This window comes from Gymnodraco acuticeps, unplaced genomic scaffold, assembly GCF_902827175.1.
Source record: "Gymnodraco acuticeps unplaced genomic scaffold, fGymAcu1.1, whole genome shotgun sequence".
Lineage (NCBI taxonomy): Eukaryota > Metazoa > Chordata > Actinopteri > Perciformes > Bathydraconidae > Gymnodraco > Gymnodraco acuticeps.
Genome location: NW_022989982.1, coordinates 577,474 through 631,168, shown reverse-complemented (window position 1 = coordinate 631,168; position 53,695 = coordinate 577,474). Strand labels below are relative to the sequence as shown.

Genomic DNA, 53,695 nt, shown 5'->3' with positions numbered 1-53,695 from the left:
GTCTCCAAGGTATGCTTTATACCTATAAATATGACCTCTTCTTGTATATAGAAAGGCCTATCTCATACAGTAAATATCCTTCGAATAAGGTAAGAGGTATTTTTTCTAGCAAGAGAAAATACTTACACTTTATTATCCTTTTTTAAATAATCAAAGTTCCTGCTGCATTTTGTAAATGTACCAGTTTGTGCTCCATTCTAGATCTCCAGAGACTGAATGAATCAAAAGCTGCATAATTAGGACTGCATTGTGTCATGTGAAGTGAGTCTAGACTGCATTCCTGTTCTAATATCATTAGCCAACATGCCTTATCGTGGTTCCTTATCAATGCTGCCAAGTAAGAAATAATGCTCTCCCTCTCTTTGGCCCTCTCCAGCCTAGAGAGAGAGAGAGAGAGAGAGAGAGAGAGAGAGAGAGAGAGAGAGAGGATGAGAGAGAGAGAGAGAGAGATGAGAGAGAGAGAGAGAGAGAGAGAGAGAGAGATGAGAGAGAGAGAGAGAGAGAGAGAGAGAGAGAGAGAGAGAGAGAGAGAGAGAGAGAGAGAGAGAGAGAGAGAGAGAGAGAGAGAGAGAGAGACTCCCTCCCTCCCTCCCCAGCTCCACTTCCAGCTGTTCCTGCATTCCTCCACAAGTCGCGATTGGCTGAGGCCGCCGGCTTTTTTACGCTTGTGAGTGTGTTGTGATCGTGTGTGTGTTAATGTGACAGATGATTTAAAGTATCTCCAAGACATCCACAGGTTGCTCATGCTGCACAGGGAATGTATTCGCAGTCGGGACTTTGATCACAGTGAAGCAGTGACAGACCTTTGTTGGATTTGGAGCAGCTGCGTAATTGCGACCTTTTCTGCACGATGACAGAAGTGGCCAGTCACGCTTCAATAATGGTAAGCGCGGCTTTTTATGGGGGAAATTACAGAATACACTTTGTTCTCGTGTTGTTTCAACAGCCACTGGTTTTAAATCTACAGCAGGTAACAATAAACTAATTCTATTCAACTTTAATTCCAGATTAGTGTGGCAAAAATCAACGCAGTGAACGTTTTGCTTGTTTCTGCAACTGATTTAAAGTAGAAATGCTGTGGGGGATTCCACTCAAGATAAAACAAAGAAAAAACACAAACAAAGACTCATTAATGCTGATGACATAGAAGTTCCTATTGGAATATTACTGATGTATAAATGATATCATTTGATATTCCCAGGTCATATTGTGAGGCCCAAAGAGGACTGATTTAGTTGTAGACTTGTCTGTTGTTGTGTGTATAAGGGAGTCATCCCACATTTGACACAAATAACCCTTTGAAGATGATTTCTTGACTCAGATGAGGACCTTCCTTGAGTTCATTGAAGCATACATGTTGTTTCCCCTCATGTGACCTAACTTCAACCATAACATTTAAGAAACCACATCTTTCCACCTCCCACCTCTTACATGTCAGATTAAAGAATGGATAAAGAGTAAGTATGGCTGTGGTTTGGGAGTTTGTGAAAGGTTCACATTAGATCATGCCCTGTGTATCGAATTTATCTGATTACCTTTGATTTCCCAATTAGGACATTGTACACTTGGGTCATGTGGAGTTGGTCTTTTCAGTTCTGTAATTATTAGGTTGTGGATTTTTCTTTGGTGTTTCCATACACCGTACAGATGGCAATAGTGAAACTAAAAAACCTTATGTATTACATCAGAGGGACACATTTAAACTCGCTTTCAGTTAAAATCTTAAAAATGGACAGGACGTCCATGGCTTTTTTAAATAAAAACTGACATCAGAATGCTAATAATGTTAAAAACCATTATATTTGGAGTGTTGGCTATTACCATGATGTGGAAACAGGGAGAATACAACCGTCCTGCCTCAAGTTCTCCTGCAGATTCAAAACAGCACTTAAAAGGTTAATTCATGTGCTGAACAAATTATAATTCCACTTGTACTGTAGTTGTAAGATTTGTCCCACAGTATTTACTATGAATGTGTATGCCAGGTATGCTTGAACTGTCATCAGTTCAGTTTATGACAATATTTAGTTTGGAGGCAGTGACTTTTTTGGTCAACAATCTATTTCCCCTAATCTCTGAATTCTTAAGTCTATTTTTTTATCCATTTCCTTTTCCTTTGTTTCCCCGCTGCTCATTTTGTTTTTCTTATTATCTCAAAGTCGATCTTTCTGCCTTCCTCTTGTTCTCTTAGCTGTCCAGCAGTTCATTTCACAATGCAAGCTTTGTTAATGTGAGTTACATCTCACTATACTCTCTCTCTGTCGTTTTTCTCCCTGTCATATCCGGCCCCTCAGAAACCTCAACATCAGTTGATCCCCTCCATATGGCGGTAAAGGTAATCTGGGCTTTTCCAGAGACACACAAACCCGAGATAAAAACTGAAGTTAGATTTCCTCCGACGTTGAGTCAGCTGCAAAAACAATGGACTTTCTTTCCTGCGAGGATTTGCACTTGGGTAAATGATAAAAGAGAGAAAACGCTCAGTGGAGTGTGAGAAAGATTAAATTGGAGAACAATGCTTGTGGATGTTTGTTGTGTTTCAGCAGCGGTTCAAGGTCAAGTAATGTTTATCAGCTTGAAATGTTTTCAACAAAACACACTGAGACTGAGAAGAGCAGTGTTTTATGAACAAAAGGATGAAATGTGTGTGGGAATGCTGACGTCTATGGTGTGATGCATGCGTAAGGCATATATTAAACTACTTTGTGTTTAATATGGGTAATTGTTGTGAAGAGAAGGGAGGAAGATAACCCCATTTAGCTCTGAGAGTTGCTCTATAAGAGGGACACAGAGAGGGGGACTCCGTATTAAACAGCATCTGTGATACAATGCTGGCTTTGTCAGGTGGGAGGAGGAGTGGGTAATGCTGGAATGTAAGGGGAGGGGAGGTTAGTGAGAGACAGAGGGATGGAGAACGGGAGAGATAAAGATAGAGGAACAAGGGTAAGACATGGCATTTAAAGATAAAACATGAGAATTACAGAGGAACAGCTGGGAAGACAGCATTTTAGACAAATAAGATACTTGGTATAATCAACAATAAATGGACAGAGAATAAACTGAGAGAAAATTGAATGGTTTTGGCTTCAGATAATGACAAGAAAGAGATGAAGACACATGAAAATTAGACAAAAAGGATTCTGTTATATAAATGTATCATATTTTGAAGAGCATTGTGTTTTTCTTAACAGTTTGTAAAACATCTAAACATCTAAACATAACCACAGATAGCGATATTTCCCTAATTTAAAGTCTACAAGCACCCTTTTCAAATACTTACTTATGCAGAAAATAATTAAATATATAATCTTGTCAACATTTGTTGTCTTTACACCCACCTTTGATGGGAGTTGAATATAGATTGAAAAAGAGGCAACAGGAATCAGTGCAACATATTTGATAGTTTTCCCCTGTCGTGTACTCCGTGTAAAAAATAAATGGCCCATATTTAACAAAGATTGAATCCTTCCACTCCTTAGCACAAATGGTGGTCTTTACCCATGCACATTTTATTTCTGGAGCACATTTAAAAAAAGCTCAACAGTCACCTTGGGGTTTAAACCCCAGGGTCTAAATCATATTGAGGAATGAGGAGCGACACCCTTAGCCTAAGGCCAATGTAAGCTGTTTCAATAAAGCAGGAGAAGAAGCAGATGGCCAACATGGAATATCTGCATTCAATGAAAATAATAGTCCTGATGATTTGTCTGTAGTTCATTGTGCTCTTCTGTGCGTACCGCTGTAGTTATAACGGTAATGTTGATGCACTTATCTTAATAGCTTAACTCCGCTCACAATATTATAATATATGTGTGCAAGCAACATGTTCCAAATCACTGACATGAGCAACAGGCTGAAATGTCCTGAATGCAGCCTGCATGAAAAACAGACGGCAATAATAACAAAGACAGGAAAGAAAACAAAACAGATGTAGAGGAGGGACAGAGGAATGAAAGCAGAGGATGAGGAGAATAAAAAGGATGAGATGAAACAGTCCGTGGACGCTGGATCTGTTTGTCCTTCTGCTTTTATGAGTCCTTCCATCACTTTCTCTTTGTCTACCTCCAGATGTGGGGCAAACGGAGCATTTTGGGGGAAATCAGCTGTCCTACAGATGGGATCAAAGAGAGACTGCATGCATTTGATTTTAGAAACATTGTATGGAGTTGTTTAAGCTGTTCCTTTAATATTTAAAGCGCTAATTCAGGTGTAAAACAGATTTGGGATTAGTAAAAGTAGGGCAGCTCTGCACATTAAGGATATTTTCCCATAAAGGCAAAAAACACATTTGTATAAACGTCCCCAGCCTTTCATTCCATTCCATTCCAGGAGTTCATTTGTGATGAAATGTTGACGTTTACTCTGCTGGACGTTCTTTCTCTCAGTCTGCCTCATGTCACTCGATATCTGGCTGAACCTGATGCTCATTATTCACATAGACTGTAATTCTGTCATCAAACTCAATTGAAGCTGTAATGTGACATCCTGTCAAGTTACTCTTAGGCCAGAGACATGACCCTACACCAAAACACCTCAAGTCACTTTAGCCATGTGGAAGTTTCAACTAACTTCTTACAAAATAACAGTTTCTTTAGTGGATTCATGTTTAACTATATGCACCAACTTTGAGCTTATAGGGGCCAAAAAGCAGAGAGTATCCAAGTGATAAAAATCGAGTTTTTCTATAAACCTGTAAATACCTAAACCATCCAGTAATCTCATGCTTGAGCTCTCCGGTCCAGATAGCCTGATAGCATCAGGTTTGGTGTTTGCAGATTGTAAAGACCCCCTTAGGATGCCAGAGCTGAAATCTGTAAATCTAGAAGGGGGGTTGATACACCTCACTGCTCTGTTTAAAGTAAAGCACAACAAGGTGAAAACTTGTCTTGACCTGCCAGACTGCAGCTCACCTGGTGAAAGACGAAGGGGGGAGGTTGTGGAAAAAGAGACAATGAGGTGGTAGAGTAAGGAATATATGACATAAGGGGAGAGTCAGGGAGGTGGGAAAGGACGTACAGGAAGGAAGCGGGAGGAGACCGCTGGAACAAAAGAGAAAATAGTCTTGTCATTACTCTCACAGTCCCTGTTGAACTTTGTATCTTCATTCAATCTCTATTCTGCTGTAGCACCTCCAATCCGGCTGATGTTGCCATCATATAGTGTGTTTGCTTTGTCTACACTATGTTGAAAACAAGGGGAATGCAGGGCCTCATATCTTCATGCGATAACAAAAGAGCTGATGCGTGACTTTATTTGTAGATGTGTGTGTGCATAGGGGTAACAGGGGTAGCTGAGCTGTAAAGAATAGCAAGTGTGTGTGTGAGAGTGTGTGTTTCAAGGCAATAAGGGTGTCAAAGCAGCAAGGGAAGTGACCTCAGAGAGGAAGCTGGTGCTGAATTAGAGGAAGTGGAGTGGCGTTGACTTTGATTTGGTTTTCCTTTGCTGGATAAGGAAGGAAAAGAGAGGAGATTGAGATTAAAAAGGCAGGCTGATGGGACATAGAAAGGACAAATGAAGAGAAAATAGGGTGAAGACAAGTAGGTTGAATAAATAGAAAAGGGTATTTTAGTGAAAGGAATGTAAAAGTATTGAAAAGATTAGACACTAATGGTGAAACCGCGTGAGGTGGATAATGTATATTATTACAGTAATTATTACAGGATATGGGAGAGAAGGGGAAGAGAGGAAGGAAATAACCGAAGGTGTAAAAGGAGATGTGGTCGGGGTGGTTTCCCATATACTGTAATCATCTCTTTAGTGAGAAGTATTTCACTCCATCTGGATTTTTTTTTTGTGTGCCTTTGAATGAGTGTGTATCACACAAATAGAAGCAGGACTGTTTTTCCTTCATTGAATTGTACGTTGCTGCAGGGGTTGTCCTTGGCACTGGATCTGAGTGTGTTTACTCAAACACACACATTTCTGATTGTGTTCCCTTTCATCTCGCCCTGTTTTCATTCCCATTTATAGTTATCATTCTCTTCCTTTTATGCCAGTCTAATCCTGCCCTGCTATTTCAGAGTTATTAAATGACTTCATACTTTTTCCCACCCTTAACAACATGTTTCTTTATCTTGGACTCCACTGTCAACTAAACAAAATAAGAAAGTCATGACACTGAAGCCCTGCTAGTGTCCCCTAGAGGCTGAAATGTATATTACACTCCACAATGTGTTGGATAAAACAAACAGTGTTTCTGATATAATAAGGTTTGTACTTAGGCAAACACTCAAATTAAATGGGTTGGTTCCCTTGGGAGCATCAATGTGACCAGTTCAATCTGCCTTTTAGATTATGACATGTCTGGACATTTGACCGGTGGCACAAATGAAAGCAAATGGATTCCCACAATGGAAAGGGTCTATCTTCTGGGGAGCATGAATTAACTCAGTGAATTTCATTTTTTTTTAAAAAATGGTTTTGGTTAATAAAAACTTAAATTGTGGCCTCATCCTCTTCATGAACGCCTATATTAATTTCTGGACAATCTCGACTATATTTAAAGATACTTTCTTGAGCTGAACCAAATAATTCAACATACGTAGAGTTAATGCAACTGACAGCCATTGCTATAATTTGCTTTTTTTGCTTATTAAGCAAACACAAACACATGTAAAGCATCAGGCGGTAAGATGGCATACCATAAATAGTTGTTTAAACTCTGTTTTCATGGAACCTTTTTTTTACCAGTTCTTCCCACTGGAAACGGGTTTGTGTTAGCATTTGAGTGTCAGAGGGTGTGTGTATGAATTTGTCCACTCTAGTGATATTTTCCCCTTGGAACACTTTCACACGGAGAGTTCCTCTCATGTGTGTGTGTGTGTGTGTGTGTGTGTGTGTGGTGTGTGTGTGTGTGTGTGTGTGTGTGTGTGGTGTGTGTGTGTGTGTGTGTGTGTGTGTGTGTGTGTGTGGTGTGTGTGTGTGTGTGTGTGTGTGTGTGTGTGTGTGTGTGTGTGTGTGTGTGTGTGTGTGTGTGTGTGTGTGTGTGTGTGTGTGTGTGTGTGTGTGTGTGTGTGTGTGTGTGTGTGTGTGTGTGTGTGTGTGTGTGTGTGTGTGTGTGTGTGTGTGTGTGTGTGTGTGTGTGTGTGTGTGTGTGTGTGTGTGTGTGTGTGTGTGTGTGTGTGTGTGTGTGTGTGTGTGTGTGTGTGTGTGTGTGTGTGTGTGTGTGTGTGTGTGTGTGTGTGTGTGTGTGTGTGTGTGTGTGTGTGTGTGTTCGATCATTTGTGCAGATGTTTTGTTTCTTTTATTTGGTTCTTACGCCTACTGTAGCACTTTGGGATTGTTTTTAGCAATGAAAGCTGCTTTATAAATACCATTTTTTATTATTATAATTACGTGTACTTGTGTGACCCTGCTCTTAGTGTCTTTATTATGTTAGCTTACATGAATGGATGAATGATTGTACGTTTACACAATTTTCAGCACAGTGTGGCCTTATATGCTGAAGATGATTAGACTTCAAGAGACTGATACAAGATACTGAAAAACCCTCATGTACATTTCAATATAAAAAAAATGATGAGAACAAAACATTAAAGACTTTTGTGAATGTATTATAATTATATGTTTCAGTCTCAGAGCTGATTCTCCTTTCTCTCTCCTCCAGGACTGTGAGATGATGTTCCAGCCAGAGTCAGATCAGATGTCCCCAGTTGAATCTAAGGTTAGAGAACACACACACAAACACACACAGAAACAATAATAAATACCTTTGTTTGGAAATGACCTTTCCCCTCTGCCTGATGCTCGTAGTCTCCGTCTCTGGACCTGATTGACACGGGGAAGGGTCTGAAGGTCCAGACAGCCTCTCCCCATCTGGTGAGCCTGGGCAGCGGGAGGCTCAGTGTGGCCATCACCCTGCTGCCACTCAAAGAAGGTAACACACACACACAAATACACACAGCATAGAAATCATACACCATGGGCTTGGATTACCATGTTTTTAACACGAGTCATGTAAAGCCGTCACCTGTGAAACCAGATATTTTTGTCCCTTCCTCTTCCCTTTCTTTGAACTTCCCTCATTGCTTTGTTTCCTGCTTTTCCCGCTAAATGATCCCCTCTTTTTCCACCTCGCCCAACCATTGCTTCATTTTGACGGTTGCTGGAGAAGTGTCGGGGATAGGGGAAAGTGAGACGGGGTCGCAATAAAGTCAAGACAAGAAGCCAACACTCCTTCCTCCCACAGGGCTCCCCTGGACCAAAAACATATATTCAAACAAACTACTACAACCACATTCCTGGTTATTTATTTTGACTGTCATTTCGGAAGAAAATTACCCTACTTTCTGGTTTGTGCGCAGACTGGACGCACAGTTAACAGTGTAAAAAAAGAGGGCAACACTGAGCTAACAGACTAGAATCAAAACAGCTATAAAACAGGGATGACTCATGGTTTCATGAAAGTGTCTACAGCAACAGAGAAAATACTCCATTAAACTAAAAGACCAGAATCAAACACTGTTCCTTATAGAGAACTCGTGTCCAAATCACACACACCTGATAACTGTGACATAATGGAGGACGGTGCATTTATAGTTATTTATAGATTCTCTATCATCAGCCATCCACAGGTGTTTTGCACACCTTCCTCATTCACTCTCTTTAAAGCACACACACACACATGCACACACCATGCATTCATCAGATCAGCAAGCAACAGGTGGCGTTGCTTAATTATTATTCCAGACAGTTGGCCAAACACAGGAAAGCAAATAGATGGGAGCAAAGATAAGTAGATCTACAGCGTGATATAATGAGAGACATGCTTGTATAACTGATTAAAATGCAATGGCCTGCAGACCGAAGAGGGAATAGTAATAACAACTGACTGATATGAGATTAATATCCTTACATTATAGTGAGGATCTGTCCTTAGATAACACAGGTCGAGTTAACATGTCTTATTAACAAAGCTCTCATTATATTCCCAGTGCAGAGGGACAGAGACGTTTTGTTTGGCCTCCTCTCCACGATGAGAACAGTGCAGTAAAACATTGTGATTGCTTTCAAATACATTTTATTAACTTTTTTAAATGAAGCTGCTCCAGTATGACATCTTTTTTATAATAAGTCAGATGTCTATATTTATAGAGTTGGTTGATTCTCATAAGAACAAAATGTACAAAACACAAAATGTGCCCTTCCATTTCAGCGAGGAATAACAGCAATGTGGAAAATCCCTTTAAGGAGAACTGAGAGTCTATTTTTCTCTAAATGTCTAATGACGAAGAACAACCAGTTAAAATGAATAATTCTGAACCTAATACATTGTGCCACCCATATGGTTCAAAAGCATGTTTGTATATTTTCTAGTAACAAGTGTCCAGAGTAATGGAGATTCAATGATGACTGGAACACATCAAAACGTTTTTGTTCCCCTATACTGTTGTTTTGTCTTTTTAAATGTTTTTGTGTATTGCTTGTTGTTCCAGGGGTGACCCGCATTGGCCGAGAAGATGCTCCAATTCCTCAAGATATCACCATCCAGGGAGCAGGCATCGAGGCAGAGCACTGTCTCATCTTCAATGAAGGTTGATGTCAGTTCACTTTTCACAAAAATAATACATTATATTAGCAGTTCTCTTAACTTTTTGGACTGGCAAGTGTGTACTAAAAGTTCTAGCCAATAATTCCTTTTATGAAGCTTTGCTTGGATCTTAAAATCTCGCCTTGCTTAAAGAAGATCATTAAATCTGCCAATGAAAAGAGATTTGTCAAACTGTTAGAAAGATGATGTACTAAAAGTATTTTGCCTTCTGTTAAGAGCATCATCATAAGAAAACTGCAACATAATTACCATTTCACAGACACACTGTAATTTGCTTCAGGTGAAATAATGTGTCAAGATAAATATGAAATTGAGTGAACTCGTAAGCTGGATATCTCTCAGTAGATTGGTAATGTATTGTGTGAATGAAAGAAAATGATCCTTGCCAGTGAGATGTCAAGTGATTGATTGCACTCTTGATGCTTTCTTCTTATTTGTTCCTGTGTGAATCATCTTGTATAATTTCTATATATATACACAGTGATTATACAACACACAGCGTTCAGCACAAAGCCTTTTAGTGAAGATAGAAATAGCATGGCTTTGTGTGTATGTTATTATTACAACTGGTAGTGTAGTTTGGAGTCATCATTCACCAGGGAAGTATTTGTGTGTAATTGTGCGTAGCAATCTGCAGTTGCTTTACTTTGAAGTGAAGGAACACAGTTTTTTTTTTTAACCTCATCATTATAACCTCTAACACAGGAGGAGTGGTGACCCTTGACCCCTGTGGTAACCTCTGCAGTCTGGATGGAGTGCAGGTCACTGTGCCCACACCACTAACACAAGGTAAGATATACACACTCACAAACACACACAAACACACGCTTTTATGCTGAGAGGGGTAAGAGGGATATATTGCCACCTACTGGTCATAAAATATGTGGAGTAAAAGTTGGCTTAATTGCATGGAGTGTGCATACTTAAAGCATTTCATAACTTGTGTGTGAAAGAGTGAGGGTGGTTAGCTTGTGGTTTGGTTAACTTGCATTCCTTTCAATGTGTGTATGTGTCATATGGCCAGAGTTAACATTGTGCTGACGTTCTGCATAGAAACACAGGGTGTACTGCATTTGTGTGTGTGTTTTCATACAAATGTACAGGCCTATGTATGTGTGAGCAGTTCCACATGTTTAGGTATTCGTGTGTGTGTGTGTGTGTGTACCTCTGGATTGGTTTAATTCACTGCGGTTTGGAGCTAGCTGCTACAGTGAGTCACAGCTTCCAGCCACTGCAGAGCAAATGCTTTACATTCTGTTTCTACAGGATACTTGCAAAACACACATAAACTAAAAGATTAACCTAAAAAATTCTTAAATATTTGTTTCTTATCTTTTTGTTTACCTCTGCTCACGTGTCTGTTTTTTGTCAGGCAGTATCTTGATATTTGTATCTCTGGTCAGTTTGTCCTATCTCTGCTGCCAAATTCCCTTTTTCTGGATTTTCCCTGTTACAAAGCTCTCCCTGTTTTACTGGTAGCTCCATACCCTTTCTATGTACCCCTTTCTCCTTTTCATAGTGTCCTGTGTGGTCTTGCAATTTCTAGTTAAATATTGACAGGCCTAATTATCTTCCTGCTGTGCCTGGCTGATTCAAATATTGACATCATGTTGCTGTGTCTACTCACACAAGGACAGGGCATTGTGAATTCACAGGGGTGGAGAGAGGTCTGAAAGAGAAAAAGGGGTTAAAAAAGTCAAAAGGGCATGGTTTGGAAAATTATGGGGAAAGAGAACATCTTTCAGAAATACAGGCCTCAGATGCTCTGGGTTGAGTTAGTGTAACCACACACAGAAACTCGTAGAGACACACACAGAGACACATGCCCGCTGTAGAGCAGCCTGGAGATGATTAGCTATGTTTAGGAAGTGATCTGTTCTGTATTTGGGACTTCAGAGCTTCACCTGGAATCACATCAGTTCTCCCACTAACTCACTGGGACAGCTGAAAAGTAATATGTTCATACAGCATGATTACAATAATCATCGTGAAGCAGACCTCAGGCTTTCTTCTTTCTAATGCTTACAAAAAAACAATGGGATAACCTCTATTATGCATCTCAGTTCATATTAAAATGGAGCTTGGATATAAAACTCAATCTCCCAGCATTCACACTGGTCTGAAGACAATGCAAATCAGGTTGCTGAACCAAACACAGCTGGTCTTATACCCAATCTGTTCTCTTTCTCTATATGTCTGTCTCAAATACACACACATCTGCATGCATGACAAATAATGGGTTCATGTTTTGTTGGACATTCTTGCAGTTAACAAAGCATCTGAAAGAAACAGTTTCAAAGACTACTTTTGACTCTGGCTGAAGGGCAAAATAAAGTAGTTTTCCATTATGGGCTGTAGCCAGTAAGTCTCTGTGGCATACCACCAAATATCTTACATGCCCTTTCTCTACTGTTGCTTTGTCTTAGAAGTCAAATTCAATTATTCTTAAATGAATTAGTGTGTCATTATCATAGAATCCAACCACCAGTTTTAGAGGATTTTAAGTCAGTCTCTCTCTGTAGTGCAGCTGTTTTGGGGGAACATTGGTCCAATGGATTTAAATGAAAAGAGAAGGAAAATAGGTAGGGAGACAAAGAAAAACTGAGGGGGCGTCCTCCAAATACCTCACTGTCTAAAAGCCTTTGAACCTACCAACTGCAGATAGGGGGTAGTGGTATTATCGTTTAGTTGTACCTGTAGTTTTAACTACTTGCACTATTGTTTTATTCACTTTTACTTGTCGAATAGACTTTATTGACCTTAAATAATGATACTGGGATTATTGACAATATATACAATTATTTTCTCTGCTAAAACTCGAGACTCCCACCCCTTTTCCAAGAGTTGGTTCAGTCCGGACTCAGTCATGCTAAATCAGTAAACTTTCTTCCACACGGAGTGAAGACGGTGAGGAGGTTGTTGAAAGCTGAGGAGCGAGACAAACAACAACACAGGGACCGGCACGAGTGTATATACATATCATATTCGTTTTATTTGACTTTTCTAGAAGAAGTTATTTTAAGGTCTTATGACGATAATTTGTTTGACGTTAGGACGAAGAAAGTCGTTTTTTTCGTGATACGTATTCACTGAATGGGACTCAAAAGGTATGTAACGGATCTTTATTATGCTAGCTCCTAAAGATATTCGCATAAGGCTGCAATGCAATGTGACGCACTACTACAAGTAAATACATTTCAACTTGTCATATTTGTATCCTACTTTTTCCTTAATTAAATAATGTATGTGTATTTTAGCATTCTTATTTGCGACGCTGAACACCTTACAGTTGCAACTTTGGCGTAGTTGTGCTTTCTTTGAATCTATATCTATCTATCTGTCTGTCTGGTAGTGTGTCTACTTGCTCTTTGAACAGGTTGAGCAATGCTATTCCAATGAATCGATGCATTTGTTTATTTGAAGACTCGTCATACTGATGAGTAGAGCTGAACTGACTACTTTACCAGCAATGATGTGGAGCATTTGCTGCTATTATAGATGTTCCTTTAAAAATCAAAATCCCTTCTGATTGGCTGTAATTGAAGTCCCATCTGTCCCCTAAATCAATGGAGGCACTGGTGCACTAAACTGAAACTCTTTTTAACTGCTTTAATTGCTTAAAAATGACTGTAAAGCACAACTTTATATGACTTATTGTTGAAGAATGTGGTGGGAATCAGTGCTGCTTCTGCAGTCCAAGCCACCGAGTTGTGAAAGTCACATTTCTTATTTACAGTCGAGTCAACTCTTGGAGGCTTTCCATTGCAACATTTTGGCATATTGTCTGCACCTTTTGGTGGAAATAACATGGGTGTGCATGCCTCAGGGTCATACATTAGCAGGCAAGTTCACAGACTGGTGTGGATGCACATGACAAAGAGCCCATGGCTGTGAGGACAGGCAGTGGTCAGGACACCTGACACCTGAAAACAATACGGCTTCATTGTTCTGGATGTTATTGTCTTCACTAGTCTTTCTCCTCCCTGCCTAAAGCACAGTGTATCCGTTTTAACAGCATAACCTTGCTTGCACTATAAACCAATTGAATAAGAAATACATCTTGTCATCAATTATTATTGATATATACCTGTTGGTTTCCCCAGGCCGGCAACATTTGCTTAAGCACAATGTGTCTGTTTGGGGTGAGGGTCAATAGATTGATGCTGTGTGCATGAGAGTTGAGATAAGAGCAGAGACGAGATATCTACTGAGCCGCCGGCGGGGAGACAATGCATGCATCTGGTTAGTCTGTGTTTGTGGGAGAAAGAGAGACTGGAAAAGTGTGACTGACTGACTGACCTAATCTGCAGCAGCTCCCCTGAGAAAGACCAGTCTGTTTATTCATGATGTTACTGCTGGACCCCTGTTCCCCAGAGAGAGCTTGTGGTTTTTGAGGTCAATTTACACTCTCACTGGGCCCTTGTGTGTATGCATCTTTTCATGAATGAGTACATTTGGTGCAGTACCATGTCGATTTAAGGGAACATTGCAACATTTTTGATAAAGCAGAATCATGAAGTTTTCTTTCAGACTGTGTCAGGAAATGGTTGGTGATTAGTTGTGATTTTTTTGTGTGATTACTTCACACGTCAAACCAGACCAATTAGCAGGTAAGTGAGTTTCATCTAAGCACATGTTCGTCATGGGATCTTTGCCATTGGTTTATTTTTCATTCTAACCTAATGGTCTCAATTTGGCAATTCCTCCACTTAAGTTAACCAAATAGAGAAACAGTTTTAAGTTTCCTCTTCCATAACATTGTGGTGAGAGTGAAGTTTGGTCCGCTCAGATCTACATGGAAACAAAAATTGTCTCCAGACGTGATACGGCTCCTACATCTGCTCCCTCAAAGACTCTGAGGTCTGACTTTGTAGATTGCAAACTTTAAATTATCCTATAAATGTATATACAGACTAATTTCAAGTTGTGTTGTAGTTGCAGAGGGTCTGTCCATATGTGTTTGTTGGGGGGCTGCGTTGACGTGGGAGGCAAACTTAATTAGCTGGTAAACAAGTAAACATGAAGGAGATGAAAGATGTTGTGTTATAGATGGTATGTCTTTCTTGTGTGTGTGTTTGAAGGAAGAGGGGATGTGTTATTAAGGACAGCAGAATTAATTGGATTTAAATTGCATTGCAAAATTGCATTTCTTGAACTTGTTAAAAGTTTAATCTTCACGTTTTCTAACAGTACTGTCTCCCTCTTCCTTTCATTCTCTCTGTCACCAACAGAGATTTGCTAATGCTGAAGGAGAGGATTAGCAGTTATTTGTTAGCCAAGAAGCACTAAGAGGACATTAGATAGAGCTGGGGGTTGTGAACAAATCAGGGCAACACACTTTACTCCCCACTTTAAAGGTGGCACATGGCGAGCCTATTGAGGGAAGGAAATTAGATTTTTACGATGTGGGGGGTGTGTGTGTGTGTGTGTGTGTGTGTGTGTGTGTGTGTGTGTGTGTGTGTGTGTGTGTGTGTGTGTGTGTGTGTGTGTGTGTGTGTGTGTGTGTGTGTGTGTGTGTGTGTGTGTGTGGTGTGTGTGTGTGTGTGTGTGTGTGTGTGTGTGTGTGTGGTGTGTGTGTGTGTGTGTGTGTGTGTGTGTGTGTGTGTGTGTGTGTGTGTGTGTGTGTGTGTGTGTGTGTGTGTGTGTGTGTGTGTGTGTGTGTGTGTGTGTGTGTGTGTGTGTGTGTGTGTGTGTGTGTGTGTGTGTGTGTGTGTGTGTGTGTTGCGCTAAATACTGAGACTTGCTGTGATTCATTAGGCAGACACTGTTACGAGACATGTTTCCACACACACACACAGATACACAGGAGCATGCACAACATTTACTCATGTCTGGCAATGAGAAACATGTCATTATTCCATGCTCGCACTAACCTTCACGGTGACATGTCCGTCCGTGTGTGTGTTTTCTATCCTTTGTACTCACAACACTCATCTCTTGATCTCTCTGTCAGGATGCCACTGCTTCACAGTTTGCGCCCAAACCTGCAGGATTGTGTTGAGTATGTATTTGAGACGTTCACAGTCCAGCTGTGTAGACTAAACATTTGACACTGTTTTCGTGTGTGGTGTGTTGGCTCCACCTCACCACAGCACTCAGGTCCCCCCCTGTGCTGAGAAATTACAGCTTTGAAGGCAGAATCTGCTCTCTCTGCACTCTAAGCAGGTATCGTCTAGACAAATATGACCTTATGTGTCTATTAGCACAGCTTTTCATTGGGATGTTAGCGAAACTGGACATTAGGTGAAGAGTGAGAAAGAACAGGGTGAAAGGGATACGAACGAGAGAAGGGGAAAAGAAAGAATAACAACTTTTTCCATTCGGTCTTTTTCCATTCACCCTGTCGCTGTCCCCCCTCTCGCCTCAGTGTCTGACTTCAGGTCCAAGGAATCTGATGTTACTGTAATGGAGCTATGAAGGAGGTTCTTTTTTAGCCTTTTACACACATACTGGGGGTTTACTGTAGTGCTCATCTGACGCTGCTACCCTCCGGGGTGGAGGTTACAAGAATGGAGAGAGCAAAGAGATTGCATGTGTGAGAAGGAACTCTTTTGTTTAAGTCAGTCTTGTGATTTTCTGTCCTTTTTTTTTTTTGCATCGTCTTTTCATCTTTTTTTGCTGTCTCTCTACTGTTGCCCTTTTCCTGCGTCAGATCTCCTGTGAGTGTGTGTCAGCACTGTTGTCTCTCTCCACTCTCTTCTGAGCTATTTGTACAGCTGTGGCTGTCTGTGTGCATTACAGGGGTTGTGACCCTGACATCTTGTTTAATACCTGGCGCTCCAAGGCTAATTGATGGCCAGAGCAAACACTGTGGTTGGGAATGGCCGGCTGTGCATGAGTGTGTGGAAGTGAGTCTCTGGCTGTGAACAAATACTCCAGGCTCAGACCAATTTTAAGCTGTATTTATGACTGCCTCTTCACACTTCAAACAGACAGCGGTGTATGTATATTTAATAAATGTGTCAAATGGCCTTGTTCTGTGCTCTCCAATATTTCTTTGTGCCACATTTACAGAATAATTCCATGTTTAAAATGACTTTTTGATCCATGATTAAATGTGTATCTGTACATCTATTTATACTACACATTACCTAAATATACTCAAGCTCTGTCTCAGTAAATATTAGATGTATCTCTAATTTGACCTTGTGTTTTTCTCTCCAGGTTATTCTCTGTGTCTGGGTAAATCCTACTTCTTTCGGTTCAACCATCCCGAGGAAGCAACCAGAATGAAAAGTATGCTTCCACAAAAGAGCCCCGTGTCAGCTTTGGCCTACAACACAGGTACACACACACACACACACACACACACACACACACACACACACACACACACACACACACACACACACACACACCATGTATACATCACTTCAGGGGACATTACATTGACTTACATGCATTTCCTGGAGACTTATCCTAACCTTAACCATAACCAACACATGCCTAACCCTTAACCTTACCCTAACCCTAAACCTAACCCTAAAATGAATGATTCCCCTCATGGGGACCTCCAATTTGTCCCCATAAGGGAAGCCAATCCCCACACGTGACTATGTAAACAGATTTAGGTCCCCACAAGTATAGTAATGCTAGACCACACACACACACACACACACACACACACACACACACACACACACACACACACACACACACACACTCAGATGGGTGAACTTTTCCCCCACCACGACCTGTACTTGATCCTCTTTGTTCCTCCTCTCTCTTTGTCCTGCCACATCACCTCTTCGACCTCCCTCCCTTTTTATCACCTGAACAATTGTTTCCATCTGATTTTCACCTTTTCTGTGCGTGTAGTTCATCACCTTATTCTCCTCATATAACATGTCTTCTCTGCCCATAACGTCTTTGCTCCCTGATAAGGATGTCATGGTAAAGTCACAGTAATGTAATGTCTTTTATCTGGACCCTGAGTCTGTAATAAAGTTTCATTCATTCATTCATTCACAGGAAGTCCCGCTCTAGTCAGGTGTGTAAGACTGCGATGTTATTTTTGAGTATGTGTGTTAGAACGACTGAAGGGTAGAATGAGCAGGTGTTTTTCAGCCATCTCATATGTCTTTTATAAACATACTATCACACTCGTGCTAAAAACGAAACTCAAAACATATTGGAATGTTATTGTCATGTGGTGCCGCCCTCCTTCTGTTTCCTTGGTGATGCAGCTGGGTTCCGCTGTCTCCGTAGTGATTGATTGGACGTTGAGCAAGGTGTGTGTGCCATTATCAGTGGAGTCCTTGCTCTTAAAACTCCCAGGCGTAAGGAATGCACTCACACTCTGACATGTGCACCTACAGTGAAGACTCGCACATGAAGCAGACTGAGCTTAGCCTAGAAGAAAAGTCACGATAGAAGGGAGTTGATGCACGCCAGGCCTCCTGTATAAATCTGCCCATGTATGGAGACAAACACCCTGCGTGTGTGTCTGTGTGTGTGTGTGTCTGTGTGCATGTTTCTAGATCTTATGTCTTAAATGTTCTGCCCCATTTCTCTTCACCGTGTAAGGTTTGACATTTTTCTCAGACAGGCTTATATTCAGCTATGGCATGTGCTATAGGTACTGCAGTTAAAAAATATATACAAATCAAAACGCCAATAGTTGAAAGTTCTCACTTATTCTTAAATTCTCCAAGATATAATGTACACTTTTGGTATATGTACATGTGTTTGTGTGTGTTTCACTCAGGCGGACCCACTGCTGTCAGTTGTAGGAAACTTTCTTTGTGTGTGTGGGTGTTTTTGACAGTTAAACACTGGGTGGTCTAAGCTTGAACATTGTTATAGCTCCTTTTCCACATAAGGCGCAGATGGATTAAAAACACTGGCTAGGTTTCTCCCATATCGCTTTCTACTGCCGTCCTGTAGTGTTTTACCTGCATTATGGATGATAAGACTATTAAGGGAGTTCTTTTTGTAATTCTGACAGAAAAAGTGGAAGCTATTACTCAAACATACTCCCACCAACCTCAGCAATATTTTTCCCAAGTAAAAGATTGTCTAAATGTGTCTTTCTAACTTCCTTCCTGCTAAATCTGACTGACTCAGTTGAGGTTTGGCAAAAAGACCACCTCTCTGCTGAAGCTGCTTTAAATAAAAGGCTTTAGGAAGGGTGGGGGGCCTCTTGAGGGTATTCCAGAATATTTTGTGGTCCTTTTCATCCCCCAAAATCCTACTCTGCAGAACTGAAGTCGAGTTAGCCTTAGTGTTTGTCTTGGATCTAATGGATGGTTGTGCGGAAGAATGTATTTGCATGCTGTGTGTGTGAGTTGACTCCTATTCTGGGTCATTCTCTGCCAGCAGTTACAGGTTGTTTTGGTTGGGTTTGTTCTGCCAAGGGCCAATCTATGAATAGCTGCAGCTTCAGGTACATACTCAACCTCTCTTCAACCACAATTTATAACTTCGTGCCCTTTTCCTTCTTCTACCTACTTATTTTCCTGTTACTGATCTTTTTTTCTCTTTTTTCCAAAAACTGAACGGACATAAATGCCGATCCATCTCTTTATCCCTTTTTTGTTGTGTATTCTTGTCATATCTATTTTCTCTTGTTTTATCTCTGCACCCTTTTTTTCTTTCACACAGTTTTCTTCAATATTCCTCGGATTTACCCGATTTGGATCTCCTCGTTCCTCCTCCCCATGAATGTATTTGAATATGCACACTATTATACAATTCATTTAATGATTCTCTCTCTAACCCCCAGACTACCTGAAGTTCAGCAGTGACTATAGCCATTCGGTGGTGGGTGGCACCGGCAGTTCTCGGGGGATGCGATCTGCCTCTGAGCTCCGGGACTTGATGGACACCCTGCAGCGCAAGAAGATCGCCCTGGAGAACAGCCTGAGAGCCAATGGGAACGCAAACCCCTCCTACTTCAGCGTGACACAGGTCAGCCATCATAAAACTCCACTTCGGGATTTGTTATTTTGCTTTCTACGTCACCCTCCAACAGGTGTTGTAGAATCTATATGGTCACTCTGGATGTTTGTCAGGGGTTTACTCATTATCTCTAAGACCAAATATGGCTAACCGCTGTTACCCATTATCCTTGGTGATACAACAGTGTTCAACTTGCAACACTAGATGTATTCATTACTCTGGTTGCCATGACACCGCTTTAGAATAGAGTCGTGGACTGCTTAAAGTCAACATTATCTTCTTTCAAATCAAATCAAGTTTTATTTATATAGCACATTTTTAAACGATTTTTGATCGAGCCAAAGTGCTGTACATATAATAAAATACCCTACAGTAAAGACACTTTACAGCAAATACAACAGCACAGTTTGTGCAGAATATCAGTATGAGAAAACGACACCCTCTGTCCTTAGACCTTTAGACCCTTTATTTTAGATCAGATTTAATCTATTGATCCCAAATGTGAACATTGTGTTGTTGCAGCAGCATGTAAACAAGGCATTGCACATGAGTTAAAAATCAAATAAAGAAATGATCATTACATATGTACATATCAACAGAAGAGAGTATATCTATCAAAAACACAATATAAATAGACAGAATAAGTTAGTAGACTATAATAGACCAAACCTACTACTAACAAAATATACTCATAGGATGCTTTATACATTATACATGTGTCAAAGTCGTTTTAAAATGTAAATGCAATGAGTTACAGTCTTAGAACAATACACACACATTAAAACTATTTCTGTATCATCTACCTCTGTTATATCTGATATGAAATATAGAGCACATTAGAGTATTTCAACGTGTAATATATTTGTATACCATTCCATCTTTCAGTCTCCTCCCACCACACCTATCACGAGTCCTACCACATCCTCATCATCCTACCAGGAGCAGGCGAGGCGCTTCTATGGCTCAGAACGTTCGACCATGTCTTTGAAATCCCCTCCCCCTCTTTCCCCTGGACGACGATCCGACCCCTCTTCTTCTCTGTCCTCACGCTCCTCGGTCAATCGCAACCAGGACAACTACGGCAGTAGCGATAGCCGACGGCTGCACAACACGGGCTCCTCGTCTTCACTGTCCACATGGAACGGCGGAGGCTCCACCACCTCTGTTGATGCCAGCAATAACTATCTCCTGTCTCTTCCTCCACCGTCATCCCGCACTCCATCAGGAGGAGGTGCAGCCAGCATGCCCTCAAGTCCCCGTCTTGGCCGCCGCAGTTATGGCACCCAAGAGCCAGTGCCCAGCAGTAGGACCAGGAAATACTCAACAGGCTCTCTTAATGGTTTGACGGGAGGAGGGCACAGTCGCTCGCTGCCACGCCTCTGCCCCACCCAGTCTCCCCGTGACAACAACAACGGAGTCCTCACCTTGTCGACGCTGCCTCCACGGCGATCCGATGGCGCTGGCGGTTATAAAGTGAACAAAGACTATTACAATAACAACCACAATGCCAGCCCGGACCTCAACCACAACTCCAGCCAGCATTCCTCCAACAGGAATCAAATCAGAAATGCAACTCAGGGAGAAAGTGTTGTGTCTATCTCCCTTTCCTCCCCTAAAATCTTGCCCCCCACCACTTCCTCTATCTCTGCCACCACTGCCCCACCGGATGTGACCCTCCCATCTAAGACAGGGGGCTCTTCTTCTCCTCGTGTGGCCAAGAAAGTCAGCCTGACCTCCACCAGCTCTGTGGGCTCCATCCACCCCACGACCTCCAACCCTCCAGAGCAGGAACGGCTGGCTAGCAATGGGGTCTCCAGCGAGAGGGAGAGGCTCACTGCTGCCCCGGGGCTTGGATTTGGAGAGAGGATGTCTTCCTTTGGGAAGGCAGGGCTGGAGCCTTGGATGGGGCTGGGTGAGAGGAGGCAGTCGTTTGGAAAGGCAGGAGTGACCCCACCTGGAGGTTTCAGGGAACGAAGGGGGAGTATCAGCTCACTGAGCGGGAAGGAGGAGCTGACCGACTACCACCAGCACCAAAAGGAGGAGAGACTCCGCGAGCAGGAGGTGGAGAGACTGGTGAGTTTGAGCGTGTTTGCACATGTGGCTTTCTTTATAATGTTCCTCATGTTCCCCGCATCTGCCAATTCAACTGATGGAAAAATAATGCAATCGGATCAAAGGTCTCTGGATAGAAGTTATGATATAAGCTGTGATTCAGACCACATCTGGTGTCATTTGCAAATTAGTTGCAGACTTGCAGACTGTTCACAGGTGAGCAGTGTGTTGCTGTAAGGATTGCTGAAAGAACATAGTGTTTACATTTGAATTGGAATATAGTTATGCATAAAGATGCAATCACACCCTAAGTAGTACAATACATTTAGTTTAAGAATGCATCCTCTAAACCAGTGCTTCTCAAACTTTTTTCAGTAATGTACCCCCTTTGAAACATTTTCTCAGCCAAGTACCCCCTGACCGATCCCGAACATTTTTGATCGAAAAAGCCTATATAAATAATTACAATATAGTGATGTTCCCTCAGTGTGTGATGTATTAACTCCTTCGTGGTATGCATTACAACAAACTAAGGATATTTTCATTTTATGCATGAAAAAAAATAACAACACTTTTTCCAAGGAGTTTTAAAGTAATATGTTATTGTGAAAAACTATAAAATACAATACACACATTTGACATGTTTATATGAGGACCCCCTTGGTGGTTCTAGGAAGGTTTTATATAAAATTGTGTTTTCTATTTAACTTATTTTACTAAGATTATTATTTTAATTAACCTTTATTTTATTTTATTTTATTTTTTTAAATCTCACGTACCCCCTGTAGTACCCCAACGTACCCCCAGGGGTCCGCGTACCCCCATTTGAGAATCACTGCTCTACACTATCCTCCTTGTCCCCTCAAACTCACTCTCCCAAGGAGTGTCACACACACACACACACACACACACACACACACACACACACACACACACACACACACACACACACACACACACACACACACACACAATGAGGTTCACCACTCAGCAGATGCCTCTGGCAGTAAGCCCATACTAACAGGACTATCCTTAACCCTGTGCTTGGGGTGTGTGTGTTTGTGTATGTGCAGTGCGTGTTTGTGTCAGTCATCTGGAGGTCCGCCCAGTGTGGTTCGGACCACTAAAGAGCCACAGAACACATCAGTCAGATGTGGGCTAGAGAAACCATGAAGATTAGAGAGCGCAGTGGTAGTGTAGCAGGTGGATAAACACACAGATGCTCAACATGTAATGACAACTGGACTCATAATCCAACATCCTCCTTCTTTTAATCTCTCTTTTCACACAGCCATATACAAGTGGCCTGGTGTCTCTTAAACTGTGAGAAATAGTTTTCTGGATGCTGTTCAAACCGAACTGCATTTCCCAAGCATCTCAGCGGCTGTAACCTACACAATTTGCACTTTGTCCAATATCAATATCGAACACTTACTTAAACCCAACAGTTTTGCATTAGATGTGGTTTTCCTTCAAACCAATTGATTTTAGTTTTAGGTGCAATTTAAAAACAGCAGCATCCCAAAGTCTAATTTGAGTTTAATATTTTTAAATCTCTAAATGATTATTATTTTTAAATATATATTTGTATAATGAATCTGAAAGATAACAAACAATTAACAGTTTTTGGTAGTTCTTATAAGATATACTGCTAGATATTGTGTCTGTGAATCCAAGGCTGAGCTCAGGAAAGGCTTGTCTTAACCGTGTCTGCCCTCTAGTGGTATGACAGGACACATGCATTATTTCCATGTTGAGATGTTATTTTAATTGGAAGAATAAGTCGAGCTGCAGCAAAGATTCTTTGAATGCAAACGACACCTCAAAAGCACAGCTGGTTAGAGGGTTTTCCTTGCTTTTTTCTCTCTCTTTTCTATTTTCTTTTACTCTCACTTTCTTGTCATTTGTCTTTCTTGCTTCAGTGTGTCTTCCTCACCCTCTCTCTCTTTGTCTCTCCAGTTGACAGCTGATTACTATAAGGGTTCCACAGAGGCTTGTGTCTATTAGAAAAGAACAAGGTGACAAACAGACACAGCATCAGCTCCTGGTTCACATAACACTATGAATGGGGTGTGTTTGTGTGCTTTACACTGGTAAACAATTTGGAATATGTTCATATAATTTATTTGATTTGAATAAAGTACCATTTCTAAAATAATGTGATGAATGACGAGCAACATAATGTAGGCTTTGTGTAGCTCTAGGATGTCTCTCTTCAGAACTCCTTATCTCTTGAATCTCTCATCTTTCATTATCATCACTTCACCTGGTTCAGATTCCTTCCTGCAGCACAAAGTGTCCCGTTTCCAGTACACACAGACACATTCCTGTGTTTGAAGTCATGGCCTGTTCTCGTGCACACTTCCTATCATAGTTGACAGCTGTCTACCTTCTCATTAGCTCACTCTTTTTCTCTCTCTCTCACTCACACTCAAACACATTCACACACCTCCGTCCCACATTCTTTTTCCTAACCTCCATTTCTAATATTACATACACAGGCTTGCTGTGTGGCTTACATACTTCCCTCCTCCAGAGAAGCTACTGCTGAACCTACCAGGGGTATTTTGACCCTCTGCAGCCTCCGTAGCTCCTCATATAGCTATAGTTAAGGCAGGCAGAACCGTGGAAAGGGAAGCTCTTGATTCCCAGTTAAAGGATAATATTCTTTCTAGGCTCTACAATGTAAATCACAAACAAAACAGGATTGTACTGAATGAATCCGGGACTAAACAAGGACATTTAAACTAGAGGGAGTGACTTCTGCGATGCTCCCCCAGGTAACCTGATCATTGGAAACTTTATTTTATGATGGAAAGAAATAATACCCGCAGAGCTGTTGGCACTTCTATATAGTATGGAACAAAACAGAACATTGAATCTGTGCATTTTTTTAACCAAATTGAAAAAATGTATATGAAGAAATATAAAAAATGCAATGTGTATTTTATACTGGTTTTGAATATTTAAAATCTGACAAATGTAAGTTTGCATTTACGTATAATCTTAAATGATGTGTGCTTTGCTTGTTGTCTCTTTAATAGCGTTTAATATTGTAGCGCATAATTATGATACGTTTATAGAATAATCGGCTACACATCCAAAACAGCATTAGAGTTTAAAAAACGTGTTTTTTTTTAATAACAAATTGTTATAACTTGTTTGGTTGGGACTTTCTTGAATTAACATTATCACAACATTCTAACAAAAATAACTTCAAAACTAGATTATTTATTTTGAAATGTATTGTAACTATTTGTAACTGCTTACATTGAGAGCATAAAATGCTGGAGTCAAATTCCTTGTTTGTTTATTCACTTACTTTGGCATTAAAGCTGATTCTGATAACTCATGCGTTCTCTGACATCTCAGGAGCGACAGCGTCTGGAGACCATCCTGTCTCTGTGCTCGGAGCTGGGCCGGTCTGAGAGAGACGAAGGCGGACCCGCTCCCACTTCAGCCGTGACGGATCTCCAGAAGATCAACCAGGAGCTCGAGAAGCTTCAACTGAACGACGAGGACGATGACGACACACCATCGGTCTTTTCTGATTCTTCAGCTGTTAACGGAACGGGGAACGGACACATGGCGTCCCATGGATCAGAGAATGGCTTCTATGACGATGATCTGCCGGTACGACGGAGGCGCAGCAGTGGTCAGCGAGACGCCAGGGCTGAATCACCTGCTGTCAGCCTGCGGAGCTTCGCCGCCTCACCTTCTCCACGTGCACAGAGGAACAATGAGGTACAAGAGATTCAAATTGGCTCCCACTTATATCACATATTCTTATCAAAGTAATTGTTTAAGGTTAAAAATGTAATTTAATTAGAATAAATGAATATCCTACTCTGTGACGACAAGATATTATCCTATGTCTCTTTTAATAGGGTCAAATACATGTTAAATGCAAATTCAGTTTCACACACATCTATTAGATGAAAATGCTAAAGGTGCACCTTTTGACTTTGGTCAGCTTCTTCAAAGATTCATCAGGATTGATGTGAGGTGTTTTTGCTCCCTGTTTTTTCTCAGGAGACAAGGATCACTCCTTAATACTTGGAAAGTATCGACATACACATTCTTAAAGCACAGAGATGGGATAAATTTACAGCTCATTTATTAGATTAGAGCAGGCCAAGTGTTGGACATTAGAATTGACAGCTGTGGTGTGTGTGACTTGAGGTTTTGTGGCTGCACAAGACCAGAACTACAGAAGTTCAACCAATTTCATCCCAGATAGAAATGGTGGTGTTAGTGTTTATGGTGACAACTAACTACCATGAAACCCATATATTGATTATGTTTTAATGTCTTAACAATCTGTGGTGTTTGTTCCCAGGCTTTAGATGATGCAGCTCGTCGCCGCGGACAGGCAATAAGGGCTTCAGAGGAGGAAGTGAGGCGTGTAGAAGAAGAGAGGATCCAAGTACTCAACAACATGGAGGAGCTGGAGCAAAAGATCAAGGAGCTGGACAACCAAATAGAAGAATCTGCCCAAGAGGTAAAGAGCGAGGAAGGACGGCGCTTTGGGCTGACAGACACAGCAAAAAAGCATTTCTTTCACGCATCATTTATTGTAAGTAACCCAGGATCGCTACAAATGACTCACGTACAGCTGTGTATTTATGAAAGGTGGAGCTGGAGCGAGCTCTGGTCGAGGCTGAGCAGGAGTCGGAGGTCGCCGCTCTCCAGCAGGAAAGAGATGCTCTGGAAGCGCTTCACAACAAGATGACTGACCTGGATTCCAAGTCCCAGCAGGAAAAAGAAAAGGTACATAACAGGCTCGGTTCATTGTAAAGCAGTGAGTGAAATTCATACCTTCTGTGATCGATAATGGCGGAGAAGGGAGAAATATACTTTTAAACAGTTACATTTCATATTGAACATACATACACCATTCTGAGACTCTCTCTGACACATTTCGGGGTCATGTGACCAACTGGTAGGTGTTAATCCTTCTCATGCTGTCTCTGGTCCAAATATATATCTGTTAATACTGCCCAGGGTATAGCGGGCACCATGTGATCCTATCTCACACACACTCTGGGTGTGGTTGAGTGTGTGTGATAGTCGGTCGCCATTTATACCAATATATGGTGTCATTGACAGGGTGGGGAATAAGTGGCTAAACGGATTGAATTTGTTGTCTGTGTGTTGTGTGCACATGCTGCCTTGGTATCTGGATATTTTACACTCTGGGATTCCTAGCCTAATCTGGAAATCGTCCTGGACCCCACGGCCCTTAAATACTGTTAATGATGCCGAGTTAGACCTAGGGAAAGATGTTCGTTAGTGTTGCCCTGATGGTTGAATAGCCAGGTGAAGTTGAGTGCTTGTACAGATTTTGGAAGTGTGTATATGTTGTGTTATTCGTAGAGAGGAGCATTAATCCACTGAGCCATTGCTTCTCATCCAATCATTTCCATTTAAACAAACAGAAAAATCATCAGGAGACAGAACTCATGACACTTTCATACTACCTTCATTACTACTCCCCAGATCTCCATCCCTTTAGTTAATTCCTGCAGCTTTACCTCCCCTCCTCCCTCCTGGCTAACCTCGCTGACCTGATCGCCGTAGTAACTAACTGTGGCTCCCCATATCCCACTAACGCTGCCATCCTCTCTCTGTCCTGTGTGTGTGTGTGTGTGTGTGTGTGTGTGTGTGTGTGTGTGTGTGTGTGTGTGTGTGTGTGTGTGTGTGTGTGTGTGTGTGTGTGTGTGTGTGTGTGTGTGTGTGTGTGTGTGTGTGTGTGTGTGTGTGTGTGTGTGTGTGTGTGTGTGTGTGTGTGTGTGTGTGTGTGTGTGTGTGTTTCCTTGTTCGTCTGTACACATCATCAAATGTGCACATGTACGTCTGCGTGGGCATGCGTGTGCGTCTATGTGTCGTGAACATGTGTGTATGCCAGGCGTGCGAGGTGCTACAGGCAGAAAGGGGCAGAGTAGAGAGGTTGGCTCAGATTGTGTGTGAGCAGCGCTCCCAGCTGGACAGCTGCCCTGAGGCCACCAAGGAGCCCCTGCAGGAGCAGCTGGCCAGGGTCAGTACACACACACACACACACACACACACACACACACACACACACACACACACACACACACACACACACACACACACACGCGCACATGCACAGGAAAACATTGACTTTAATGAGTAAATCAATGGATCCACACAGAGAATTTACAAAACATAGAAAAGCAAAAAACTCTAATTAAATGGGAAAGGGCTATGCATGTGTACATGTATAGACCAGAACAAAGGCCGATGTAGAGATACGTAATGCTGGCATACTTGAACTTACACACATCTTTTCTTGCTCTCCACCCCAAGGCTACCTCTGATCTAATCTTGGATCCTGTTCTCTTCGCAATATCTAACTTTTAGGTTTCAATGTCTACACATCTTTATTTCACCAGGGTTTGAGCCTGTATAAAGTTTGGATTCAAGAGTTTGGCTATTATAGAAATGTTGCTGATATTTCGGCATTGGGTCTAATTGGCAAAATGCAGCATGGCAAGTTCCCTGTGTTTGTCAATACAAGTCTTTTTTGTTTACCTGCATCTTAAATGTATATAAAGTGTATGTGCATAACGGTATGTCTAGTTCACTTTTATTTTGAGATGAATTTGTCTTGCCTATTTACCCTGTGAATGCTTCATTGTGTATGTCCAGGACTGTGAGGTTTTGGATGCAGAGTCAAAACGCTTCGAGGACCTGGAGTTCCAGCAGCTGGAGAAAGAGAGCAGGCAGGACGAGGAGAAGGAGACGCACACACAACATCTTCTCCGGGAGATCGCAGACTTCCAGCGGAGCAGTGTGTCTCGCAAGGTAACAGTGGTCTGTTTGTGAATGAGTCAGGCCTGAGTCATGCTTTATGAGTGAGCTATAAATGTGTAACAAGCTTGTTTTGCTTTTTCCTTCAGGAGCGACTGTTAACTCTTAAGAAGCAGGCAGTGCAGATTACCCAGCAGGCTCAACGAGAGAAAGAGAGCTTCTTGAAGGAGAGGAGCACCCTCGAAGCAATGCTGCAAAGGGTACGAAGACCTCCATGTTTACAATTCATGCATGTGGTCATCCTTCCTTCTGTGTATAAGCGAAAAGAAAACCATCAAATAAAGGTTCCTTTAGTTGTTAACATTGTTTTTCATTGCTTTTTGTCTATTAGGAGAAAGCAAACCTCTCCATGCTGGAAAGGAAATATGCTGAGCTCACTGGTGGCCGAGGTTTCACTCTTAGAGAGGTAGGTTTGATTGACAGCTGTCATCAAGGAAATGAACTCTGTCTGCCTCTTAGAATTAAGAAAAATAAAGTGGGCTGGACTCATCATTCTTTATCGTTGGGGTTTCCCTCTCTGCTAGGAGACAGCCTCTCTGGCTGATGTGTGTCAGTCCTTTAGCGATCGTTGCCATGACACCACCTACACCAAACTTTCTCCTCCTCCAGTCGACCCTTGCGTCTTCTCATCCCTCCTTTCCTCTAATTCTCGCAAGAAAGCAGAGGTATTTTTGATGGTTTCACTAATATTTCCTTGTTCTGTTCCTCTTTGTTTGAATCCATCTAATCCTAACTTCCTGTCCTTCGTTCCTTCCTCCTGGTTACTTCTTTTTGCTTTTTCGATTTCTTGTTGTAACTACCAGAGCAGAGACTCATTTAATTAATTCTGAGCACAAATTATACTCATGTGTATTAATACTGAGGTAACCTTGTAACAATGTCTATTGTCTTATGTAACCAACTCAATTCATGTTATGAGACCGTGTAAGTGATACTTTTCGTTCTAATTGTTGCTCTGAAACGGCTAAAATCACCACTAAATGTGTCCGCATCGTTCTAACAACTAATTCTCAAGTTTGTAATTAAACGGCTGACTCACTCCATGCTATGCCTCACCCCTTCTCTCTCCCTTCTTCTCCACATGACACTTTTCCAGGGCTATGTCACAGTCAGTGAAATCAATGAGCTTTACTCACAGCTTGGGGGGGACCCTAAACCCGCCCCTGCGCCCGCTCTGACCAATGCCTCTACTGAGTCCGGGGGGAAGCCCTCCTCTAACGAAGACACCCCTAAACCACCGGAGGACGAGGTGTGTGTAGTGGTGTTAGGGGCTAGATGGTGCAAAGTGTGTGTGTGTATGTATGAATGAGTGTGTTTCCCTAATTTTCCTCCTTTTTTTGAACTCTTCCAGTTTTCTGACAATGTACCTTTCTTCTCTCCAAAGCTCTGTCATTCTTCTTCTCCTGCCGACTGTCTCTCCTCTTCCTCCTCTTCTTCCTCCTTTCATTTTTACCCCCGCCCCCTCCCCAAAACACCCTCTGTGCATTGGCCGGAGAACATGGTGTCCTATCGAGACCCCTCTCCCCTCCCTGACTCCCCCCCACCTCCCCTTCCTGTCAAAAATCACCGCCAGCGACACAGGCAGGTAATGCGTGTGTGTCTGTCTGTGTGTGTCCGCAACTTTGTGTTTCTCTGTTTTAGTGTGACATAAAAGAAGGAACAAATGGTGGCAAACTCCTGCTCCATATGCATTTCTTCTTTTATTTAGATGACGTTTCGTCCCTCTTCAAAATCAGCAACACAATGTGTAGAAACCACATTTCACACTATTGCTTTGATTGATTAATATACATCTCGTTTGGTCAGCATTTCCGTTTGCTGGAAGAAAGGAAAAGGTCTGAGAGAGGAGGGGGGTCCCATCTAAGTGACACATTACCCAGGAAGAAAACCACACCTATGATGACCCCCCAGTTCACCTGTGCCACACTGGGACGCAGCTACCCTACCAAGGTACACATACACATTGATGTTGACATATGCATAACTAACACCAATGATTACAAATTCATCAATGCCAAACTTTTTCTCATACTATTTTTAGCTTATGTGCTTAAATTCCACATTCAATTGTATTGTGTGTTGTAAATATGGCAGAATTCTGAAGATGCAATAATGTTTATTTCATTTACAAAACATGGAAAGGACACAGTTTTTCTTGTTTGTTGTTTACAGTCCCATCATCCCCTGGTACAGAGCACAAGTTGTGGCAGCATTCTCCCAAGATTTCTCTCCTTATCCAACAAGGAAGCTGAATCTCGACATCTGCATAAAGGTACACACACACACACACACACTTAGTGTTTTCTGTCCTTTTCGTGTCTGCCTCACACTTGCAAACACACACTCACACTGCCCTTGGTTGTCACATGAAAAGGCCTCTAATACCCTAATATGGTAGCATCAACCCTGTGTGTGTGTGTGTGTGTGTGTGTGTGTGTGTGTGTGTGTGTGTGTGTGTGTGTGTGTGTGTGTGTGTGTGTGTGTGTGTGTGTGTGTGTGTGTGTGTGTGTGTGTGTGTGTGTGTGTGTGTGTGTGTGTGTGTGTGTGTGTGTGTGTGTGTGTGTGTGTGTGTGTGTGTGTGTGTGTGTGTGTGTGTGTGTGTGTGTGTGTGTGTGTGTGTGTGTGTGTGTGTGTGTGTGTGTGTGTGTGTGGAGAGATAGTGCAGGAATGTAAGTAGAGGAGGACTGCTCCATTAAGTGATGGAGAGTATTGTCTATGAGTTTGTGTGTGTGTGTGAGTTAACAAGAGGTGCTTGTTTGAGTATAAATTATATATTCATTGTTTTAACAATTAGACTAAAAAGTAGATTTCTTCATGTCAGCTTCCTGCCACAAACATCCCCCAGCTATTTCCAATCATTAAGATAACTGGTTCATTCACCACAAGATACAATTGAGGTCAAGTTTGATGATGTGTATATTACTATTGTGAATGAAAGTGTAATAACTTATGTGCAGACCACCCAATTACACAGATAATTAATAAGATAACTCTTCCATTGCTGCACTTTTGACAAGACATATATCCAAAAGAGTATTATTTGCTCTGTGTTGTAATAGTGCTGCTGTATTTCCCAGACACTGTGCATGCGTCTGGCCCCTGAGTCCCTCTGGTCCCTAGATCAGGCTCATCAGATGGGTGGGTCTGCTGCATGGAGCAGATGCTATCAGGGTTTCTGTGTGTTTATTCCTGTAGTCAGAGGCCGTGTTAAGTGTCTGCACAGTAATTGTGTCATTATTTCTCCTTCTACTTCTGAGGACATCTCATTTTCTCTCCAGACATCTTTGGTTCGCTTTATAGGACTTACTGTTCTTCATTCTGCAGCCTGTTTGTTAATTTGCGAGTCCTTATATTTAAACAAGAGTAGTGACATCTATGAGGTTTGGATTTATATTTTTACTAAGCGTTTAAGAGCGTCTCACAGTGGCGGGGCATTGTGATCCAAAATTGACCCCATCTGGGCAGACTTCTGTCCCAGATGAGAAGACAGAGACAGGTACAACATGAAGAAGAAGATTGAATAGTTCGTCCCTCCTGAAGCTGTGGTTAATGTTCTCTTTGTGTGTGTCTCCAGCTCAGTCCGGGTCCCGAGCAGCTTCCCAGACCAACGTCTACCTCGATGCCTTCGGGTACAGCGACAACCAGGCCTTCGACACGATGAGTGTGGATAGTTCCGACTCCGTTGAAACCAGCATCTCTGCATGCTCTCCTGATAATGTCTCCAGGTAGGTGTTGCAGGAATGTGTTGTTTGTGTATGTACAAAAGGAAGAGAAGCAAAGTGTAAAGAAAAATAAGTGAATGACGGAAAGGTTGTATCGTTGAAATATGACAAGAAACAGTTGAAAATGCAAAAATATGTCTTTGTGTTTGCAATATGAAACATTGACTGTAGGAAGGGGGTTGGGGTTGGGGGCTTCAAAGTGAGTAGAAAGTGAGTTAATGCAAAAAGTGTGTGGAGTTGCAAGGCAGAAGTTTCCCGCCTTTCACGCTCCTTCCTCAGAGACTAAGATGTGTAGTACTGTGTGTGTGTGTGTGTGTGACTCGAGTTAAGGGGGACTCTTGATTAGTGTTCTATGGGTCAGGTTACGGAAGAAAGAAAACGTGTGTGTGTATGTGTGCGTTCACATTCAAACCCCTCAGGTGCAGATGAGTGTGGAGGTACACTTCGGGGTTCACCCCCCATCTGGACTGAAACCATGTGTTCTTGCTTTCCTTCTCTCCTTCTTCCAGTGGTTGCATCTGTCTTTTGTTTCCCCTCCTCTTGTTTCTCTGAATGGTACGGTCTTGTTTCTGTAGTTGGATTTTGAACAGTGCCAAACCATTTGCAGACTGACCTCTCTGAAAGTTTCCCTGGAACAGGTTGCCTCCTAAAATGCTTCCAAGTTGGATTGTGTTGTCCCGGCTTAGATCAGACTTGAAGACGTGTGTGTTGGACCTGAATCTGCTGGAAAAAAGGATAGAGCTGGCATTTTTGTTATCTTGTCAGTGATGGAGATACAAGTGTTGCATCAAGAGAAATACATATCTTCTCAAGTGATCTAATTACTTGAATAATCAGAGTTGGTCTACAATGACTATGAGGGTGATTCATTCTCATCGACGGAGGTAAGAGAATGGCATGGGGAGGGAGAGAGGAAAGGATGGACGTTAGGCTTGGATGGATGCATTCTTATGCAAGTACGAGCCTAAATGCAAGTACTAGACTAAATAAATAATGGCGAATGAATTAAATCTACCCATCATACTGTTATTTAAGTAGGAATGCATGTCTATTTGTGTCTATGCCTACGTTGTTTATACTGAAAGTGAATAATAATGAACACGCTTACTAACAGCAAACATGTTTAAGAAATATTCACATTTAAAAATGCATTAATTCAAAAGGGAAAAGTCCTTAATGTGTAATTATGGCAGAGTAAAGAGTGCAAGGTATGTAGATTTCTTATGAAAGTGAAAATAGATTTGCAAAAAATAGTGGGATGCAGCGGGAAAGGATTAATTTGTTTTATACTTGTTCTTGTTTTTCTTTTTTTTGCTCTTTTCAATTATTTGGGGTACCCTACTTCTTTCCCCCTCGCACTCCCTCCCTCCCTCCCTCCCTCCCTCCCTCCCTCCCTCCCTCCCTCCCTGATTAGTTTAGACTGAGTCTAATGTGGACCATTCATCTTAACAATGTTGTGACATCATCCCAAATCAACACTGGGTATCCATTTCCTTTCTGGCTCAGGATGAGAGAGAATGTGTGTTTGCTGGTCAGAGGGAGGCGGAGAGGAACATTTGAGAGCAAAATACTGTTTCACATGAATACCATATATCTTGTGATGTCAGGCAGGAATGCATGTCATGTGTAGACCATCTGCAGTGTGAGAGACCTGAAGCTGGGTGAAGCTGTCCTAAACCGAGGACAGGGACAAAGCAGAGAGTCAGAAAACTTTACAGAGAGACGAAAAAGAGAGGTCTGATCCCTAGATTGCCTTGGCATCGAGGCTTCCTCTCATAATGGAGTTCCTGTTTGATCCCACACACACACACACACACACACACACACACACACACACACACACACACACACACACACACACACACACACACACACACACACACACACACACTTATGCATAAACACAGCCTTCTTTGGAAGGGTTCTTTCTGTATACTTGGATAATTGCACAGATGTTTAACGGAAATGAATATTTTTTTTCTTAAACTTGGATTATGCGTATACTTCAACACAGTAATCTGTGCATCCACTACTGAACTGAGATTCTCAGAAAATGTAACACCTGAAAAAACATGGCGAAGACAGAATGGCGGCGGTTTGTCACGCTTGCTGTGCAGAAGGTTTAATTGATTAACTTCAATTGTAATTTAGGTTCAGCCAGATGACAGATGATTTAGAGTTTGTTTTCACATCACTGTATGCCAAGTGGTTAATTGTGCAGAACCAACGTTTTCCTCTACTTTTTTGCTCTAATGTGTGTAATGTGTGTTTGTGTGCTGCAGTGCCAGTACGTCAAATATGGCCAAGCTAGAGGAGATGGAGCGACTGCTGAGAGAAGCCCAGGCAGAGAAGCACCGCCTCATCGAAAACAAGGTCACTACCAGATCAAATCACAATTATAATATCAGTTTGTTTTCACAGCTTTGCCGTTGGAAATGGGAGAAATAAATATATTTATTTGCATTTGTGACAAATCCACAAACTTGAAGACACATTAATAAAACGTTAAAAATGGCTATTTCAATGTTTTCTCAGGAGCAAGAAATGGAAGTGCGAATGCAGGCGCTGGACGAGGAGAGGAAAAGAAGGGAGGACCTGGAGAAGAGGCTGCAGGAGGAGACGAGCAGACGGCAGAAACTCATAGATCGTGAGGTGAAACTGAGAGAAAAGCAGAGGGCACAGGTAAGAAAGAAAATGAAGAGAGGGGATATCTGTTATCCACTAGATAAATGTTTATTATGATAATTCCCTCTCCATATGTTTTCAATCATGCCTGCTTACAGTTCTCAGTATAAGCTTCATCCATCATCTTTTGTTCTTTTGCCTGGGCCATCAACTGTTGGCAGAAGAACAAAGAATCTACTTAACATATGATATACATCTGCATGATTTGTATGAATTATATAAATACATCTTTGTCATTACTTGAAGCAATGCCCTCTTTTCAATGAACCCTCTCTCTCCTTTCTCTGCAGGCCCGGCCGCTAACACGCTACCTGCCGGTGCGTAAAGATGATTTTGACCTGCGGGCTCACATTGAGTCGGCGGGTCACAGCCCAGACACATGCTTCCACTTATCCATCTCTGAGAAGACCTGCAGGGGCTACCTGATCAAAATGGGAGGCAAAATCAAAACCTGGAAGAAACGCTGGTTCGTGTTCGACCGCAACCGACGCACACTCTCCTATTATTCAGGTAGGGGCGGCAAGAGCACACACAGACACAAAAGCATATGAATAAATATGATTTATGGCTACTGTTATTTCTTCTGCAGACAAGCATGAAGCCAAGCTGAAAGGAGTCATCTACTTCCAAGCTATTGAAGAAGTGTATTATGATCACTTGAAGAATGCACACAAGGTATGCTGCTACAAAAGTAATGCATGGAAATAACTCCTGTCGTGAAAATGGTGATCTATCATCTTCTAATTGAAATTTTAAATGATTTCTCAACCTTTCTCCTTCTGTCTCCTACTTACCATTCATCGTCTCCCTCCCTTCCTCCTTTTCCTATCCTTTTCCTCCATCAGAGCCCGAACCCCTCCCTGACCTTCAGTGTAAAGACTCACGACAGAGTTTACTACATGGTAGCTCCCTCTCCTGAGGCCATGAGGATCTGGATGGATGTGATCGTCACAGGCGCTGAGGGATACACACAGTTCATGGTGTAGTGAAGGAGCGGGATACGCAACGTTCTACGCCTCTTTGTGGCTTTAAAGACTACAATTGATTTTGTCTCCGGATGGATGTTTGTATCATCTATGCTGAAGAATGCTGTGTAGAGACGTCAGCGTTGCGTTTTGTCCACCTCATTCACAAGATGAGCACGGTTTTCTATCATATGCTGAGAATTCATGTGAAATGGTAAGCAGATCATTATTTGGATATTTTAAGGCCATGGGTTCAATCCAGAAACTTCATGTAGAAAAGTAGATCTGAATGTGCCGTTGTGCCCTCAACGTGTTGTTTAAAGACATAAATGTTAATAACATATATTTTACATGAGCTTATTACAACCTATGTTCTTCAGAGAAGAGCAGATTGACTCCATTTTGGGCATAAGAAGCTTTTTTACAAAGGATGTTTAATGTGGAGAAGCTTTATCTATAGTATATCATTATCAACATCATGATTGTCATTTATGGTCAACTAAAAATACCAAATGCTATGTGCCATACAAAGGCTTAACCTTTTCAACTTCATAGTAGAACAGGTGGTCAATTTCACAGTTGTATCAAATATTTTTGACCGTTTCAAGTGTATTTTAATCATATTATGTACAAAATAAAGAATTCATATTCAGTAAGTAAAAGCAGTTGAGCAAATATATTATCATTTTAACTTTTATTGCCTTGATTTCTATTTTCTGTGGCATTCTCAGGTCTTAACGGTGTGCATGCATCAAATGATCATGTGTGAAATTATACACGTGTTACAAAGTGCCTCTTCAATGTAAACTCCTATTTACTGAGAGCTTCTATTGTAGCTCCAAGGTGCTATTCTCACATGGTTGAATGACTAGTTATCCAAGTACAACCATCACATAGATGTTCAGTTGATTTAGCTCTAGTAATTCAGTAATGTATGGATTACTGTTCTGGGTTTACAATAGTGTCACCACAGGCTCAGTTATGAAGCTCTATTCAAACACCATTTGAGTCATGCTTGTTATTTTCCAACACGAAGATTTAGTTTAATAGGCCTGAGGAATAATGACTTTTGTTAAGGCACGAAATAGAGATATTTGTACATTTTGTTTCTAAGTTGTAGTTAAGATTAGTGAGGACGGTTATGATCCATATTAAACTCCTTTTGTGTGATTGACATGCATATTATCTTTACTTTTAAGAGCTTAATGTATCTATATACAATGCCAAACTGTTAAAGGTGAGAAAACACGAGTGTCTTTTAAGATGTCAGACAGAAAGAATATGGTACAGGAACTCAAAAAGAAAACTGACTGATATAAAATGTTGTGCTGCTTTGGTCCACTAGCTTTCATGAATTGCCTTTATTACCACTGATGCAAGGTGTTTTTTACCTGACTATTCCCATTGATCACTAAAGCTGCTTTTATATGTCATATCATACTCCATATTGATCAGTGCCTGCCTCTTGCTATTGCTTTTTACATATTGACCAAAGTACATGTTTATGTGGTGTATTGTATATGTTTCTTTGCTTTAAATCTTTAAGTACAATAAGATCAAAATGGTGTTTGTTTGTGCATGACAAAATCATAGTTCAACCACTAAAGGAGCTGTTACAGTGGAAGTTTCTATGAGCTTTCTATGTTCTTGTTTTTCTTTTTGGAAATTATTTTGTATGTTGACCCTTCTGTATTTATGCCATTACAAATGCATGTTTCTTAATTTTGTATTTCCATATATAAATAATAAAAATTGTATATTTTACCTTTTACTGTTTAAGAACTTTCTGTGAGTGCATTATTTCCAAAAAAGTCTTAAAAAACTAAAATGGGTCGATGTAACTGACTCATTACATAAAGATTAACATTGTAACTGCTGATTACAGGAATAACAAGAGATTTAATTGCATTCTTAACATCTAACTCGAAATGTAGTTATTAAGTCACTTACTTTATAGCAACAAACCTCCACGGTTTACATTTTAGTTACACATTAGTAGTGTACAGACGTGCAATCTTTTGTGAACATCCACACATACCCATGGTGTTGGCCAATTGTTCATAGATAAAAGCATTCATCCGTCAAGAACCGACTACAAGACTTCAATCAATCAATCCCTGATCGTTCAATCCTAAAAGCACAAATATTAATATAAAAGATTTTCTCTTTGTAGATCAAAGACGATCACAGAAGCGTTTAATGGTTTTGCATTAGAGAGGCTACACTGCAATGAAAGGAAATATAATAGTTGCAAACAAATCACTAAACAATAAAAACAAATAAAAGTTCATATAAAATTGAAATATAAAACTTATATGTGACCGGTTTTAGGGTTCTGTAAATATTTGTACAAATGGCCATGGTTTAGTGAGAACAACAACAACCTTGTACATCAAATACAATGAATAAAGGATTTTAATAAAATGTATGCTGCACAAAGGGTTAAGCTAATCAAGCTTAGAATATAAGTGTCTATATGCAATATAAATCAGAAAGGTAAAACAAAAGTAATTATTTGTATTACTTTAACTTGTTTTTTATTTCCTCATGCACATGCACAACCTTTATGCTTTTAAAGTGCTACATGAAGGAAATACACGTACAACGTACTTCACAAACTATCCAGCAGAGGGCAGCATAAGTATGTGTCCATTTGGACAAATGATAAAATAGTTGCCTTTCAAACTGTCTGGGACCAAATCATTAAATTGAGGCATATTGAGTTAACATATTTGTGTGTGCTAAAAAAGAATCAACCTTCTAGTATTGAAACACAAACGAAAGGTGTGTGTGAGGAGTGAATGTAACTAAGTACATTTACTCAAGTACTGTAAGTAAACATGTAAGGTACTTGGAACTTATGATACTCTAAGCTTTTACTCCAGTACTTAAAAAGTAAAAATTCCTACCAAAACGTATTTATGTGAGTGTTTCAATTAACACAATATGGAAAACAATTGCAGCGTTAGAAACATGGAGAGGTGCGCCGCCATGTGGCAGAAGTCGGTATTGTCCCCTCAGATGCATTTAACAGTTAAAGGATACTATAACTCTGTTAATTATATGCACATCAGGATTTAAATACACGGGCATTACTCAATCTAGGTATAAGCCATTTCATTTTAAATTGCTTGCATAGGTCATTTAATCTGCCATCTGCCCTCTGGTAATGTGTCTGGACACTTTGTACATACAGTACAGTCCAATGGTACGGAGTATGGACTAAGGCTGACATCTGAGCAGGGGGGGGGGGGGGGGGCACATGACATCAGTGGCTTAATAAGACACTGGAAGTTGAGTCTGTTGTTGTATGTATTTTTACACTTCCCATTTGTATTGTCTTTTAAAGCCTAGCTGCTCAACGAATCTATACTCAGAAAAACTAGATTAAAGCATTGGTAGGTAACACTGAAAAAGTCAGCAAGAGTAAGACAGGTCTAACCAAAAATAAACACAACCTAATTTTTCCAATGGAAAACTAGCAGCAATAAAAGCCATTGACTTATTATTGCACCAACAGTTAATTCATTTATTCTATAGGATTAATATGTTTTATGTTGATGTGTATGCAGTTGGGATTTAAAGAGTAGTTTAGTCTAGATGAATACATTTAAAACAAATCTAAAATACATAACCAACCCTTGGTGTAATGTAAAAATATGTAATCGTGTTAGAAAAGGGCTGCAATAAAGGAAGTATTCAATGAAACCTTGCCCAGGGCTGCAGTCTCCCCCTGGATCAGTTCGGCTATAAATAGACACAGTGACTGTTCTTGGGCAGACCACTGTACTGTGTGCTGTTTGTATGTGCATGTGAATGTGTGTGTATATCTTTAAGAATTCAGCTGTAATTTGAGCCCCGGAGGAGAAAGAGAGAGGGTGCCCCCCCCCCCCCCCACACACACACACACACAAAACACACGCACACACACACGCACACACTCAGCAACGCTCCCATGGATTCTGTAATCGAGCGTCGAGCTGCAGGATCCGCTTTAACGCACGCTTCTCCTCGGATGGGATCCTCGGAAAACATCGCATAGCTGCCTCCGACGCGGAGCTCCAGCCCTGCATCGTCCCCCACAAGTTGTTAGCGTGTGTGCGTATGTGTGTGTGTGGAGCAAGAGGCGGGCTTCTCTTGTTTATCAAAAAATGACTCGACATGACTCGAAATACACGGAAAACGACCCTGGGAACCTTAACCGGCTGCGAGAGTGAGGCGCAGATCATCTGAATGAAAGTCAAAAGGTAGGTGATGTATTTCCTCCTCCTAGAAGGCTGGTCCCAGCCACCAGGCCAGTGTTGTTTTTCCAACACATTTCCCGTAGCTGTGGCGTCAATTGGCTTTGTGCGTGTGCTATGAGATGCCTTGCGTAAAAGAACCAGATTTCCCCTATAACAACATTAGTTAGCGATCCTGATCTCTAAAAGGCAATCCGGTGATGCACACGGTTATTTTTCGTTTAATCGTTTCCTCTTTAAAACAGGTCCAACCGTCTTACGCAAGCTTGGTTGCATGATATGGAGCTTGCAAAACAATCTTACAGGAAAAACCTGTTCATTCCAATTTACTGGAAATACACATCACTTCCAAGAAAATGTAAAGGCATTTCTTCAAGGCAGGCCCAAACTAAATCCTTATGAGACAACACTAAAACAGTGGGTGCTGGATAGCACTCATTAGTTTGGAGTTAAACCCTCTAAAGTTATTATTTCCACCTTGTTATAACTAAATACATCTGCCTGAAGGACTGCTCTTTGTTTTTAGAAATGGGATTTTCAAAATAATGGTTGTTGTGATGCCTTGCATGAGCCTTGATTGAAGGTGTTTGTCCTTGTTTGTTTATTAGCACTGGTCCACCTTGATTTTGACATTCATGTTGATTCACTGATTGTTGTTTGGGGGTTTAAAATGATTAGATCTTTGATAAAGAAACCCTTCACAAGGCAAATGTGTTAGAAAGCAGATTGTTTAAGACTGCTGGTGCTTGGTTCGCCATGAATCTTCTGCTGTTTTGAATCCATAAGGCGACCTCTGTAACCATTTGCCCTTGGCAGTTCTGCATGGGAACTTGCACAACTACAACATGTGTGCACCTCAAATGACCCCACTTTGTGAGAATGGCTTTACTTATCCAGATGTATCTTCAGTTATAGATTCTAGAAGTGTTCTTCTAATAACAAAAAGTATTTGTGCCTTGCAGCATGCTACAATAAAGTACTTTTCCTCGGATGCATTACAGGCGGGGACTCTGGGTAATTGGCCTTTCAGTTCCCTGATGACTTTCTCTTGGCAAGTGAGGTACACACTGTTTGTCCTCAAGCATTTATTTCGCGTAGCAAAGGAACAAAGGCTGATATAAAATAACCACGGCCAGAGCTCCAGGGAGAAATATGTGTTTTATTTTAGGTTGCCTATCCTGGGATATACGCCGTGCGACTGCGAGTTGTAAATACTGGTAAATACGTCTATAAAGTTAACGGACTTGGCTTCTTACCAAGAGCTTGAGCAGCCGAATCAGGCCATATGCAAAACAGCTCCCGGCAACACGCATAAAAACAGTTCAATGGCTGCAGAGGAACTTTCACTGACATACATTTATCGGCTGCAGAGCTGATCACTTTTTTTCTAAATATAGATATGACGAAATAGATCTATAGGTTATTTGAGGTCATTGTACAGATTTCTTTAATACATCATTATCACTTCAAGGCCTAGTTTTAGAATTAAATAATTATCAAGATCAAATGGATTTTATTGAACCACCCCCCCCCCCCCCCCCCCCCTCGCTAATTACCCTTTATACCGTATTCCACTCACAATTTCCAAAACACGGATGACCCGTGTCCATTGAAAAGGCTCTTACATAACAGCTGTGGTACCAGTCTCCAATAGCTGTTAGCATGCAGTACAGCTGTGTAATGTGCATGTATTTAATGTTGATGATGTGATGGCAATATCTACCTGACTGGTCATGGTACATGTGTTTTGGTCTTAGAAAAGCTACGCATTTCCTAAAATGTCAGCATAGTAAATATTATAATATTTGATCCAACACTTAATTTGATCAAAAGCAATATCTTAAATGTACGCATACTGGACGAATAAAAGGAGTAGAGCTTTTGATTTTGTTTCTGTAAAATGTCCTTTTGTACACGGTGGGATTATTGCAATCCAAATAATGGAGCAGCTTTAGTGATGCTCTGACTAATGGTGTGTACAACTCAAGCACATAATCGCCACACGGGACATTTAGTATGGACATTTGTTCATGTTTGTAATGAGACGTAAAAAGATCCTCCAAAGGATGAAAGAAAGCTACGTTTCCACTCAGCAGTCAGTATTAGACCTGCAGCTTTTTGCTGTAGAGCTTCCTGGGGAAGAAGGTGTGTGTGGTTTTAGAAGGTGTGTGTGGTGTGAAAACACTGACTGCTTTCACAGTGTGACAGTGTGTCCTGATTATTTGGTCTTCTTTCTGAAGACTTCCACTTCCTCTGAGAAGAGTTCCAGGAAGTAATACATAAACGTATCTTTGCCAAAATGCAACTTAATACTTTGTACATCCTGGTACAGGAGCTAAATATATAAAGAAGCTGATGGAGCAGAGTTATTGTTAGAAGTCATAATCACAAGTCTAATCATGACTCTATATACAAATCAAGACAGTACTTGCTGATGTCACAAAGTCTGCCACGTTATCATTTTGATTTAATTTAATTTGGGTCATACAATCATGAGACATTATTACTTGCTAATTTAAGCCAGTCAGTTCCATTAATATCAATTCACAAAAAAAATGTCATTAGTCGTTTCTTCAAGACTTCTAATTGTAATTATAAACAAACTTTACCTATGAGCTTTAATATACCTTTTGTTGTTATGACCAGTGGCAGCCTTTCTTCTAGAGTTTAGCAAGATTGGATTAGGCCTATAATGGCAGAGGTTTTGTTTCTGATGCAATTCCGAATTTGGCATGTCTAATTTCCCAGTTATATTTCTAATTGTTTCTTTGTAGCATTTATTTATCCAGGTAAAAAAATTCCATTGAGATCAACGATCTCTTTTACAAGGGAGACCTGCCGCACATTGGTTACACATGTAACAGAAATACGACAGAAAACAAAAGGACACATACAACATAATGACATGCAGGGGAACCAAAATGCTCATTTTCAAAATGTTTTGCAGAGTGTTCCAAGCTAGAGGGGCTGCGCACATAAAAGCTTTAGTGCCTAAAACAGTCCTAGCACTTGGTACATGTAATAAAAACACATCCTGGGATCTTAGGCAATTTGCGACTCTCTGTGACATCAGTGAGCAGATGTAAGGTGGTAGTTTACCCAGCATGGCTTTATAAATGAACATGTACCAATGACTGAGTCTCCGAACAGTGGCAGACTTGCCCTGGCATACAGGGTACAGTGATGAGTAAGTGCTTTACAGTTTGTAACAAATCTCAGTGCGCTGTGATAGGCGGCATCTAAGATACCAAGGTATTTATAACAGGTAACCACTTCAAGTACTAATCTTAACCTTCTTCTCTCCCTCAGTGTGGTTGGGTGGCCATGGACCCATTCAGCCTGCTCATCCTCACCATCTCGGTGATCAGTTTCTTCTCCTTCCAGTGGCTCTTCCACTGGCTCAGCCCCTGGGTGTCCTCACGCATCAGCTCCAGCTTCCTCAGCCTCAGTGACAAGCAGAAGGTGGAGTGGAACTCAAGGTGACCCGACAAAACCGTATTATCACCATGAGTCTTTGTTCAAACAAACCACATATTTCCTGTATGACTTACAGTATCTCTAAATTCCACTTTTCGATGTACGGGCAGCACGTCACCCTCATAATTTGAACATTTAACAAGATCCTATCTCAGTCTGACAGCAAGGCCAAGCCTGTTGTTATGTCTATTGCCATTATTAAAATGTTCTTTAGTGAAAATATTAAGATGCGGGACACAGCGTTCACTTCATTGTCATCTGTGGTCACGTAGCTGTTTAACTGCTATCCTGTTATGGGTACATTGCAGATACTAGCTATGACAACTACGTTTGAGTAAAAATATCGAGTGTGTGTATTGAGTCAGACAGGTATGTGACTTGCATGAATCATACATTTTCTCTCAAATTCATTTTATTACTCATGAGAGCACTTGTGAAAAATAAATTGTCACATAGTTTCTGAGCAATTAAGTGATTAGCGGAGATGGATCCAGGCTATATGGATTCCCGGTGAGGCCCATGACTTTACATATTCTAGTGAAACAGTCTTACAGGAAGTGTGGCTGTCACTGTGTCTCACTGACTGATTGCTGTCGGACTGTCTCACCTGAGTGACTGACCTGGAGTCTGCTGCTCTGCCTGACCTTGCAGCAGTGTTTAATCTCTTTGTCTAATTGGTCTGGATCTGTGTGCAGCCGCGACAGGCAATCAGTTGATTCGCTGTGAGAACTCAGCGCTCTAAACCACAGAGCAGCTCCAAGGCACTATTCCTGAACAAAGACAAATACTCACTGTACTCTAAAATCAGAACAAAATAATCACGGCTGTGTGTCTGGGTTGTAATTTCAGGACGGTGTCGACGTTTCACGCGCTGTTGGTGGGAATCTTCTGTCTCTACATCTTGTTCTTTGATGATCCCGTCAATGAAGACCCAGTCTGGTGAGAATTGACTGTGAATAGCATGTTTTTAACCTTTGCTTCCCATACTGTTTCGCTTAATATGACAACGACTATTAAGGGAACTGGTCCAAGAAGTTTGGTTCATGGGAACACCAAATGTCACAGCTGAATGCTTCCTTAGTTGAAAACTAGCCTAGTAATACTGTACATGTACTGTACTTCATTTTCTTTTCTCGACTCGACTGACTTTTATTTATCACAAAAGAACCTTATTTTTGTATAGTTTGGCAGACTCTTTAATATTTTCTACCAGGTCAGGTTAACCCAGAGACACTGATGCAACACTTTTTATAGAGACCTTCAAACTCAAATAAAATGATCAAATGGATTTATTGTTTTTATATAGCAGGTTGAAGACTTAAAACATGAAATAAAATCAAACTTACTGTGACAATTGGAGGGTTAACAGAATGTACAACTGGTTTACAGAACCTGAAAACATAGATACTACATACCTATTATTGCTGATCAAATCAAGACCTGAGCAACCTGTTTAACATTGAATCAAACATCTATTTTGTCGCACATGACAGCCATAGCAACAGTAACCAAGGGTGTACATGCTTGGTGATAATATCTGTCTATGATTCATAGCAATGGGAATTCCTCTGCAAGTTTGGAAGAGGTTTACTTACCTCAAGTTCTTTTGAAACCATACTGCTGACATTTTCAACACCTACATATATTAAGAGCTTTAAAGGGGCCATATGATGCTCATTTTCAGGTTCATATTTATATTGTGTGTCTCTACTGTGACATGTTTTATTTTTCTCATACTGCCTGTGCTGGAGCACCTCTTTTCTCCTTCTGTCTGAAACCAGAGCCCAGTCTGCTCTGATTGGTTAGCTGGCCGGCTCTGTTGTGATTGGTTAAATGCTTAGAGATGTCTCGCCCCTTAGCCTATCATGTACAATGTGTGCGAGTGTTACATAGTGATGTAAAGTGTGTGGGAGAGAAACTCCCTCAGGAAGGAACTTTGTGATTGTAGCCTTTGCAGACCATTTACATTCACAGAAAAAGCACATTAGAGCCCCTTTAACATTTAATCACACAAACCTTCTCAAACCAAATGTGGTTTTTTTTCAATAGGGGAGATCCTACACTGGTGAAGACTAATGTTGCCATCACAACAGGCTACCTCATATCTGGTAAGAGAAACCTTCAGTTTACCTGGGAGATGTTTGAGAAAGTAGAAGAAGATGCATGTACATTGTAAAAATATGTTGTATACGTATTGCTTCGATAAATCACTTAAGTGTATGCCTTATTGTGTGGGTCAGATGCCAATTAGAAGTTTAAAAATCACACACGTTCATAAAAAAAAAAATGTGTTTACACTAGTCTGGTCTTCAAACCTTTGGATTACACCAGTGACGTGTTATCTGTGTTTCCCCTGTGCTTCTGTTTTCCAGATCTGCTGCTAATATTTTACTATTGGAAGGCGATAGGCGACAAGTTTTTTGTAGTTCACCACCTGGCAGCGTTGTATGCTTACTACTATGTACTGGTGAGTGCCTTATTGTCCAATAGCAGAACATGCAGGCAAGATGGGAAGGAGACAACCAAGAGTGGGCAACTGTCCTGTCAGGCTTTTACCTCAGATAGCCTCCACTCACTTAGATCTATGAGTGTTGTCATGCTGCTCATATCTGGTTTAGTTGAATATGTTCAAGGCCAAATTAATAGGTGACTAACACCACCAATTGTACAAACACATCAGATGAGTACATAATTTATGGTGTTCAAAGCCCACTTTTTGAGCTTTTATGTACCTGTGAGACCTAGCGTGGTCCAGCAGGAGGCGTCGTTTCCCATCCTCTCTGCTTTCTCAAGATGTACAAATATTAAGTGAAGAGTGGCCAAAAGTTTCATGTATAAACACATCTTATATGGTGCGAATACTAAGAAAAGTAACCAGTCGTAGCTAGCAACTCAACCACTTTTGATAGGTGGTGCACAGTGATTGATATACATGAAATTTGCTTTATTTATTTTTTAACTGCAGGTATTAGCCTGCTGATCCTTTCTCCTTTGAAGTACTAAGAAGCTGCTTATTGATGCTCCGTTTTTATACAGTTAGCTCTTGTCTAAACATGCAGATAGTTGATATGACTCAGCATTTCTGGGCAGTGCTGTTCACTCTTGGTTCAATCTGAAACCCTCTAGGTCAACAGGATCTGTTGATAATTATTATTATGGAAATGAATGACGATGGTATTTTTTGCATGGAATGCTCAATGATGGTACTGGCTGATGACCCCCCCCCCCTACCTTTCCCTTACACTTTCCGTGCTTTCTCTTTGTTTTACTGACCCCCTTTTTTAAGTTGTGTGAATCTGGCGTGAGCTTAGCGCAGCTTGATGCTAATCTGTAACCACTGTGTGCATGCTGGCAGCTCTGAAGCATTCTACAAAGGCAGGGTTCTTTTATTGTAACTGTGCATGCCAACAAACAGTATTTAACTCTCAATTACTTCCCTGCCTTTCTACATAACCGGCCTTTGCCTGTCTGTTTCTGTGTTAAAATCCTAGCTCTGCCTCTTCTTTCTTCCTTAAACTTTTCCTGACATTTCCTAAAGAGGAAACTGACAAAGCCCCTCCGGCCTCTTCTGTCAGATGTACTTGGAAAGAAAAACATAATTCCATTTTAGCTTTATGTTGCATATAAACCCTTAAATCCAGATTTAAATTGTACCCCTGTCTACAGTCACTGGCTGGATTTTACGGATTTGTTTTTCTTCTTAAATGAGACACATTTTACCATGTGGTTTGGATGTCTGTCTTCATTGCATTGTTAATGAGGAATATTTATTTTCCACATTTCTGTGTCAAAGTAATAATAGGATTAAATCAGTGTCACATCGTTATATTAAAAATAGGATTTAAACTTTAAATCCAGCCGTTTATTTTGAGAAACAGAACAAGCCGCTGTATCTAAAACAGATAGGATAATGAGACAAAGTAGGCCATACTGTTACTGGTCACTCGTGACTGTTCCTCAGACGAGATCTGAACTTCATGTGGGACAACAGAATGAATGCTCCGCGTTTGTTACCTCACATTACTGTACTGAACATATGGTGAAACCAATGTAAAAGTGGTCGAAACTTGAACGTTTTCATTTTAGTTCTGTAAGTAGTCAAATGTGTGTAGTTGTCTAAGTCTTATTAGTTAATGTGTTGTGTGTGTTTATGTCAAATAAATTATACCTACCCAATATGAATATTATGGGGCACACAGCCAAATTAAGGCCAAATTAACTTGGTAAATCTGTATTTAAAAAACAAAGACTTTAATCAGCCTAATGTTATGAGCTTCTTGGCATGATACGATTCTTGACTAATCAGTCACTAATGTTTGCTCATAACGCTGTTCAAATAGTCGTATGATTTTTTTAAATTCCAGCATAATCTGTATATTGTGTGTGTGTAGCTAAATCCATAAAATCATTTTATAACTGTAAATATTAGATGCATGCTTTCTTTTGTTACGTTTTTGTTATTGTTGCTTCTTATTTACTTCAATTGTGGCATCTTTTTCTTTCTAATATATCTGTCTGTCTGTCTCTGTGTCCTGCTGACTTTAACATAAATAGCCCCTCTTTAAACCTCCAACATCGAGTCGGGTTGTGTCATCCCCGTTCATGCAAAAACTACCAAAAGGGTTGTGTGTCATTTAGAAAACCCAGAGCAGGTCTTGATCTAGATGGGGACCTATTCCTGCCTTGTCTGCTATATGCTGTTGTGTTGCACTGAGCAGATATGATGCCCAGTCACAGTATGGACTTACCAGTTCCTAGAGGTACTAGCATGCTAATGCTAGGTGGAAACTTCATTTCATATGTTACAAACAGTGCAATGCAGATGTGTGTGTCACATAGTAAGTATGTTTTAATGTACAGCTTTTGTTTCAGCTCTGACGGTAAGTCTCCTTGCTGTAAAAGCCAAATAACCTCCAATTTAGGTTGTTTGTGGGAGAAATTGAGTGCTGTGATTTTTATCTTAGCATTGAGTTTGACCTATGATTTTTATTTGTATGGTCAAGAAGTAGAGATCCAAATCCCAGCTCTCAATTTCTAAAACAATCTTATTGCCGAGCCGTTAACAGATGTGTCTGATTGCAAAATATTAAAACAATTTTAGCCTGCTTTATTTTGTTAATTAAGCAGGGAAGGCCATGTTTACAAGATGAGGTGTCCTGAAATCATCTTGTTTGTAAGATCATCTTCATTCTCTTTAGCAGCAGCTTAAAACGTGTGAAATTGTGATTGAAATGGAAAATAAAGCCTTGTGGGTTATCTATCTATCTCAAGGGCGTCATATTGGCTTCTGTCCATGCATTTCTTAAATTCAGCATTCAAGTACAAACCTGCTGACGATGATCTCATACAACATGGGTTTCAGGCCCTGATACGCTAAGCTATGACTTGTACACATATTGCTTTTCCTCTGCATGGCTTCCGATTGCTCCTTCAAGTAGTGGCTGGCTGAGTGAGTGTATGGTTGTACATTATTTGTATCAATATTTTTGCTGTGTTGATATTTGATTATTAGAATAACTGCTATGCTGTGGGGTCTTTACACTGTTCTGCTGCATTATCGATGAAAATACATGAAGGCAATTGGCAGTAGTTGGCATATGGTTCGGTATAAAGATGCATTAGTCAGTGTTACTTGAATATATGAGGTAACATGACAACTTATATGACGCAAAACCATGTATTGCCTCACTAAAAACAACCCCATTTAGCATTAGTATGAATGTTGCTCTAGTTTAGGGAATTCATGATCTTCAGGGATGGATCCCATGATTTTAATACTCTTTAAAGGATGAACCATTTAGATTTTTGACAGTTGGGGCCATTATCAGGCAAACAAGTCAACATTCATATATCTAATATTCAGACACATTGATTATCATAAAATATGGTCTGGAAACTCGTGCTACAAAGGGATGAATAGATGAGGAGAATTAATCATTCTGAAGTCAAATTTAAGGACCAGTCTAAATTTAGCCAAAGAATAATTGTGAGCCTTGAAGCAGAAGCCTCTTTTGTTAGATCTGGCAAGTAGGCCTGTATTTGGACTTGAGTTCCCCTCACAGTAAAAGCATGTCTTGCAATCTGAAATATCATGCAGTGACTTGCAGAGCAGGCGGAGTGTGAGCTTCCTGCCTGCTGATCAAAATGACTCGGTGTCTTGTGTTTTTTTTCCCTTTCATGTTTCGTTGTCTTCCTGTTTTTACCTTGTTCTTGCAGGGCTTAGGAATGTTGCCTTATTTTGCTAACTTCCGTCTGCTTGCGGAGTTTTCCACGCCATGTGTTAACCAGCGGTGAGTACCTGCTTACTAATGACCTGGGCTATGGCTCTTAAGATTAGTAGCTCAATTTACAAATGTTTTGCAGTTTTATTCCTTAGAAGGTGTAAAAATGGTTAGGAATAACATGTAGTTAATCTACTGGTTCTTGCATGTTGTCTTTTGATTATTACTGTAGATACCAACTCCTTGTTAATCATGCATAATTTTATATTTGCATCTTGTTTCCTAACTCTGTGTTGTGTTCCAGCTGGTTCTTTGAGGTACTAGGTTATCCTAAATCCTCCCGGCCCAACATGGCGAACGGTGTTGTCATGGCAGCAGTCTTTTTCTTTGTCCGCATCGCCGTCATGCCGGTCTACTACATCCGTATGTACATGGTGTATGGCACCGAGGCCTTCTACCTGGTGCCCTGGGGGGGGCCGCGTGGCCTGGATCGGCTCCAGCATCTGCTTGGACATCATGAACGTTATGTGGATGCATAAGATCGCTCGCGGCTGCTACAGAGTGCTGCGCTCGGCACAAAGGAGCAAAGCCAGAGCGCCTCAAGAGAATGGGAAGACGGATTAAGGGAAACAAGGTGTCAGTGGTGGGAGAACTCCACAGCAGAGACAAAATGACATCATTGGCAGTGTGTGGATAGCAGTTTGGACTGTCAAACCTGCGAGGTGATGTTACAGGATCGAATGTAATGAGGGAATTATTTTGGAAAGCAAGCCTACCAATGGACTGTTTAACAGACTAAGCCATGGAATGACCTGTTGGCAATGTGAGCATGGCAAATTTCCTCTCCACCAAACAAGGAGTTCGTCCCGAGACAATGGATTACCACAAATCGTCCAAAAGTTTACTTTTCTTTATGCTCAGCAAAATACTTTAAAATATTTTGATTATTATTACTGCTGCCTGAGTCCCGGGATGGAAATGATGGAATATGTTGATGGTAAAGCAAAGATTTAAAGGGAACATGGGAGACATGGTCAGTGCCATACACTCATTGTTAGAGCCCTGTTGAGGAAAAGGGTCAAGCTTCTCTGTTCCCTCCCTCCTTTGTTGGGACTTGACTCCTACAAGATGGGATATCAAGTGCAATCACAGAGGAGAACAGTTATTGAAATCATTGAATCACTCACCCACTGGCATTAGGTTAAGAGGTTTGAATAAAAGCCAGCCTATTAACAGGTTTATTTGATATTGTGAGTCTTTCTGCATTTGAATGGTTTGGATTAAAGTGTTTTTCTTTTGTCTTGCTGGGGTCAAGGCAAATCGTTTTTAAACAATTAAAGATACTGTTTTTAATGACAAGGAGACTGATGTATGGAGTACCTTGAAAAGGCCAAAAGAGAAACTGAATGTCACTGCAGTGTTGCTGACATTTAGCAATGCAAATAATAATATTAAGGCAACACCAGATATTTAAATCCACATGATTTAATAGGAATATAACCTGATATTTCACAGGAATTGGAAACAAATATCACATTGGATACACAAAGTTGACACTGTTTGTGGAAGCCGTCATTATATTTATTTCACATTGTGCGATGCATGTAAAGGGATGCTCATTGAGAATCAGTGTTGTAGACAAAGAGCAACGGCTTTGAAATGTTGGTAGTAGATCTGGCACTCCTCCAGTTTGGTCTGACCTTAGGTTTATGTAATATTCACACTTCCTGTTTATGATATCCTCACAAATTGTTTAAATTCAACATTAGCCACAACAAGCTGCATGCGTTTACCACGATAGAACGCACATCTATCAAAACTTCATTCTGTACATGATTATAGTCAATTAATTTCACTAGATTTTGAATGTTAAAATGTTAATGGTTTGGTCAAATCAGAGACAATAATCAGTATTTCAACTGTTAATACTTCTGTATATGTTACATTTTGCTTCTGTTCTGTATGATTTCCAGCTGTTAAACACCATGTGCACTTCCAGAGTTATTCATGACTGATCAAATATTTAGTGTTTTGTTTTCAGTTGAACATTGAAAAGTTATGAGGATTCACCCCATCGTTGTTTCTTAAGCGTTATTCTACCGACAACGCAGTTAATCGTCGTACAACACTGAACAAATCTGTACATGGCTTTTCAGGACAAATGTATCATTTGTTCAAATTAAAAGATGGCACTTCATAGATGATTTACAACACTTGAATTTATATTGAAAATGTATCTTTATGAGCTGTACATCAGAAGCTTCTGTCAAATGTGTTGCTAGTTTTGAGAGTAGGCCTTGCTATTCAGCATTTGATTTTGTTTCCTTTTAAAAACAACTTGTGATTGCACAGTGAATATTTGTTACACCCCCACAGCACAGTTTTCCCATGTCTGATGTCTGTTTAAAGCGATCTGTTGGCCTTTGTATTAGCTCCAAATGTAAAACCAAGCGGCATGTGAAGGCTGGTTGTTTTAGTGCTTTTGTTTTGTTATGGTTTTAAATTCAAATTACGTGCCAGTGCTTTAGCCATTGCTACTCCGATATACTTTATTTTTCATATCCATGAGCATTTTCAGTGCCAACCATGGTTTGTTATGTTCTCACACACCTCTCACAGTGTGATGAGGCTCAGTGAAGTTTGTCTTGGTCAAAAGTGTGAAAGACTTTTATGCCATTTTATTACAGGCACTGTTTGGAACAGGATAGACTCTGGCTATATGCTATCTCACATCTTAGATAACTGTCAGGATGTGTTCATATGTCACTGTAAATTAAAGGAAATCATAAAAGGGTTTCAGGTCCGCATGCCACTTCTGTTCAGCTGTGGCTGTATGCATGGTCTATAAGGTCTTCTTCATGCACCCTCTATAACTGCATGTGGTATTGCATGGGGATCGCACTGTAAACAGATATACATTTTGCAAGACAACTTTAGTTTTTTCCTTTTCTTAGTACATAATGTTTACTTAAACGTTATTCTTGTACTGTGTCACATAATGTAATCCACAGATGATGATGACAGCATCATAGAGATATTTTGTATAATATCCAGCACAGAGAGAAGTCGTAAGGGAATACTTGAATACTAATCGGCACAGTCTTTAACAATCTGGGCAGTGCGAATAAACATGAATAATATGAGCATCTAGCATTGTATCCGTACCATTGTCTTTAATTTATTAATCCAAGAGCAGATGCTGCGGTAACAGAGAGCGCGGTGCTGGTGTCGGTGTTTCTGTTCTGAATGTCGTACGGGACAGAGATGTCAGTAGACGGAGTGTTTAGTGACATTCTATGAATGTATTGGAGAAGAGAAAATATTTGTCATTTACATGTTCACTTGTTCTTTCCAATAAATACCAAATTAACTGATGTGTTGTGTTTAATTGAAGTGCTATCATGTTGAAGCTTAAAACAAATGTATTGTCTCAATTTATTTTACAATATGCTTTTTAACTAAACGCAATCTTTTTATCGTCAATGTAAATATATATTAAGTATTTTTTCTTTGACAAGTGCATGGCTGACTTTTTAATGGCAGCTATAACATTGTTTAGGAGGATACAAAATCATATTTTATTTGTATTGTAATTACTTTGTATTGCATTGACTTGAGACAATAATCAAACTACCACTTTACAAAGCAAAGATGATGTAGGTATATTTGAAATGTGTTCCGAAATGCTCAGAAAAGTAATACAACCTAAAAGATATGTATGGATGACACTTGGGAAAGGATGGTGCATTCACTGAACACTATAAAATCTGAACCATGCTGTTAAAAGAAGGGTCAATTTGTCACACAATGCCACATAAATCCTAGTCTGCTTCTTATTTCCTTGCAGGTGCAAAAGATGTTTATGAACGTTTCCAGTAAAGACAATAGTTGTAATTTTCCAGCTGTTGACATTCCCTGCCACACATATGTCTTAAAAGCTGAGAGTAACAACAATTGTATATTTTTTATCATTCCCTTTTATCAATGAGATTATGCTAAATGTTACAAATACATTCAATGATGCCTAACCACTAAGGAGCCACTAGAG

General features: G+C 40.6%; 2 protein-coding genes across 8 annotated transcripts; both read left to right on the top strand.

Moving 5' to 3' along the window:
- The first annotated feature begins 630 nt into the window (after nt 1-630).
- Nucleotides 631-37,477, top strand: phldb2b (pleckstrin homology-like domain, family B, member 2b). Of its 7 annotated transcripts, XM_034211997.1 has the most exons (25): nt 631-883; nt 7,607-7,663; nt 7,753-7,876; nt 9,435-9,533; nt 10,256-10,339; nt 16,715-16,834; nt 19,275-19,459; nt 20,336-21,523; nt 24,875-25,246; nt 25,842-26,003; nt 26,135-26,272; nt 27,411-27,539; nt 28,175-28,330; nt 28,426-28,536; nt 28,668-28,742; nt 28,861-29,001; nt 29,433-29,585; nt 30,143-30,286; nt 30,509-30,608; nt 31,911-32,061; nt 34,341-34,431; nt 34,594-34,740; nt 35,034-35,253; nt 35,333-35,418; nt 35,589-37,477. In XM_034211997.1, exons 1-25 carry the CDS (start codon nt 851-853, stop codon nt 35,727-35,729), a joined length of 4,407 nt encoding a protein of 1,468 aa, XP_034067888.1. In that variant the 5' UTR covers nt 631-850; the 3' UTR covers nt 35,730-37,477. The 7 variants fall into 7 exon arrangements, with proteins under 7 accessions (XP_034067888.1, XP_034067890.1, XP_034067891.1 ...); XM_034211999.1 differs by lacking the exon at nt 27,411-27,539; XM_034212000.1 differs by lacking the exon at nt 28,861-29,001.
- Nucleotides 37,478-39,623: 2,146 nt separating this feature from the next.
- LOC117543624 (TLC domain-containing protein 4-B-like) lies at nt 39,624-53,021 on the top strand. The gene is given in 8 exon segments (XM_034212005.1): nt 39,624-39,955; nt 43,259-43,428; nt 44,276-44,365; nt 45,476-45,534; nt 45,799-45,893; nt 49,643-49,716; nt 49,952-50,117; nt 50,119-53,021. Coding segments are annotated over 7 exon segments (792 nt in total). The 5' UTR covers nt 39,624-39,955; nt 43,259-43,273; the 3' UTR covers nt 50,272-53,021.
- The last annotated feature ends 674 nt before the right edge of the window (nt 53,022-53,695 follow it).

What these genes read in the sequence shown, in the direction of transcription:
- phldb2b (XM_034211997.1), top strand. Translation starts at nt 851, where the DNA reads ATGACAGAAGTGGCCAGTCACGCTTCAATAATG. An exon ending in CCCAGCAGGAAAAAGAAAAG is followed by an intron (nt 26,273 to 27,410) that starts GTACATAACAGG and finishes TGTGTATGCCAG; the next exon opens with GCGTGCGAGGTGCTACAGGC. An exon ending in ACTTGAAGAATGCACACAAG is followed by an intron (nt 35,419 to 35,588) that starts GTATGCTGCTAC and finishes TTCCTCCATCAG; the next exon opens with AGCCCGAACCCCTCCCTGAC.